Raw genomic sequence first — 70,598 nt, forward strand, 5'->3', positions numbered from 1 at the left:
CACTACACAAATGTGCAAAGTATCAAGTTAAAAGCCATTCTTGGAACTAATATGACTTGCAGAGTCAGTAGCGGTGAATCCAGCTAGTGACTCTGCTGGTTTTCTTTTAATGGTTTGGCTGGTGTAACTACTAACTTTGTGGTATTTGTTTTAGGATTCAGCTGGTGTGTGTTAAGTAAATGACGCCAGTTGTGTAGTTTGTCAATTAGCAGGATGTGTTACAGTATAAGATCTGGGCTGCAAAATACCCATGAGAATGACATGTCAGGAACAAGAGAGAGAAAACTGCTGAAGATGTGGAGACTCTAGAACAGTGTTTCTCAACCTTGGCAACTTGAAGATGTCTGGACCAACTCCCAGAATTCCCCAGCCAGAATTCTGGGAGTTGAAGTCCGGACACCTTCAAGTTGCCAAGGTTGAGAAACACTGCTCTAAAAAGAGTGCAGAGAAGAGCAACAAAGAGGATTAGGGAACTGGAGGTTAAAACATATGAAGAAGGGATGCAGGAACTGGGTATGTCTCGTTCAGTGGTTCCCAACATGGGGCTCATGCCCCACAGGGAGGCAGTTTGATTTAAAATGGGGGCATTTTGAACCTTGATTAAACCAGGTTAATGGCCTTTTAGGCTCCTTCTTTGTGAGTAGAGTTCACTTTTTGAGTAAAGTAAGAATTATATGTCACGGATGGAGCATCAGGTTTTTAAAGATGCTTAGATGGGGCATGGTCAAAAAAAGATTGGGAACCATTGGTCTAGTTTTATGAAAAGAAGGACTAGGGGTGACATGATAGCAGTGTTCCAATACGTCAGGGGCTGCCACAAAGAAGAGGGAGTCAATCTATTCTCCAAACCCCCTTGGGGGCAGGACAAGAAACAATGGATGGAAACCAATCAACGAGAGAAGCAACCAAGAACTTTGAAGAAATGTCCTGAGAGTCAGAACAATTAACCTGAACTTGCCTCCAGAAGTTGTGAATGCTCCAACACTTCTTCTTTTAAGAAGAGATTGGACAACCATTTGTCTGAAATGGTATAGGATTTCCTGCCTGAGCAGGGGGTTGGACTAGAAGACCTCCAAGGTCCCTTCCAATTCTGTTAGTCTGTTCTATTCATTGCCGTCCTAATAGGATAGTCACAGGTTATTTGTGCAAGAAAACTTTATATCGGTATCAGTCTACCTCCATGTGATAGTTTGGCCTAGGTTATTGGATAGGTACAGTACAAGATTTGTGTGTATTCAATTGGTTTGGGGTATAAAGCTATGACTTGTGGATGATGAGCCGAGGTGGCGCAATGGTTAGGGTGCAGTACTGCAGGCCACTTCAGCTGACTGTGATCTGCAGTTCAGCGGTTCAAATCTCACCGGCTCAAGGTCGACTCAGCCTTCCATCCTTCCGAGGTGGGTGAAATGAGGACCCAGACTGTGGGGGCAAGTTGCTGACTCAATTTGCTAAAAAAAAATCTGTAAACTGCTTAGAGAGGGCTGAAAGCCCTATGAAGCGGTATATAAGTCTAATAAATAAATAAATAAATAAATGATGTCCAAAGATGCTCTGCGTCACAATTGATCTTTGATCTCACTAATCAAACCCAACTACCGGTAACCGATTTTGGTTCAGCTGTGGTTGGAGCCCAGTTTTTAAGCAATGTTATTGTTCCACAGATGTCACTAAACCTGAGAGCATCCAGGCAGTTCTGAAGGAAGTGGGAAAGTGTGTGGGGGAAAGTGGTCTGACTCTCCTCATCAACAATGCTGGCATTAGACTGTTCACTGACCTTGAAACAGAAAACGCCAAGGATATGATGAGGGTGTATTCCATCAACACCATCGGCCCTCTACTAATGAGTCAGGTTTGTTAACTTTTCATTTAAGTTTTTGGAACTACATTTCAAGGCACGTTTATTAAATAAGTTTGAAATACGAAAGAATTAATTTTTATACAACTAAAGTCATCACAGATAGAAAATGTGCACGGATGTGTACACTTGACCAATCAAGAAATTCTATTCTATCTCTCTTGAATAGACAGATCTAGCTCTAAAATGAAAGACTGAAATTAAGAAAAAAATGTATGACTTGAATGTATGACTATTTGTTGGTTTGTTGAGCTGAAAAACTCTGCACATGGAGACTCAAATCTTCCTCTTCTTCATCTTCATCTTCATCTTTCATCTTCATCTTCATCATCTTTCTTCTTCTTCTTCTTCTTCTTCTTCTTCTTCTTCTTCTTCATGTGTGAATACACATATCTAGCTCTAATATGAAAGACTAAAATTAAGAAAAAAAACTATGTTAAAAAGGTGGCTGTTTGAAGATTTTTGCAGAGATTGATGGTCCCAGAATTCTAACCCTCTGCATTTGAACTGTAAAAGTGCCCAAGAAGTTTTAAGAGATTGAATTCATTATAATTATGAATTATAATTCTATCCGTCCATCCACCCCCCTTTGTAGACAGCTGAGCATTTTGTTAGTTCTTACCCCAATTATTTTAGGGGGGGGGAAATAGATTTAAATAAAGCTGTGGCAACTTTGACATTTCATTCCTGTCTCTTTGCAGTTGCCATGACCTTTGGAGTCATGGGGAGATAACTAGATAAATTCTGAGTAGCTTCCCAACAGTGCTTTTTTTTTCATTCAAGAAGCTTCTTCAGCTCTGACAGGATAGTGGGGAATGGAAGGATCTATATAGAAGCTTCTTGGATGAGAAACAAAACATCTTCAAAAGGAAAAACAAGTCCAGTTGGCTCCTGGGGGAAAAAAGGGCACCATGACTTGGATGACTGAGAATCTCTATAGACTTTTGAAAGGCTTCCTGCCTCTTCCATTTCCTGACCGATACACCTAATATCCTGTATTAATTCATCATATTTTTTTCCTTCTATCTATCGTCTCTTCATTGCCTTCCCTGCTTGTCCCCAACAGGCTGCTTTAAACATGCTCACCAAATGCCAGTCACTTGAGTATCCACGCTATGGGATTCTGTCCGTCTGCATCCATCCTGGCTGGGTGAGGACAAATGACAAAGATGTAAGTGCTTCAACCTGGGAAAAGGAAAACTTATTCAGATATGCATCAATGACCTAATGACGAGCGCCTGTTGGTTTTGGTGATCTGATTATATTTGTGTTTTTAGTGTTATGTTTGATATTATATTAATTAGGACAATATACTAAAGCAGGGGTGAGCAAACTGTGGCTTTGGAGCCGTATGTGGCTCTTTCATCCCTTTGCTGTGGCTCCCTGTTGTTCCTAATATGTGTCACAACTGCCAATGTGCGACACCCACCAGAATGTGATTTATTGAGATCTTTGACCCCGGAAGGCCAACAATGGATAAATGAATAAATGGATAAATCGTAAATGGATAAAGAAAAGTTTCAGAAGAAAACAGAACGTTTAATAATACAATAATACAATAGCAGAGTTGGAAGGGACCTTGGAGGTCTTCTAGTCCAACCCCCTGCCTAGGCAGGAAATCCTATACCATTTCAGACAGATGGCTATCCAACATCTTCTTAAAGACTTCCAGTGTTGGAGCATTCACAACTTCTGGAGGCAAGCCATTCCACTCATTAATTGTTCTCACTGTCAGGAAATTTCTCCTCAGTTCTAAGTTGCTTCTCTCCTTAATTAGTTTCCACCTATTGCTTCTTGTTCTGCCCTCAGGTGCCTTGGAAAATAGCTTGACTCCCTCTTCTTTGTGGCAACCCCTGAGATATTGGAAGACTGCTATCATGTCTCCCCAGTCCTTCTTTCTCTTAAACAAGACATACCCAATTCCTGCAACCGTTCTTCACATGTTTTAGTCTCCAGTCCCCTAATCATCTTTGTTGCTCTTCTCTGCACTCTTTCTAGAGTCTCCACATCTTTTCTACATCGTGGTGACCAAAACTGAATGCAGTATTCCAAGTGTGGCCTTACCAAGGCCTTATAAAGTGGTATCAACACTTCACGTGATCTTGATTCTATCCCCCTGTTTATGCAGCCTAGAACTGTGTTGGCTTTTTTGGCAGCTGCTGCACACTGCTGGCTCATATTTAAATGGTTATCCACTAGGACTCCAATATCCCTTTCGCAGTTACTACTGTTGAACAAGGTACCACCTATACTGTACCTGTGCATTTCGTTTTTGTTGCCTAAATGTAGAACCTTATTCTTTTTACCATTGAATTTCATTTTATTAGATAGTGCCCAATGTTCAAGTTTGTCAAGATCCTTCTGTATCTTGAGCCAATCTTCTAGAGTGTTGGCTATTCCTGCCATCTTGGTGTCATCTGCAAATTTGATGAGTTCCCTATTAATTCCCTCATCCAAATCATTGATGAAGATGTAGAAGAGTACTGGGCCTAAAACAGAGCCTTGGGGTACTCCACTGCATACTTCCCTCCATGTAGACTACACGTTGAGTGTGTTGGTCAGCCAGTTACGAATCCATCTGGTGGTGTTGCTGTCTAACCCACATTCTTCTACTTTATCTAGTAGTAGGTTATGGTCTACCTTATCAAATGCCTTACTGAAGTTCAAGTAAACTATATCGACGGCATTCCTCTGGTCCACTAATTTTGTCACATTATCAAAGAATGCAATAAGATTAGTCTGGCATGATCTGTTTTTGACAAACCCATGTTGGCTTTTGGCTATTACTTTGTTTGCTTCTAGGTGTTCGCTAATTCGTTGCTTGATTATTTTGTCCAGAATCTTTCCTGGTATTGAGGTCAGACTGATAGGTCTGTAGTTTCCTGGATCTATTTTTTTTCCTTTTTTGAAGATGGGAACTACATCTAATTAAACTACATATGCTAGCTTTGTGGCTGCTCAGGAAATAGTCAGGCATGGGAAGGGTTTTGTGGCTCCCTGTGTTTTCTTTTCTGTGGGAAACAGGTCCAAATGGCTCTTTGAATGTTTAAGATTGCCGACCCCTGTACTGAAGCAAACTCATGAATGTTAGGCAAATGCTGCTTATCGTACAGGCTAAATTAGGGATTTAACCTGTATATGTAAAGATGACAGAGGACTGGCAACCTTAATGATGCAAATGGAATATAGATTCTAAACAAACTTTCCTTCCCATTTTTCTTAGAAAGAAAATGTACGTCATCTCTTCCAAACTTCCTTTTCATGGAATCTCTGCCAGTTTGAGCTACTTAAAGAGTATTCCTATAGTCAGAAAACATGAGTAGGTAAATCTTACCCTAAAGCAAAAATCATACCGTGGAGCTTTTAGAAGCATCAGAAGTAAAGATAAAGATAAAGGCTTCCTTTGCACATATGTGCTAGTCATTCCCGACTCTAGGGGGCGGTGCTCATCTCGTTTCAAAGCTGAAGAGCCAGCGCTGTCTGAAGATGTCTCTGTGGTCATGTGGCTGGCATGACTAAATGCCAAAGGTGCACGGAACGCTGTTACCTTCCCGCCAAAGGTGGTCCCTATTTTTCTATTTGCATTTTTGTATGCTTTTGAACTGGTAGACGGTTCTTCCTCCTGTCTCCCCAGAGTTAAGCTATGCTGATGAGGTTTTTTTTTTTGTTACAGGCGGATCTCTCGGTGGAAGAGAGCACAAAAGGCATCATGACGGTGCTTTCCACGCTGTCTGAGAAGGATAACGGGACCTTTGTGGACTGGTTGGGTCAACAAGTACCCTGGTGATCCATTTTCATCTTAATGCTTGGACAATGGACACGAATGCTTCCGGTCCAAGCTAATATAACACTAATGTCACACTATATTCCCAGGTTATGAATCTCCAATAAATCACTGGTTGTCGTGGAAATCTTTTCTTTGTTCCCACTCTCCCCTTCATTGTATAGTTTGGCCTTTATTGCTTTTGTACATTGGGGGCCCTCAAACTTTTTAAACAGGGGGCCAATTCACGCTCCCTCAGACTGTTGGCAGGGGGGTGGACCGGCTGGGCGGGTGTGGCCAGGTGTTCATGTGACTAGGTGGTTGTGGCCAATTTAACAGTCCATTAAACAATGCACACAAATGAAACTTTGTTTTGCTCCTGCGGGTGTTTTATTCGCTTTTGTTTGCATGTTGCTCCTTTGGTTGACTTTTCTTTTTACTAGATCATTTTTCAGTTGTTTAGGAATCTAGTGGTCCATTTCAGGAAACTCAGTTTTGCATCAATTCGTCTCAGCCCCAAGGAGCTTACAATCAATAAGTGTCTCTCTCTTTCTCTCCGTCCCTCCCTCTCTGTTTCTTTCTCTTTCTCTCTGTTTCTTTCTTTCTTTCTTTTTATCTATCTATCTATCCATCCATCCATCCATCCATCCATCCATCCATCCATCCATCTATCATCTATCATCTATCATCTATCATCTATCATCTATCTATCATCTATCTATCTATATCTATCATCTTCTGGAGGTGGTAGAGATGAAAAATGGGCTGAAAGGTAAGGCCATTTTTGCCCTCCCAGGGCATCTGCACGCCCCATTTTTCACCTCCCCCACCTCCAGAATGTCTCTGGAGGCCAAAATTGGCCTTACCTTTCAGCTCCAGCCCATGGAGCTCGTGAAGGCAAGTCCAGCGCTCTGCCGAAGGGTGGGGAGGTGATGTGGGTGGGGCAGCCTCGTGGTCCTGTGCAGGCTGGATTAATGGCTTCAGTGGGTCACATCCGGCCTCCGGGTTGTAGTTTGAGGACCCATGTTGTACATCATGTATACAAAAAAATCGGTTATTGTATTGTATTTGAAATTGTACGTTGTACACAGAAAGTGTACGTTGTACACAGAAATTATATATCTGTGTGACATTTTCACTATGCACTATGAAGCGGCATATAAGTCTAAGTGCTATTGTTATTACAAAATGTGGATGAGAATGATGTATCAGGAACAAGATACAGAAAACAGATGAGGTCTCTTTGCAGCCTCAACATGGCAATCCCAGTTTATTTATGTAAATTATTTATTTATTAGAGCCGAGGTGGTGCAGTGGTTAAATGCAGCACTGCAGGCTACTTCAGCTGACTGCCGTTCTGCAGTTCGGCTGTTCAAATCTCACCAGCTCAGGGTTGACTCAGCCTTCCATCCTTCCGAGGTGGGTAAAATGAGGACCCGGATTGTTGTTGGGGGCAATATGCTGACTCTGTAAACCGCTTAGAGAGGGCTGAAAGCCTTATGAAGCGGTATATAAGTCTAACTGCTATTGCTATTGCTATTTAGACAAGCATAGTTTATTTTGGGATTGGTTCAGAGATGTCAACAACATCATGTGTATCTTAATATCATATCTTAATGTGATAGTTTGGCCTCAGCTATTGGATAAGTACAATCAATTGTGGGTTTCTTCAGTTGGTTTGGGGTGTAAGGCTGTGAATTGAGTGTGATGTGCAAGGACAGATTGTGTCATGGTTATAGTTAATTTCACAAACAACCCAAACTATCCAACTAATTTTGTTTAAATCCCATGTTTTTAAAAGAGTGGCTAGATCTCAAAAGTTCTTCTTTTTGGACGGCGACTTCTTTTTTTTAGAAATGGTTTTTATTAAACATTTTCAAGTTTAAAAAAAACCACAAAAAAAAGAAAAAGAAAAAAGAAAAAAAACAAGAAAAAATACAAAAACAAATACAAACAGATAAAAACACAAACAACATAACAATATAATATAATTTTACAGCTTCCCATATCAGCATTCTGCTTTTGTAGCTTACTATTCGATTATTGCCTTCTCGTAGATTTTAACAATTCTAATACTAATATAATGATTATATTGTAATAGAATAGTATAATACACATAATCAGATTTTACATACATACATTTTTCTTCATATTATAATCAATAGTTTTAAAAACTTTTATTTCTTGCTTTGGCTTGTATTCTCTAGCCACTTGTAGAGTCTACTCCAAATTTTGTAATAGTCCAACTCTTCCCTTTCTTTTAAGTCCATAGTCCATTTTAACCATCCTGTCCATTTCAGCACATTCGAGTATCTTCCTAACTTACCATTTCATCAGGGTGGGGGTAGTTTTTTTGTTCCCAATTTTGTGCAAAGGCGATCCTAGCCGTGGTTAGTATGGGTAATATTATATATTGATATTTCTTCTCCATCTTTGTATACCTAATAAACATAATTCTGGACCACGACTTCTTATGCATCTGCTGATATTGTCATGCAGTCACTGAAGTCATGAGACTCAACCATTGGGGCTTGGAAGCTGACTAGATGCTCCTGAGGAGGTGATGAATTGCATGGATTAGCGCCCAGATCTGATGTTCTAAGAGACTAAAACAAGCTGAAACAGCGTGTTGTTGTTGTCGTTACCTAAATAATGTGGTGGTTTTTCAGAAGTCGCTGATCAAAGCAGTTTATTACATAAAATTGAAATACTGAACAATTAAGTTCAGACTAAGTGAATACAGAAGAGCAATAAGGCAGAAAATGGGTCATCAAAAGTTTGGTCCATGCTGTGTGTGTGTGTGTGTGTGTGTGTGTGTGTGTGTGTGTGTGTGTTACTCTCATTTTATCTTACACCAGAAAAAATTCAGACACAACACTAACCTGTCTGTGAGACACAATAAATCATATTGTTTACTCATCTAATTGTTAGGGCATTTTATTGACATGCGGTCAACCCATGAAAAGGCATCCCTTTGATCCTTGTCGCCCTGGTAGATCTCTCCAGCAGACACATGGAGCGTGTCTGTGGTTCACTTTAGGACTAATTAAAGCTCTAAAGCTAATTCATTATTAGCTTTAATAATAATTTATTTTAGCTTCAAAAGTAAACTGCCTAGCTGCTAGCGTAGATGATTATAGAACAGATGTCACCTTTGGGACCCCACTTAAAAATAGTTGTCCACAGGGAATGTGATCCAATAAAGTCCCTGAAGATTAAGGATACATTCCCCAGCTTTTATTACCTTTTAGCCCAACAAGAGTGTCAGAATATTCATGAACTGGCAGAGGCATGATAACAAAGTCAGCCAATGTATAGGCATGGCAACTGGGTTAGCCAATGGGAACTATTTGGTGACTGAAAGCCATGCCAGATGGCTCAGAGCCTGGGCATGGCTTGCCTATGTAGTTCTGAGACTGTGCAAGAGAACTAATCTAGTCTAAGCTCTGAACTATGAACTGAAACCACTCTTTCCTCTGCCTGTGTTTTGCCTGTAACTACTACCACGTTGGAGATACTATTGGTATTGTACATTAACTCATGTGTTATGATGTACATAAAGAAGTTAATGGATCCTGCTGAATCAATTATCTGTGTGTGCTTTCTGGATCTGAAGAGCCAAGGTGGAGCAGTGGTTAAATGCAGCACTGCAGGCTACTGCTAGATCAGCAGGTCAGCGGTTCAAATCTCACCGGCTCAGGGTTGACTCAGCCTTCCATCCTTCCGAGGTGGGTAAAATGAGGACCCAGATTGTTGGGGGCAATATGCTGACTCTCTGTAAACCGCTTAGAGAGGCCTGAAAGGCCTATGAAGCGGTATATAAGTCTACTGCTATTGCTATTGCTATTGCTATTTTGATTTTTGCAACAAACTCTAACAAAGAGTTGGCAGATGGTAGCGGTTTTCATTAACGGGCTTGTTCTCTCTCTTCCTAACACAATTGCATGCAGAAACACGGACATATAATTTGAGTGTCCATACGTATACTGATCCTCCAAAGGTATATCTCAGCAACATAGGTCTGGAGCAGAGGTGAGTTCCTACCAGTTTGCACCTATTCGGTAGAACCGGTTCGTCAAATCTACCAAACCGGTTAGAAGAGGTCCTACCAGTGGACCCGGAAAGCAGGCCACACCTACAGAAGAGGTTCCAAAAATTTTTGAAACCCACCACTAGTCCTTGGATATGATTATTCTACACTATCATGCTCATATTTATAAAACTCAGGGCCTCTGTGAAAGGTAAGGATGACTACTGCGTTTGTGGTGCAATCAGAACATTGCGTGTGTTGAAGTTGTTTTAACGCAAAACAAAAATGCCTTTTAAAAAACAAGTTGACATCATATTCTTATCCATGCCAGTGCTGTGTGTGAGGTAATTTAATGTGGTTCTGACAAGTGTCATCGGCATCTTCATACCCGGTCACATGGGTGGCAAGCCACTCCCATCCGGTCACATGAGTGGCTAGCCATTCCCACAAAAGAGGCCACACCCACAGAGTAGGTTCGAACAATTTTTGAAACCCACCACTGTTCTGGAGGCTCCAATGTCAACAAAGAATTTGCTGGGATCATCTAAATATCCAGGATCTGCATCAACTGGGTATTTTGTTGGCTATGGATCACCATGGACATCAACTAAAGTGAATGTAAGACCTTCTAATATCTGAAGAAGGTAACCCAGAGAAAGCAAAGGCTAACATGCACCATTATATTCTTTTAACAACTCCATAATCCCCATGGGGGTGCTTAGATCTGTCCCCTTGGGCCCACGTTGCCTCTGCCAGCAAAAATGGGTTCCCAAGCTCCATTTCGCTGGCAGAGGGTTGCAGGAGGCCGTGGCAGCTGAAAACGGAGCTGGGGAGCAGAGTGCTCGGGCCACCACAGATGCTCCCAACACGAGTGATGTCAAGCTGGCCACACACACCCCAGCCCCCCCCCCAGGTCAAATACAACCCTGATGCAGCCCTCAATGAAATCTAGTTTGACACCTCTGTTATAGGCACTTAATGCACTGAGATGTATTTGCTAAAAGGCGGAAATACACCACGTAAAATAGAGAATGGAAGGGAGACAAAGAGAGGGAAAGAGGGAGAAAGGAGACAGGAGAGAGGGAAGGAGAAGGGAGGGAGAGAATAGGAGAGAGGAAAGGTATGGAAAGAGAGGAGAGGGAGAGAGCAAGGAGAAGTAGAGAAGAGAGAGATGGCAGGGGGAAGAAAGGAGGTAGGGAGGAGGAGAGAGGGAGAGGAGAAGGGTGGAAGATGAAATAGACTATAATACGGTGTATGGAAAGCAGAAGAGCAAATAAAAATTGAAGAGGCTTGATGGCAAGAGGAATTGATATATTACTGAATATTAAAAAATGTTTGTTAAGATGTAATGGTATACTTTGGATTTTATTATATGTATGTTAAAAAATAAAAAACTTATGGCAAAAAAAAATACACTGAGATGTATTATCCAACAAACCATTGAATCGTATGAAAATCTTGGTCTTTTTTCCTCTCTTTTAGAAGGTTTTAAAAAAACTGCCACTTAATGTGAATTATATTAATAAACAAACAAACAAAATGCCTAGTTTTTTTCCCTCTTATTCAGGCGGTTTTTAAAAAGTGAGCGATACTAGTAAAAACAATACTAGATACTAGTAAAAACAAATGAATGTATATAGATTTTTTTTAATGATATGCTGCTCATATTTTTATGCTGTTACTGAAGTATATGAGAACGAGTTTTGGAAGGTGTTAAGATGCTCTTGAGAAATATTTGTCTTATCATTGTGTTTCTCAACAGCTGTAATGAAGTCATTATTGTTTGTCAAATACATTTTTACATAGTTGATTTTATCTATGAAAATTTTACCATTGAAAATTATTATTTGATGCCAATATTGCTTTTTTTCTTCTTCTGTCAAGTTCAATGTCAGCATTTAAGATTTTCCTTATTAAATTAGAGTCATAGCCTATTACTCTTGTAATGGGCTCCAGAAATCAAATTAAAATGTCTTCAGATTAGTAATTTTAATCAAAGCGCCAAGCGCAACAAATTTCAGATTACATTCTTGCGCTTCTGGTCTGACTCAGGGAATTTTATTCTGGAACTTTATCAAAAGATTTTAAGATGGGCGCGGTATAATTCCCCATAATTGTGCTTCATGCAATGAGAAGAGAAGGCATTTGAAAGAAGCGTTCAAGAAGTTTGGAAGTAGAAGCTTATATTGCCCTTTGTAGAAGGGGAAGAAGCAGTTGAAGCAAATCTTCAAGAAGTTTGGAAGTAGAAGCTGCAACTCCTGGAGAGATGGCGAAGTCAATGGATTTATCCATTTTCAGCGTTCTGGTGACAGGATCGGATCGGGGGATCGGCCTGGGTCTGGTGAAGAGGTTTCTGGAGCTCCCTTCTCCACCCAAATGGGTCTTTGCTACAACCCTTGATCTGGAGGGAGAAGATAACCAGGTGAGCGTTCACTTCAAATAGCAGGATGGTGAGGTGGACCTCCAAAGACAGCAGTTTAAGCTTTTAGATAAAATGTGGCAGAGAAATGAGACCCAGATTACTTACAACAAACAGTAAACTATGACATATTTTAATTTGACTTTTTGTGTAACTTTCTATAGCCCAGGTTGACGCAAAGCTCTAGGCGTCTAACATAATCCCAGGTATAAGAACATGCTCACCACAATTTTGGAGATCTACCAGGTAGTCTCCTTTGCTTATTTTTTTTAAATGATTGTTTAATTTTAAAATTCTGTGAAAAAGGAGGTGCTGAAATTAAAGCACCAATTTCAATGTTGCATTTCAAACCCCTTATGACATTTTGGTCCATCTCCAGCCAGCCAGTCAGGATTGAGCTCATTCTGTATTAATATTATATAGATTCCTTCCCTTCGAGATGTATATGTGTAGGACTGAATCATGACTGAAGTGTTATATTTAATAGACAAAATATACTATTTGGTATATTTTGGATGATATATGCAACCATTGTTAAATAAGCAATGGGTGAGGCTGGGCTGCTTCCTACCAAAAGGGTGGTTTCTGATTGATCTCCAGCCCAAACCAAGAGACAAGACAGTGAAAGCCAATTAAACTCGATCTTTATTTGGTTACATGTACTAGACAGAATCTTGCCAGAGTAAATCTATAATTTTCTAAGCTATTAGGTCTATTCTGAGAGATTCTAGGTTGTGATTGCCCTGAAACTCTTCTTCCCTCCTTCCAGATTAGGACTTTTCAGTCTCTTTCTCTTGGGGCTCTTTCTTGTAAAGCTCTGAGATAATCAGCTGCTGCAGGTGCACAATCGCTGACATCAGCCATATGAAGAATGATGATTAGTTTTCAAACTTAGATTCTAATATTCATAGAGAATTCCAAATATGGCCACTGGCTATTAGGAGTTGGGGGTCCCCTGTTCTGAACCATTAACTGTGTTTAACAGGTTGCAATAGCTATGTGGAAAACTGACATGATGGCTTCATCAAGCTATCCTAGCCAACGGCAAGCATAGCAAAGGAAGGTTTGAGAAAACCATGTCCTCGGCAGCAAAGACGTTGGTTCCTGGTTTTTCCAGTTTAAAGGTTGGAAGCAGTAATAGAGAGTCCTAACTAGTTGAGTTAAGCCATAATTCCTGGGTTCTTATTTTGCGTTTAGCCTAAATGTGGTTTGTTGAGTCTTGCTTGTTGATGAGTAGAGTAGAGTGGAGTGGAGTGGAGTGGAGTGGAGTGGAGTAGAGTAGAGTAGAGTAGAGTAGAGTAGAGTAAAGTAGAGGAATGGAATAGAAAAGAGAATAGAATAGAATAGGAAAAGGAGTAGGATAAAATAAAATAGAATAAGAGTAGAATAGGAGTAGAAATGGAAGAAGAGAAGAGAAGAGATGAGAAGGGAAGGGAATGGAATAGGAGTAAAAATGGGGAAAGAAAAGAATATGAATAGAAATGGAAGAATAGTAGGAGTAGAAATTGAAAAAGAAGAGGAGTAAATGGAAGAATAGAAGAGAAAAGAATAGGAGTAGAAATGGAAGGATAGGATAGGATAGGATAGAGTAGGAGTAGGAGTAGGAGTAGGAGTAGGAATAGAAAAGGTAGAATATAATAGGTTTATTGGTCAAGTGTGATTGGATAATATAATATGGGCCAAATGATGTCTTTTTTTCCTGCTTCATCTTCCTTTTGATATTGTCCTCTTTGGACTTCAGAAGAACTCCTCATCTGTATTTTTCTGTGCAATGCCAAGTTTTACTCCAGAGGAAAGCTGAAACACTGATATTTTCTTCTTCAGGAACTGAAGGAATTAGCATGCAAATATCCGAATCTGGTGGTTTTGCAATTAGGTAAGTGTATTATTTATTAACTTAGTTCATTTAGGCAGCCGCCCATCTCACATAGGTGGGACTCCAAAAGGCATTCAAACTTTAAAAATTCAAAATAGTCAACACACTCACAGAAACAAGAAATAACCAAAACTATCCTGCTAGATGCCGAAGGCAGAAAACTTGCATGTAAGCCCATGGTGCCTCCTGGCTTTCCAAAGGTAGGACACTCCCGATGAACGTGGCATGTGCATGATGTCTTCAAAGAAGTGACTTGCCCAAACTATCCCTTGCAGACCTGGGGAGAGTTCTACAAAAATTGGACCTTTCCACATGTGCTTTTCCTTGGAGGTCAACTTTGCCTTCCTCCTAAAATTTTACTTTTCTCCATCAAACTTCATCTCAGGCCTGGAAAGACAGAATATTGTTATAGGGAAGATAATCTCATGTCTAGTTTAATAAAAAGAAGGACCAAGGGAGACATGATAGAAGTCTTCCAATATCTCAGGGGCTGCCAAAAAGAAGAGGGAGTCAAACTGTTCTCCAAAGCATCTGAAGGCAGGACAAGAAGCAACGGGTGGGAACTAATCAAGGAGAGAAGCAACTTAGAACTAAGGAGAAATTTCCTGACATTAAGGACAATTAATCAGTGGGACAACTTGCCTTCAGAAGTTGTGAATGCTCCAACACTGGAAGTATTGAAGATGATGTTAGATATCCATTTGTCTGAAGAGGCATGGGGTTTCCTGCCTAAGCAGGGGGTAGGTCTAGAAAACCTCCAAGGTCCCTTTCAACTCTGTTATTCTATTCTATTTTTTTGCTTTGGGGGAGATGGGTTTTATTATGTTTAATAATGTTTGTAGCGAAAACAGATGGCAACCAAACTTTGCTATCATTTGGCACAAGGCCGCTCCCAGGGAGTAAGGAGGATTTAACCTAGAATTGTTCAACAATAATAAAACAATCCGATTTCTGCCACCAGGCCATGCCCTTACAGATTGAGTGGTGACCCTGACCCAGATCCCTCAGGGATGCTATTCCTGTCTGCAAAGCTTCAGGGTCACCATGAAGCATGGTTCCAAGAACTCCTCTCTAGCAATTCTGAAAGAGCCCTTGGCTGATATTGGAATAATATTGTTTTCCTCAGATGTCACTAAACTTGAGAGCGTCCAGGCGGTGGTGAAAGAAATGCAGAAGTGTGTTGGAGAAAGTGGTTTGACCCTCCTTATCAACAATGCTGGCCTTACGGTGGGCAACGATCTGGACAGGGAAAATGCCAAGGACATGATGAGGGTGTATTCTGTCAATACTATTGGGCCCCTGCAAATGAGTCAGGTTTGTCCCGTTGTTCATTTATATTTTTGGAATATCTTTCGAGATTTTTCAGGATTTCACCTGGATGAGACTGCTAACAGAGACAGGCGCCATAGTAGCACAGTGGTCTGAATGCAGTATTTCTGGCTAACTCTGCCCACTGCTGGGAGTTCGATCCTGACCAGGTTACGTGTTGTCTTTGGTCAGCACATGTTACACCTCTACTTCGGGAACTGCTGGAGAACAGATCCTTTTCCTGGATCTAATTGCAGCCCATTCTCTCTTTTCTTTCCTCTCACAAAGGCCTGCTTGCCTCTGCTGAAGATGGCAGCCCGGAGAAGTCCATGTCAAGGACTGAGTGCCTGCAAAGCAGCCATTATCAATATCTCCAGCATCTTAAGCTCAATTGAACTTATGGAACGTTGGGACACTATAAAAGTGGTTGCCTACCGCTGCAGTAAGGTAATGGAACTCAATTTGGGGTTCAGGTAAACTTTCCTGCTGGAGAGAGGGAGACCCTGAAATTTGAAACGAAGGGAGGATTTGTTCTAAAACTCAGTTTTGCTGATGCAAGCCAGGTATCGAACCGTAGCAATGCTCAGGGTAGAAGTTTTCTCAGGAAATTCCAGGGAACTTCTTTGCATGAACTCTGCCCAAATTCAGATCTGATTCTTCTTCTTCTGGAAGGTTATCTGGACCTCTATCTAGGGTCTGATGTAAAGACTGAAATTAAGAACTACTTTGAATAAGAGAGGGTGCGATGGCTCAGCAGCTAAAGATGTTGAGGTTGTCAACTGGAGAGCTGACAGTCCGGGTTTGAGACCGAGCACTGAGAAACGGGGTGAGCTCCCGTTCCTACCCCAGCTCCGGCCCACCTAGCAATCCGAAAGCATTCAAATGCGAGTAGATTAATAGGTACCACTTCAGTGGGAAAGTAACAGTGTTTCGTGTGCCTTTAGCGTATAGCAATTGTCTTCGAACAACGCTGGCTTCCTTGGCCAAGAAATGGAGATGAGCACAATTCCTAGAGTATGACCTGAATGGACAGGGGGAACCGTTACCTCCTCACCTTGAATAAAGTGCATTTTACTTCTTTCTTTATTTTTGCATACGTTATTACCATTTTCATTTATTGTACTCAACTCAAAACACACATTTGTGAGAAAAGAAATAAAGCATTATGTTTATCAGTAAGAACATTTGTAATCTTGTGGAAACCAAAGACACTTCCCAAAACAAATTAATAGAGGTTTATTACGGTACCTGGGACAGGCTGGTAAAAATAGTATGACAGATATTTTCACCTGGATGAAACTGCTGTTAGAGACAGCAAAGGCAAAGATGATCCCAAACATAGACCTCTTACATATGTTAGAGCATGCTAAAACTTTTGATAGAGATTGAAAATGCTTTATCTACCCCTAGTTTTCCACACTGTAGATGGAGAGGTATCCAAAGTCAATTATAAGAGGATTAATGACTGGATCCAGAAAATGCAATAAAGAAAATAATGGTTATGTTTCTTTGTTAGCCAGAGATGTGTGCATGTTTTTATCCTCCTATCCATTTTCTGAGAAATAACCAAAAGGGAATTTTGTTCCCACCTTAAATATTTCATATCTGATTCTTTGCAGTTCTTATTATCTCAAGTCATAAAGAAGCTGCCTAAAGAAAATTAGGACCAGGGTGCTTCCACTTCTCTTAGGGTCTAATATCTTAAAATGTATGATTCATCATACTTTTATAAATCTTCCATTGTCCCTTTAATGCATTCCCTGCTCATCCTTGTTTGTCCTCAATAGACTGCTCTAAATATGCTCACCAAATGCCAGTCCCTGGACTATTCAGCTTATGGAATTCTGTGTGTCGCCATCCATCCTGGTCGAGTGAAAACATCTGAAAGGGAAGTAAGTGTTTTAACCTAACAAAAAGGACAACTCACTCATATATTCACACCCGTAAATATGGATGATCTAACAATGAGTTGTGGTGGTCTCATTATTTGAGTGTTTAGCATTTTGTTTTACTGTCTTAACGATCCATCCAATATACGAATGCAGCAGTGGTGGGTTTCAAAAATTGTTCGAATTTACTCTGTGGGTGTGGCCTCCTTTGTGGGAGTGGCTTGCCACCCATGTGACCGGATGGGAGTGGCTTGCCGCCCATATGAAGATGCCGACGACACTTGTCAGAACCACCTTAAATTACCTCACACACAGCACTGGCATGCATAAGAATATGATGTAAACTTGTTTTTTAAAAGGCATCTTTGGTTTGCGTTAAAATAACTTCAGCACACGCAATGTTCTGATTGCACCACAAACGCAGTAGTCATCCTTACCTTTCACAGAGGCACTGAGTTTTATAAATATGAGCATGATAGTGTAGAATAATCATATCCAAGGACCAGTGGTGGGTTTCAAAAAATTTGGGAACCTCTTCTGTAGGTGTGGCCTGCTTTCCGGGTCCACTGGTGGAACCTCTTCTAACCGGTTCGGTAGATTTGACGAACCGGTTCTACCGAATAGGTGCGAACTGGTAGGAACCCACCTCTGGAATGCAGTGTTATAAAAGTCGCATGACCATTAAGCAAATATGCATATTGTCGTATCATTTCTCTGATCACCTTGGTTAAGGATCTCAGGCTATGCAAAGGGGGATTCTTTTCTAAGTTTGTGAGATCTTTCTTTGTGACAGGCGGATTTATCTGTGGAAGAGAGCACGAAGGGCATCCTGACTGTGCTGTCCATGCTTTCTGATGAGGACAACGGGACCCTGGTGGATTGGTTGGGCCGCCGAATTCCTTGGTGAATACTCATCTATGTAATCCCATGGCTACAATATATTAACAAGGGACAAATCCTCAATAAATCACTGGGCATCATTTTTTTGTCTTCGTTGTATGCCGTCTTTCTCCCATGTGACATTGAAAGGAATCTGCCATTCTTTCAAGTGCAAACCAGTCCTAATATGAAACATTTCTACCAAGATCAGGGGCCTTAATTCATACAAACACACTCAATTGACACACACACACACACACTCAAATGTGGTGGGTTTTTTTTTTTTTTACATTTCTTTCCCTCTTTCTTTCAATTCTGGTCTTGTCCACTGTCAAAAAAGCTGAAGCATCTCCCATGAATAGAAGGATAAAGAGTCACAAAGATCTTCCAAAGTACAAACCATAAGTTTGAAGGGTCAGATCCAGTATTTTGAATCATCTCAGATCAGATACAGATGGAAAATGGAGAGCCAAATCTCTAAATTTCTGGAGGTTTTCTTGTTTGTGCCATGCAAATGGACCAAAAAGTACAATTACCATCATCGCGCTGTTCCTAAATGTGAGTGGTGTGTATGTCTGAAAAAAAGAACCTGGACAGATGAGATTTAGCAATAGCAATAGCAATAGCAATTAGACTTATATACCGCTTCATAGGGCTTTCAGCCCTCTCTAAGCAGTTTACAGAGTCAGCATATTGCCCCCAACAACAATCCAGGTCCTCATTTTACCCACCTCGGAAGGATGGAAGGCTGAGTCAACCCTGAGCCGGTGAGATTTGAACAGCCGAGCTGCAGAACTGCAGTCAGCTGAAGTAGCCTGCAGTGCTGCATTTAACCACTGCGCCATCTCGGCTCTGATCAAATCCAGATTTGATAAATTATCATTCTTCATCACATTCACAATGATGTGCCCAATCGATCTGGATTCATGCTGAGGGTCAGCTTGCTCTTTTAACCTGATGGATTAGTCCATTTATAACCCGCAGCCAAAAGTATGCGAGGTTCGCCCTGCCCAAGGGCAATATTTTCAGCATTCGCCTAAGACATGGAAATGGGCCTCCAGAGATATTGCTGCTTTATTTGCATATTCAGAGCCATACACTACGGAAAATTGAAACAGAAGTGAAGATTTTGCAAATTTATGCAAATATTGTAACCTTTACTGGGGAAGGCTGCTTGCTACAATCTTGTGCATTATCCTTGTTTAGAGATAGAACTTAAGTTTTTTCCACGCAGAAGCATGCAGGTAGTCCTCAGCTTACAACAGTTCATTTAATGACCGTTCCAAGTTCCAACGACACTGAAAAACAGTGTCTTACAACTATTTTTCAGTTTCCTTTGAAGCATCTCTGTGATCATGTCATCAAACATCAGATGCTTGGCAACTGGTTCATACTTATGACTGTTGCTGTGTCAAGACCATATGGTCACCTTTTGCAACCTTCTGGCAAGGAAAGTCAAGGGGGAAGCTAGATTCACTTAACAGCCAGGTGATTAACTTATCGACTGCAGTGATTCACTTAACTGTGGCAAGAAAGGTGATAAAGTGGAACAAAACTCATTTAACAAATGTACCATGTAACAAAAGAAAGTTTGGGCTCAATCATGATCGTAAGTCGAGGACTACCCGCCCTAGATTAGATAAAAAAGATGATAGAGAAATGATAGATACAGATGTTTAACAAATTCCTTGTCCTGTATCTATGAGCAATCAACAACCACACCTAGCATTAAAAATGGTTGTTGAGGTTTTCTTTCTGGTTCTAAGAACCTTCGCCGTGGCCCAAAGTATGCCAGGCCACAAAACTGTAAAATCTCTTATCAGTCAAGCAGCCTCACCTAGTATTATGAAGGGCTGCTTAGACTTTCTTTCTGCTTCTAAGAACCATCGCCATGGCCAAAGTTATGCCAGGCAGAAAACGATTGTATCTATGTTTAATCAACAGCCACACCTAACATTAACCATGGCTGCTGAGACTTTCTTTCTGCTTCTAAGAACCTTCTCCATGGCCACAATTACGCCAGGCAGAAAACTACTCTCATGCACCGCCACACCTAGCATTAATGTGTGTGGTGTTTTGTGTTAATGAGAATGACTTATGCCTTGGGGGATACTTCTACTGGTTTGATGAAGTTGTCGTCTTGATGAAGATTGTATTCATTCTTCTCTTCCATTCCTCTTCCCTTTTCACCAGCAACTGCAAGTTGAGAGCTGACTCTTCTGTCTTCCAAGACGCTGTCCTACATGCCTCTGGGGGGGGGGGAAAACAATGCTACTTCAACTGCCACTGTAGGTTTACTACCATGAATATGGCTGCTATTACCTCAAACAGAGGTGGAGACATGGTGGAATTAGCTTACTCCCTAGGAACAATGGACCCCCAGTTAGTGAAAACCATCCATCCCCCCCCCCCAGGCGCATGATACAATTTTAAAAAATAGGTGAGCGGTGATATTGGAGTCCTTTAAATAAGGCACCGTTGAAATATTACCTCAGGCTCAGCCACCCCGGGCATTCTACTCCGAAGAATACACGCCGTGGTTTAAATTATGATTTAAATTATCACAGGTGTTATCCTTGCTCCCCGAGAATAGCCTATTAATTATCTCCTCTCCGCATCCCACAACGTCTAAGAATTTCAGCAAGAATTACCTCAGACTGCAAAAGGCCACGTCTCAGCCTGAGGCTGCGGAGGCACAGTCGGGAGAGATTTTTTGGCTCTCCCGCGCCCCGCAGCACCGTCTCTTTCGAAGGAAAAGTGACGCAGCGGTGTCTGCTGCTTCCGCGGCCTGCTCGCTTTTTGTTTGCTTCAGCTGAGGAGCCCGCCGGCTTTTTAAATTGTCCCCGCCCCTCGGGGGTGGGGTGGGGAGAGGCATCCCAGCCAATCCGAGGGAACGGGTTTCCAAAGCAGCCAATCACAGCGAGGGTGTGAGGGTGTGAGAAAGGAACGGGAGGCCGTCCGAGAGCGCTTGGCGGCAAAGGCGCGCGCGGGATCGCTCGAGCGCGCAGGCGCACGTGCAGCTGTGTCACCTCGTCAGGGGCCCCGCCCGGCTCCCGGAGCGGTTGCCATGGAGACGGCGGGGCTCATCATCACGGCCAGGTGTGCGGCGGCCACACAGGTGAGGGCGATGCACGCGGTCTGCGCGCGTGTTTCTGAGCGTGTAAAACGCCTTCTCCTCCAAGATTCCGTTTGCACTACAAATCCCATCCGCCAGCCAACTAGCTCTCAGCCTTTTGCATGAGAGGCCGGGGTAACTTTAGCTTTTCTTTCTTCTCCTCTCTCCACCGTCTGCAAAGGGTCAGGTTTTAAGTTATCTTTAATCTCTTTGCAGAGGTGATTTGAGGGCTGAGAGATCAGAAGGGGCATAGGCCTTATGCTGGGGGTGCTTTGGATTACAAATCCCATCAGCCACCTTCGGGGTGAGGATGTTGATAGATTTATTTATTTATTTATTTATTTATTTATTTATTTATTTATTTATTTATTTATTTATTTATTTATTTATTTATTTATTTATTTATTTATTTATTTATTTATTTATTTGACTTATATACCGCTTCATAGGGCTTTCAGCCCTCTCTAAGCGGTTTACAGAGTCAGCATATTGCCCCCACAGTCTGGGTCCTCATTTCACCCACCTCGGAAGGATGGAAGGCTGAGTCAACCTTGAGCCGGTGAGATTTGAACCGCTGAACTGCAGATAACAGTCAGCTGAAGTGGCCTGCATGCACCCTAACCACTGTGCTACCTCGGCTCTTCTTGCACGAGACATCAAGAAATTGAAAAGATTCCCCCCCCCTTAAATACTCATTGTTTAAAGAAAATCTGAAAATTTAATTAAAAAATAAAATTATACATACATACATACATACATACATACATACATACATACATACATACATACATAACACATATACTAGGAGATGCTTTGGACTACAGATCCCATTAGCCAGCTTCCGGAGTGATGACTGATGGGGATTACTTCTCTTGCAATAGATTAGCCTCTCTAGTTGTTGGGTCCTCCATACCTAAAATTCAAGCCTTCTTTTTCTGTGTTTTTGTGTTTTGCTTGCATCTTCCCCAATCTTGCCAAGGAGCCCTTGGTTTTATTTTGTTGTGCAAATATTGAATTTGTTATTTTTAAGATAAACAAAATTCCAGGACTGCTTTGCTTTGCTTTGCTTTCTAAGAATTCTGCTTCAATGTTATTAATGGAGTTTTTGATACATGATGTCTTACTGCCTGAAAGTGAAAGAAACTGAGCCAGATTTGAAATTGTTTCCTTCTTTCTTTGTTACAGGAACTCTTGTTGCTCAGAAAAGGATATGAAGGTGTGGGAAGTTATCACCCAGCCCTCTCCCAGAAAAATGAAATATCCTAGGAAATATTGAAAAGGCAGAATATTTATCTGGATGTGAAAAGAAAGAAATATGCTTTAAGAAACAGAATAGTTGCCTGTAGCTTCCTGCCCATCCCCACTTTGTCAATGGGTCATTGAGAAGGCCAGCCTAGTCACTTTACATAATAAAGACTTCACCAGCAGCTACAACAGGAAAGCATGATAATATTGGCCCTTTACTCAACTGGCCCCATGGCATCTGAGAACTCATCCGTACCTGGATTCAAAACACAGCCTAGAGAGTAGCCCCTGCATGGCCCCATGGGAATCTGACAACCAATCAGAATACATTTCTTACACAACAGGAAACAGAGAGGTGGGACTGAACAGGTTATAAAAAGCCTAGCAAGCCCCTCTTTCAGCTCTTCTCTTCTTCTCCACCAACATTGAAGCATGTGATCACCTTTTCTGTTCAGGGCTCAAGCCATGTGGTCCTATCCAACAATAAACCATCTTTCCAAGCAGCCTCCATGTCTCCAGTGTCTTTTTCCCCACTTGGAGCCGAACCCAGAAGGACATTTCTTTCAACAAAGGAATGAGTAGCATCATGGCCAGTCTGGTTATGCTCTCTCAACATGCTACACCATGTTTCTGCTTTGCCATTCATGTATTGTGTTGAACCCAATAAGCCATAAATAAAAATGGTTTAATGCCACATGTAATCTTTAGCTATTAGCTTTTTTTGTACCTAAAGGATAAGTTTCAAATATTCCAATTGATTATATTTTCTGCATATTCAAATGCAAGTGTCTGAAGCAGAGAAGAATTGTTTCTGGCAGCAACTAAGCAACAATATAAATCTACATCAGTTACAAGAGGAGGTTCTATCTAGAACTAGATGCAAAAAAAAAACCAACAAGAAATGGCTGAAAAGGAGTTGGAAGGCTTGCAAAGTTTCTAGATTCTCTGGATCCTAAAGACCCAAAACATCTAACTGTATGGCTTTCCATTTTAAAATGGATTGCTTTCTTTTTAGCTAGGACCTGTCACTGTGAAGAAATTCAACTGAAATTTTGAATTAATTTCTTTAGGTTTTTGGCAACTATGTCATCCAGATGCTTCTTTATATTGCCAAAGTCCAATTGGTCTGTCAGAGGTTTAAATTCAATTTTGCCTACTCAGAGTTTCATTAGCAAAGGCAACTTTCATTAAGTGAAATCATTTTTTTTTTCTTATCAAAGAGAGGAGCTACCTAAAGAAATCAACAGTGAGAACAATTAACCAGTGGAAGATGGCCTCCAGAAGCTGTTGGTGATTTATCATTGAAGGTGTTTAAGAAGAAAATTGACAGCCACTTGTCTGGAATGGTATAGGGTTTCCTGCTTGAACAGGGAGGTGGACTAGAACAGCTGTTACCAACTGGTAGTCCATGGACCACTGGTGGTCAGAGAAAATTTTGGTGGTCTGCAGAAAAATTATTTTCATTTTTTATATTGCACTAAATACTATTTATCTTTTTTTTTAAATTAATATTAGTGGTCCGCAGGATTTAAAATTGTGAATTTAGTGCAGTAGTGGGTTCCGGACCCCGTCGCAACCAATACGCTGCGACGGGGCCGAGCGTCCACCTTGGGCATGCGTGCTGCACACGCCTGCGCACCCACTGTCCTGCGACACTCCAACTGGTTGTGCAGGCACCGTACGCTGCGTGTGCATGCACAAATAGCCTGGTTGGCTTAAATACAGATAAGGAATGTACCATTCCGGTACAGTGGCCGCTGCTCCCAGCTGCCAACGGTACGCTCCTACCGAGGCATACCACCCGGAACCCACCACTGATTTAGTGGCCCCTGAGGTCCAAAAGCTTGACAACCCCTGGACTAGAAGACCTTCAAAGTTCCTTCCAATTCTGTTGTTCTGTTTTATTTCTTGTGTTAATCTCATGCAGTCTCAGAAATACACCACACTTCACATCTGCTTGGCAAGAAACAACACTTTTTTTGCCAACTACCAGCTTCAGGAGACAGGTGGTGTTTTATGCTCTCGCCTCCTTTAATTTTACAAATTAACAGCCTATAGTTCCACGAGTGAGATTTTAAGATTATTCCTTGCTATCGATAAAACCCATTATCAGCCAGTTGTCTTGGATTCTTTCTGACTTTGCTTGTCTGAAGAGGATCACAAAAAGTGCAACTGTTGTAAATTGCCAAGCATCCAAATTGTGATCATGGGGATGCTGCAATGGTCATAAATGGCCGTTAAAATTAGGACCCAAATTGTTGGGTGAAATCTGCTGATTCCATAAACCGTTTAGAGAGGACTGTAAAGCACTGTGAAGTGGTATATAAGTCTAAATGCTATTGCTACCGGTATATCCTAAATACGTTCTCAGACAGTCCTTTGGACATCAAGTAGAGACTGATGGAATGAATAGAATAGAATAGAACTCTATTGGCAAGTGTAATTGGACACACAAGGAATTTGTCTTTGGTGCATATGTTCTCAGTGTACATAAGGAGAATAAATTCATCAAGAATAAAGAGATACAACACTTAGTGATAGTCAAGGTTACTAATGAGCTATGAAATCGTACTAGGAAACAAAAACAATATAAATTGAAAGATACAAGCAACACGGTTATAATCATAAGTGGGGAGAGATAAATATTAGGAAGGAAGAGAAGAATAGTGATACAGTTCTAGTAAATTATTGACAGTGTTGTGGGAATTAGTTTTTAAGCAGAGTGATGGCATTCAGGGAAAAAATAAAATTAAACATTTTGCATGTTGATCTACCCTTTCTCCAGGAGCAGATTCAGGAGCAGGAGGAAAATACCACACTCCTTCCATTTTGTTTTGACACGCTCACAACAGCCCTGTAAAGTAGGGCTTGAAGGTGTGGATAGAAATCAACAACACAACATGGTTATAGAGGGACAGATCGCCCCCTGCTGCCCACTGTCAGTTATAAAGCAGCTAATGTTGCCTTCTGCAACATTTAAACGAAGCTTTATAAGGAGGTCATTGTGGTGGCGCGTAAATCAGTTTAGCACCTTCTATAATGGGGGAAAAAACGAAGGAAATACTGAATCCTATTGGAAAACAAAAACTCAATGAAATTCTCCAAGTTCAGCATCCTGAAAGCAGAAGGGGGAAGGACGCAGCTCTTTGTTCTGCCCCGCCCCGCACGTCGGCGCACGCGCAGAGCGCACCTTTCTTCCCCCCCCCCTCCCCGGTGGGAGGAGGCGGCCGGCGGAGCGCGCCGCTCGCGAGAGGGGAGGCGTGCGCGGCGCCGCCGCCGTCGGGAGCGAGCCAGCAGCGAAGCCGGCCGTGGCGTTGCGGCCCTCCTTCGCTTCTTCTTCTCCGTCTCCGTCTCCGGCTGAGCCGGAGAAGGGGAGGACGGGACGTTGAGGGACTTGAGGTGAGTGTGGGAGAAAGGGAGAGGAGTGGGTAGGGGAGAGGTCTCTTGGCAGGTGCCCGTGTGAATGTGCGTGCACGCATTGGTGCGTGCGTACGTGTGAATGTCTATGTCTCACCACCTCCTTCTAGTGATCTCTCTATGCCCGAGTGTGGACTGTGTGTGCCTACGGTTTGTATAACCTTTATGGTCATAGTACATCATGCGAACAACGGAATGGGTTACAGAGGTCTCTGTCTCGGCTTTTGTGTCTACACGTGTCTTGGTCCATAAGTGGGTGGGTGAGCATTTGTACCACCCAGGAGGAGGTTTAACCCAGGCGTGTCTGTGGGTTGATGCTGCGAGTTATAGATCAGGGATCATCCCTCCCAGGCACCCAAGAAGGAGCTGCCTCTGAGCCAACACACCCATCAGCTGCTTCTTGGGGTGCCCTTAATGCAAAGCACCCCAATGAGTGACAGGGGTCCTAATGGTCCCCCCACCCACTCACCCCGTTTCGCAGGGGTTGCTGTCCAAGGCATCTCCCTGAATGTTTTATTTATTTATTTCAGTGGTTCCCAACGTAAAATTTGATTTTTTTTAATGGGGGCAATTTGAACCTTGTTTAAATCAAGCGAATGGACTTTTAGGCTTCCTCCGCCTGAGTAGAGTTCACTTTTTGAGTAAAGTAAGAATTATATGTCATGGTGGGGCGGGGGGGGGGCATGATTTTAGAGGATTTTAGAGATGCTTAGGTGGGGCATGGCCAAAAAAAAAAGGTTGGGAACCACTTGAGTTTAGTTTGTTGCTCATGTACAAGATAACAGGAATAGGAATAAACATGAGTAAGAACACAGGAAATGGATATGAATAAGTGGGGACAATAGGACAAGGGCGGAAGGCACGCTGGTGCGCTTATTCATGCCCCTTACTGACCTCTTAGGAATGGGGTGAGGTCAACCATAGATAGTTTAAGGTTAAAGTTATGTGTCAGATCCTTTTTTTAAAGCACGGGGCTCTAAGGCTTTGTGCCTGACCAGTTCTGTCTGAAATGGTGACAATAAAGATCTTGATCCATTCCACCTTGCCTTCTAATCCCAAAAGCTTTCTGATTGCTTTGGCCACGGATATAAAACATACGGGAGCAAGTGGCCTTCTACTCCTCTTTGTGACCTTCTTGAGTCTGGAATTCTGGGCCAGGGTCTCTCTAGGTTGGACCACGGAGTAAGAGAAGGGCCAGTGGCTTCGCTCTTGCTTAGAGGAGAGAGCTTAAAAAGCAGTGTGTTTCGTAGAAGGGATCTGTTTTGAGCCCCGTGGTCATCGTTAGCCAATGTGTGGATCCTTCCACATTCCCCATTTGGTTTGTAGCTACATGAAGCTCTGCTGGGCCAAGGCCCTTTGGCAGGTTGGCTTGAGATGTGATGAATGCAGTGCTGAGACACAGCTCCACTAATTTAAGAACCGCAGTGATTCACTTAACAAACGGGTGGAGAAAATCCGTAAAACGGGGCAACATTCACTTAACAAATGTCTCACTTGGTTCCACCACAAAACCGCAGTAGACAAAAGCGCGCTCGACGAAAGCGCGTATATGACGTCATCACAGCGGGATGAAAACATCGCGCTGTGAGCGGTAAATTTAAAATTAAAGCGAAAACCTTACCCTAACCCCCCCAAACCTAAACCTAAACCTAACCCTTAACCTAACCCTTAACCTAACGCTAAACCTAACGCTAACCCTTAACCTAACGCTAAACCTAACCCTAACACTTAACGTAACCCTAACCCTAACCCTTAACCTAACCCTAACCCTAACCCTAAACCTAACCCTTACCTTTATGTGAATCGGCTTGCTTTAATTTTATTTTAATTTCAATTTAATTTATTTTTAATTTTTTTCGTCGCGCTGCTGATGACGTCAGGTACGTGCTTTCGTCGAGCGCGGTTTTGTCTACCGCGGTTTTGACGGGTCACGGTCTCACTTAACTACTTAAATTTCAGGCTCAATTGTGGTCAAAGCTTTAGGGCTACCCCTAATTTCGTAGAGGCAGGTTTAATATTTAAAAGTATATAGAACGGCAGTCAAATTGAGACACTTCCTCAGAATCGGATGTTGAATAACTTATCTTTAGGTTAAGTAGGAAACTAGCAAATCAAGCATGTGTTTTGTGAATGATCCATTCCCCCCCACCCCTCTCTCTCTCTTGTAGACACGATGAATGAACCAAGATGCTGTGCTGAAGAGATCGGCTGTTCATTGGGAGCTTTGCGCTGCGGGACTGGAGTGTGAAAGGAGCACAAAATGAAAATGCTTCCCGGTGTCGGGGTATTTGGGACTGGGAGTTCGGCCCGTGTGTTGGTCCCTCTGCTGAGAGCCGAAGGCTTCTCCATTGAAGCTCTATGGGGGAAGACTGAAGAGGAAGCCAAACAGCTAGCTGAGGAAATGAACATTTCCTTCTACACCAGTCGAACAGATGATGTTTTGCTGCACCAGGATGTAGATCTGGTTTGCATCAACATTCCCCCTCCGCTAACGCGACAAATTGCAGTGAAAGCTCTAGGTACTGTGTTTTCCCCCGTAGCCAGTTTTGGGCATTGTATAAGATTTCAGTTTTTTCTTGGGTGGACGCCAACTGGAAGACGGTCATAGTCGTTGAGTAATTAATAGCAGAAAATTGAACATTTCATCCTGGAACAAATTGTATCAGGGAACTGGGAATTCTGTTGTTTAAAAACCCTCACGCCTGCTGAATTTTCAGTTGGTAAAGTAAAGGCCCTGATATTTGTTTCTAACCACAAACTTGGAGGACTATTGTTACTCCAAAAAGAACAGATTGCATGAGTCTCCCATAGGGGGAAAAATGATCACACCACCACATGCCTTGCAAATAAATAAATTATGGGGAACATAGAAAAAAAATGCATAGAACTTTTCCTGCAGAGGCTCAAATCCACATATTGAAAATGATTAGGCCATAGGACAATTAGCTTGTGTCCAGATATCTTTTATTTCAGGGTTTTGCTTTTGAAGGTACAATTTTCTGATAAACATACTTGGCTAGGTTGGATTTGCACAGCAGATGCCACATATTAAAAAACAAACAAACCCCTGGGAGCCGAGGTCTTCTTTTCATTTTTGACAGCCAGCCAGTATTAACCCTTTGTTTAAACCCAAATGACAGATAGTCCTTGTTTAGCAACCAACAACTGAAATTGGCAACTTGATCATTAAGCAGAAGGTGGCTGAGTGAAGCTGTGGCTGTGCTTACAATCTTACTTCACCTTTACAGACCTGCAAAAATTGTAAAATGTGAGTCTTGGTTGCAAAGTTACTTTTTCATCACCGTTACAACTGCAACAGACGCTACAAAAGGACTACCCGTATTCCTGCATGGATTTATTTTGATGTATGCAAGACGAAACTTTTCTATGTTTCAGTAACAATATTGTTGCATGGTCTTTTCCTAAGCAACATAGCAAAAAAATAGTTATGTTGACTGTTGAAAGAGTATTCAGGGCAATTTGCTTGCCTGTGTGCATACAGGCCAAGTTATATATTTCAGAAGCATTATATGCTGTTTTAATTCTTAGCTTGACTTGGCTTTCCCCTTCTTCCTCATGCAATTCTCTCAATTGCGGGCTTGTACTCCTACTCAAGATTAATTCAGCATTCCACCCTTGCTGCGTCTGGCAATATTTTCTGCCCAATGCCTGGGAGAACAGCCAGGTTTTCAAAGACTTATTTGTGCATTCACTTTCTTCTCCCTCTCTCCTCCCCCTCCCTACCTCCTTTCTTCTCTCTATCATCCTTCCCTTCTCTACTTCCCCTTCCTCTCTCCTGCTCCTCTCTCCCCTTTCCACTCCTCATTTCTCTCCTCCTCTTCCCCCTCCTACCCTCTCTCCTATCTCTCTCTTCTTCCCTTACCTCTGTCCTTCCCACTCTTCATCTTATTTGCTTGGTGTATTTCAGCTTCTGAGCAAGCTCCATTTTATGTTGATGGTATTTATAGTTTCTTTTCAATATATATATTTGATTTTAAACATATGTTCTCTTTTTTTAAAAAGAAAAATAGAACAAAAAAGTATACATATTTAGTCATTGTACTTTTAAGCCCCCCCCCCCCTCCCCTCAGCCTAATTTTGGTCGAGATGTTCACCTGGTTACAACCAGCATGTTGCTGTAGCATTGCTATGCATTGGAAATCTACAAAGATTGCGACATCTTTAACCCTTAAACGGTAGAATAAACAACTTCAGATGTCCCGAAAAAAATGAATTCTTAACCACTGCTTTTCTTGTTATCAGTTCATCTCGCTGCTATAACATGTATTACAAAAACAAGCAGACAAGTTCATTTTTCATGGATGAATTTCTAAAAATAACTAACATTACTTCCTGCTGAATCAACACAACCAGTTTAGGAGGCTCTTGAATTACTAAAAAGATGTCAGGAGGAATATATAGACAAAATATAAATGAAATGTGAGCACCTGTTACAGTGCGCTTTATCCTCCAATCTAACAGGAAACATGAGAAATAGTATAAAGCCCTGACAATCCCTTGTAGGCAGCAAACAACAACAACAACAACAACATAGCAGAATGTAAAATAAAGGCAAAATTGTTGGAAATTGGCCAGTTGCAACCGCTCTGCTTTCGAAGGCTTCATTTTTCTCATTGTTTGGGTGTTGAATAGGGTTCCATCACAAAACCGTGTTCGACTAAAGCACGCTCGACGAAACCGTGTAGCTGATATCATCAACAGGGCGACAACAGCGCGGAGACAGAAGCACGCTGTAAACGCTAAACCTAAAATTAACCCCTAAACCTAATCCTAAACCTAACCCTAAACCTAACCCTTAACCTAACCCTAAAACTAATCCTAACTCTTAACCTAACCCTAAACCTAACCCTAACCCTTAACCTAACCCTAAACCTAACCCTTACCTTAAGTTGAAGCAGCGTGCTTTCAAAGCGCTATTTAAAGCGCCCTTCTTTCTCCGCGCTCACTGTTGTCGCCCTATTGATGACGTCAGCGACGCGGTTTAATCGGGCGCGGCTTAGTCGAGCGCGGTTTTGTCGTGCCACGGTTGAATAGAAAGTCCCCAAATTGAAATGCTGTCCTTTTTTTTTGCAGGAATTGGAAAGAACGTAATCTGCGAGAAAGCCGCTACCTCTCTCGATGCTTTTAGGATGGTCACGGCTGCTAGGTATTACCCCAAGCTCATGAGCATCGTGGGCAACGCTCTGCGCTTTCTACCCGCGTTTGTCAGAATGAAGCAGTTACTCGACGAACACTATGTCGGCAGCATCCTGGTCTGTGACGTGCGAGTGTACTGGGGCAGCCTCCTCAGCCAGAAGTACAACTGGATTTGCGACGAGCTGATGGGCGGGGGCGGCCTGCACACGATGGGCACTTACATCATAGACCTGCTGACCCATCTCACGAGCCGAAAGGCCGAGAAGGTCCACGGGCTGCTGAAAACATTCGTCAAGCAGAACTCGGCCATCAGCGGCATCCGCCACGTCACCAGTGATGACTTCTGCTTCTTCCAGATGCTGATGGCGGGAGGCATCTGTAGCACAGTGACGCTAAACTTCAACATGCCCGGGTCCTTCGTTCACGAGGTCATGATCGTAGGCTCAGCTGGCCGCCTTATTGCTCGCGGGATGGACTTATATGGACAGAAGAACGCAGCTCCCCAGGAAGAGCTATTATTTAAGGACTCCCTGAATGTCCATGCGGAGCTGTCCGAAAAAGAATTCAAGGACATCCCTCTTCTGTACCTCAAAGGAATGGTCTACTTGGTGCAAGCTCTCCGCCTTTCCTTCCAGGATCAGGAGGACCAGAGGACCTGGGATCCCAAACCGGTGGCAATGGCAGCTTCTTTTGAAGATGGCCTCTATATGCAAAGTGTGGTAGATGCCATTAAAAGGTCCAGCAGGTCTGGAGAATGGGAGACGGTGGAGGAGATGATTGAAGAGCCCGATGCCAACCAGAACCTCTGTGAGGCGCTGCAGAGAAATAACCTATAATGCAGAGACTCCTGCAAAACGGAACCATTGGAAGCAGAAGGGGTGGGAGGGTGGAATGGAAGCAGGGGAAAAAGAGGAAGGGTATATGTGTGTAAAGGGGGAGTCTGTGTTTTTTTTTAATCTCGGAGAATTTTAATTGTTGCAGACGTACGTGTCTCTGGTTACTTAAAATTTAATAACTTGTGTATTGTTAGGAAAACTTGAATTGCCAGTTGCACTCAGCAGACAACAGCTCTGTCCCCCCCCAAAATCAAGAGCTTTTGGGGTGCCAAGCTCTCTTCTGTGCCCAGCTCACGTATTGATGCAAGTTGAACCTAATTGGCATGTAGTGCTAGAGAATGCTGATTGTTTTTAAAATAGGAATCGAAGTTATTTTTTTTAACAGCCCTTTGAGGTGGGGAAACAGCGTCCCCAAAGGAATACAAAGGAGGTCCTTTTAAGAGGATTAGAAGGGACAGGTACAGGTATCTCTTTGCAGAGACACAAGACTTTGCTACAATTCAGGGAGCAACCAGTGAACGATCATGTTCATTCATTGGGTTTCCCCAACTCTCATATGAAGCCCATCTGTACCGAAAGACTGAAGCATGGATCTGAGAAAGCTTGCATTGAATTAACCCAGTCTAGAACTCCATGCCTAGATGCTCCAGACACTTTCCGGCATTTTTCAGTCTATCCGTGGCAGTAGAAATGGGAAAAAGAAGATTAGCGCCCAAGGCCCCCCCAAAAGTGAAATGGGATATCCCATTTCACTTTTGGGGGGGCCTTGGGCGCTAATCTTCTTTTTCCCATTTCTACTGCCACGGATAGACTGAAAAATGCCGGAAAGTGTATATATATATTGCGAACTATCCTAAAAATACAAGTTCCAGGCGTAGCTATAAAAGAAGAGACAGACAGGCATCACGATCTCCGGAACTTAAAACATATTATCCACTTAGCTTTCGTTAGCCTCTGCTAACATCGTCAGAGTATAAAAACTACCATTGAAGAGATATTTGCCTTTATACATCATTGATGAATTTGGCCATTGCGTGCGTTGATAGACCCATCCACCTGCCTCCAACCTGTAGTTAGCTCTGTCGTTTTTGCTTCAGACATGTTAATCGTTGGAGGCTTAGCTCCTCTGTCATGCTTGGACTGCTCATCCCCAGGGAATGACGCTGAGCTGCCAGATATATTCTAATTCTTATCTGCCTTCACATACCCCATCCCATATATGGAAGGAAGGAAGGGAAGGAAGGATGGATGGATGGATGGATGGATGGATGGATGGAAGATTGGGATGGGATGGGATGGGGTATGTAAAGGCAGAGAAGATTTAGAATTAAATTCCTTCCCTTGGAAAAAACACACACACCAAAAACTTCCTGTTTTTTGCATGAATAGTTTGAACTTAGAAGTGACTTTCTATGGTCATTTGCATCTTCCCCTGGAATGCTCTTGCTTCATTTCATCTGACAAAAACACCCGATGGAATGCAGTTGCTGTTTCTGGATCTTCTTACCCTTGTTGGTACGAGGGTTCTACAGGACTTGGTCCTTTTCTTCCCATCCAAATTTTTTTTTACCATGCTAGCCAATCCCACCAATGTCGATTGCTTGGCAGTGCAAAAAAAACACCATGCCCCGTAGCCAGCTTTGTTGGTGAGAATTTCTGGCATGCTTCACGAAGCAAGCATTCAAACTGTCCGAAGGGAGGGAAGCTGACCTTGAAAACATAAGTTACTCTGAAGTGTAATCTGGCAGGGCTGGGCATTTGTTGGAGACAATCCAAGATAAACAGCAGTTTATTGAATTGAAGCAAACTGGTTCCTTTGCCTTTCTCCCATTTTTTTATGCTGTAAAGATCTTTGGAGGAGATTTTATGAGCAGAACTCGGAGAAAAAAATAACCCCAAACTTTTTAATGAAACGTTGTTTACTTGAATGTTATTTTATTTTTCTTACATTGTTTTCCTACTGGGTTGTAATCCTGTAAATTAAGATAAAGCATTAACAAGCCTGACTCCCTTGTGCTCTTTTAAATGATAGTCCATAATGGAAACTAAGCACAGATACAATCAAGGATCAGATCAGCTGCTCTGCTTCCCCAAGGGGGGAAAACAATCTTCTTTTTCTTTTTTGTGACTTTGAAGCTATTTTTAGGTGCCACGGCTATATCTTAATGATTAGCATTTCAGTTGGACTAAGGAGGTCCAGGATTTATACAGCTTTTAGAGCAGCGGTCCCCAAGTGGTGGTCCGTGAGAAAATTTTGGTGGACCACAGAAAAATTATTTGCATTTTTTATATTGCACTAAATCAGGGGTCCTCAAACTACGCCCCCTGGGACGAATACATGCAATGAACGTTTTGTTGCTGCAGAGTCTCTCCCTCTTTGGGGTCTTTTTGTGCAGGTTAGAAGGGGGAAGAAATTCCAACTTGGGGTCTGCTTCGGCCTCCTGGTGCGGGGCTTTGGGAGAAGGCTGGAGGGAAGCAGCGCTGGTGGAGAAGAGCCGGAGGGCCTCGTTCCAGTGGGGACTGCATCATGGCCTGCAACTGCCTGACCATCTCAGCTCACTGAGCCTCCAGGCGCCGGTACCTGGCCTTGTACTTTTGCAGGTCTTCCCTCTGCTTGGACAGCCTATGTTCGTATTCCTCAGTGAGGTGCTTCTGCTGAGCCTCCTTCTCGGTCAGATCCAATTTGAACTGAGCTGTTTTGCCAACTCTTTCTCATGGGGGCTACTTAGCTCCAACAACTGCTTCCTAAGGAGCCCAGGCGGGCAGGCAAGGAGTGGCTGGGAGGGGAGGGATGAGTAGAGGCCGTCGAGGTGCCCCTCGACATGAGTGACATCAAGTTGGCCACACCCACCCAGTCATGTGACCACCTAGCCATGCCCACCCAGCCAGTCATTAGGCAGATCATATTAGTGTTCTAGAGTAAAGAAAAGGCAAAATCTTGAATGGTGATTTCCCCCTCCCCTCCAATTTTTCTCCCCAATACAGGTAGTCCTTGACTTACAACAATTTATTTAGTGACTATTCAAAGTTAACAGTACTGAAAAAAGTGACTTATGACTGTTTGTCACACTTAAAGGCATTGTAGCGTCTCTACATGATCCAAATTCAGACCCTTGGCAACTGACTCATATTTATGATGGTTGCCGTGTCCCAGGGACACGGGATCCCCTTTGGCAACCTTCTGACAAGCAACATTCGTGAGGAAGTCAGATCTACTTAACAACCCTTTGACTACCCTAACAACTGTAGTGATTCACTTAGCAACTGCGGCAAGAAAGGTCGTAAAATTGGGGCAAATTTGACTTAACAACTGTCTCAGTAGCAGGAATTTTGGACTTAATTGTGGTCAAATGCTACCTGTACATGTTTTGACAAGGACTGTTAGGTTTAAAGCTTCACAAAGCCTGGGATGATCGAATTGTGTGATTAGATTTTGTGATAGGACACCGATAGCTCTGGGATACAAAATGGTGCTTAATTAACCATCCCCTTATGGTTATTTTATGTTTCTCCTATCATCCTGATATTTGCAGATACCTAAAAAGAGAGAAAAGTTTTAAAACATATCCCACAACCTATAGTTTCTTTTCAAAAGCTGTGGTTATGAAATCTGAAGTCCAGAAGACATTGCGTTGTGTATTAAAACCTAGCTGATAACCCGGCGTTGCCTGGGTATTTATTTGTAAGGGGAAAATGGAGTACTGTGAAGCCAATGGCAACTCCGCTGAGTAGTACAGTAGAAGCCAGTATAGCACAACAGGCTGTATCTTAACAGATCATACACCCTGAGAGATGTTAGGGGTGTCTTACCCCCCATAATATTTTTCTCCAGAGGATAAGTCATCTGTATACCAAGTTTGGTTGAAATCGCTCAAGGTATTCCAGAGTGTATGCAGGAACACACATACACATACACAGAGAGGGTGGGGGGAGAGAGAAAGAGAGGTATTTTTATATATATAGAAGAAGATGAACCGCGCAGGAACATAAGATTTGATCCCAGGAATTCAGAGATCTGGCTTCTGAATTTTTAAAGCATATCCTGTTTATGTTCTTTCATAGTAGGAGCCTTAGGATTTTATTTTTATTTTTTTTCAGATACAAGCTGATAGCCTCTGTCAAAATAATACATTAAATTGTATTGCTTGCAAATGTGCAAAATATATACACAGCTCCAGGTGGTAACCTGTTTATATTTTGCCATAGTCAAAAGAACTGATTTTCCTGAAGTCATACTTCTTCCTTTTAACGCAGACCATCTGATTAAGTAAGAACGCTCAATGCCTTTGTACTTCAGCATTAAGGAATCTTGTTTGATCTAGAAAAAATGCTGGTGATGGAATTCTCTCTAAAAAATTCAGGATTCCTCCGAGATCTTTTGGGGGCCTGTATTTGCAATCCAGTGATGGGAAAATGGACAAAATAATTTCACCCGAAGTTTCCTTTGAGTAAATACATTTTTATTGGCAAAGGACAATGTACTCCACCACCCTCTTCCCATATTTTTAAGTCATCTTTCCTTGTTTATTTTCAGCGAATCAGAATATCCTTTTCTTCCTTAATTCCCTCTGTAAGATCACATTAGGATTCAAGGCTAGAAATAACAATTTCTGTTCTTTGGGGCGTTACTTGGGATATGTAGCCCAACAAAGCAACCCCCCTTTTGTATGTGTGTCTTTTTTACTTTGTAAAGAGTAAAGTATAAATAATATGCACTTGACGAGGCTGCAAAATATACATAAGAACAGCCATGCCATCTAGTGATGTTCTGGAAACATTAGCCAAATCTTTTGGAGGATCCCAAAGCTAGGTTAGATGGACAAAGCCCTTCCCAGCTGCTATTAAAAAATGCATAGAAATTAAGGTGTCATCCGGAAGAAGTAGATACAAATAAATAAGTTACTATCCTTGCTGGGACTAACTATTCCCTGTTATGGGAATAAAATGTGGGAGAAACCCGACTTAAAATATGGGAAGAGGGTGGAGGAGTGGTCATTGGTTGTAATTACTCAGAAATATCAAGGAGGCTCTTAAGATGAATGGACTATACTTCTCTCTCTTTTCTAACACTCATTTGATCACTGGTTTACGGGCTTTAGACAAAAGCAATTCCATTCCTGCTTAGACTGGTCCCATTTCTCTCTCTCTATTTTACAGCAAGGAACAAGACAAATACTTTCGACAAAGCTTAAAAGAATCACACCGATGGCCTTCAAGGAGGCATATTCCAGCTTCTTTGGCGGGGTGCGGGGGAGCACTGTTGATCTCTTGAGGGAAGAGCTTGGCCTCCTATCAGATAGGATTATTTGTTCTGCGGTGACAGTGGTGGGACTAGGTGAGATGCACAGACGCTGAGCATCTTATCAATGTCCACTTGAGTAGACTTATCCACCTCTGTTTTCACTACGGCTCCAGAAGTGGCATTAGGCAGATTCCTCAGTTCCTTGCCTTTCTCTTCTGCAACTGCAACAGAAAAACAGAGGATCAATATGGACAGAGGTGGGTTCCTACCAGTTCGCACCTATTCGGTAGAACCGGTTCGTCAAATCTACTGAACTGGTTAGAAGAGGTTCCACCAGTGGACCCGGAAAGCAGGCCACACCTACAGAAGAGGTTCCAAAAATTTTTGAAACCCACCACTGGAGGAGAGAGATACAGAGAGAGACAGACAGACAGACAGACAGATAGACAGACACAGAGAGAGAATCACATAGAGAGACACAGAGGGAGGGAGGGAGGGAGAGGCAAAGAGCCACACACACACACACAGAGACTCACACAGAGAAAGAGAAAGAAAGAAAAAAAGAAAGAGAGAGATGAAAGAAAAAAAAGGGACAGAGAGACAAAAGGAAGGAAAGAGAGAGAGAGAGAGAGAAAACACATGGCCGGCAAGCCGCTCCCACCAGGTCACATGGCCGGCAAGCCACTCCCACAAAGAAGGCCACACCCACAGAGTAGGTTCAAAAAATTTTTGAAACCCACCACTGAATATGGAGTAATTTCTGACCTAGGTAGACAAGGAAAGGCAACGATAGCAAAGAAAGTGACTTTTTGAGTTCCATAGCATAGATATTTCAAAATGCATCAAAACTTCAGGGGTTTTTTGAAAAAGGAAGAACATAATACTTCACATCAAGAATAGGTTTAGCCAATCACTCAGAGCACCAAACTATTTTTTCAATTCCAGCCCCTCTGTGTTCCCAGGTTGTTACCTATTGATGGAGTTGTTCTCAGCTCTGTGGCGCCTGTCTTGTGTTCTTGTGTAGAAGGAGCCTCCACTGGGGGCAGATCATAGTCCTTGTCCGATGGCCTGTTCATCTCTGGGTTGTCGTAGTTAATGTATTGATATAAAGGACGCAAACGCTGGGATTTTTCTAGAAGAAATGAGACGGTGAATGTTGTAGAGCAGGTAACTTCTGAAGTATAATGATCTGTCACTCAATCCAGCTGCAGTGCTCTCTAAACGTGACCCATCAAAACCGTGCTCGACTAAACCGCGCCCGACTAAACCGCGTCGCTGATGTCATCAACAGGGTGACACCAGCCAGCGCGGAGAAAGAAGGGTGCTTTAAATAGTGCTTTGAAAGCAAGCCGATTCAACTTAAGGTAAGGGTTAGCTTTAGGGTTAGCTTTAGGGTTAGCTTTAGGATTAGGTTAAGGGTTAGGGTTAGGTTTAGGGTTAGGTTAAGCGTTAGGATTAGGTTTAGGGTTAGGTTAAGGGTTAGGGTTAGGGTTAGGATTAGGTTTAGGGGGGTTAGGTTTAGGAGTTAATTTTAGGTTTAGGGTTTACAGCGTGCTTCTGTCTCCGCGCTGTTGTCGCCCTGTTTACAAATGCAACCCAATTTCGACGTAGTGGTGAAGGCATCAGGCTATAAACTCTGAGATTGTGAGATAATTGATAGATGAGAGAGAGGGAGAGAGAGTTGACGGATAGATTTCCTCTTTCGTTAAGGTGGAAACTGAGGTAGATATTGTCCCTGCATCTTTATCTGACCTATTTAGGTACACACCTTGAGAACCTGTCCAACTGGTAAAGCCATAAACACCTTCAAACATTCTGCTTATGATTTCTAATGAAAAATTTCTTCATTCATTCATTTATACTTCCATGCATCCATTCATTCTATATGGCACTCCATTTCCTTAGTTTTTGAGTCATCACACCCTGCATAAGGAACCAACCAGAGGTGGCTTCCTGTACTGGTTGGTACTGGTTTGCTTTGCGCCCGCTGTGCATTACTCACCCATGCTCAAGTTAAGTGTTATTTGTTCTGCGGATGTGGATGCGCAAAAACATGCCAGCAACGGCAGAAGAGACCGGGGAACTGGCTCGAGGGCGTGGCCAGCCTGGGTTGCTGCTGGTTCTGCGACCCAGGCCAAATCACCACTACTAGTTCTACTGAACCGGGTCGAACCAGGAGCAACCCACTCTGGAACAAACACTTTAGAACTGGAATTCCCATTCTCCCATGAGGGAACATATTTGAGAAAAATGTTCTTAGTTATCCAAACAAGCGGGAACTCAGTTCTTTCTTTTTCATATCTGCTTATACATTTCTTGAAAAATATCACATACATTGTGGTACACTAGTCATGGAGCTGAGAGCAAGCATTTGCTTCTGTCTGTCTCTTTCTCTCTCTCTCTCTCTCCTATCCATCTATCTACCTACCGTATCTGTTCTGCCTCCCACTCTTCGCTCGTTCACAGACGACAGTCAGACAGAACTTCAAAGGAAATATCTTTATCAGTCCTGGCTCAAGCTGGCTGCGAGCCCAAAAATAAACGTAGATAAAGTCTCTGGCAAAAAGTTACACAGCAAAAGCAAAAACAAAAAGCTCTTACAGCAAACCAGGTTTACAGAAAGCAAATCACTTATCCAAGTGCCTCTTTGAATCAGGTTTACAGAAAGCAAATCACTTATCCAAGTGCCTCTTTGAATCACGAAACTGAACTCACGAACAAACAAATGATGAACCACGAACGACGAACAACATTGACTTCTGCAACTAAGGCGTGGCACCATCCATCTTTTATCTGCAGAAGACAACCCTAACGAGCAACAGCTGCTCATTATTCCTGCATCCCGATGCAACTCACAGTAAGCATCTGCTGAGTCACAACATGTATCTATCTATCTATCATCTATGTCTGTCTGTTTCTATACTGAGAGAGACAGAGAAAAAGATGATACAGAATTGATTAATTTTGTAGGAGGCGTTCCTTATTTACAAATGAAAAGGGAATCACATTCATAACATTTTAATCAGTAGTTATTTAATATTGATTTAATCTCATTTATGTTTCTTTTTTCCTGTCCTGGCCTTCCTGCTTTGGGACTCCTGAAAGAGCAACAATTAAGTCAACAGCTAATAGGGCTCAATTAAGAATTGTGCATCCATAAACTAAAATGCTGTCTCCTCATTTTCAGACCCTTGCAGAAAGTAATACAACGAAATATGGACGATCCCAAGCATTTCCAACCCCTCCAATCCATGCGCCAATGCTCTTCTGTTCACTCACTCTCTGCCGTTGCAGATTCTGGAGGCAGGGAACTCCCTGGGGTGGTGGGTGGGGCTGGGGGGACCTCTTGAGTTGACTTCCTTTTCTTAGATTTCTTGGGCTGCTTCAGCACAAGAGAAGCTTCAGCTTTGGAGCTCTCAGCCTCTTCTGCCTTCGGAGGCAGCTTCTTGAAGTCTGCATGCTGAAAAATGAGCATGTCAGAATCAGTTCTGTGGGGCAGAAAGAAGACAGGAGAGGAGCAAGAAGGAAGGTCCGGTCTCTCTCCCTTGACCCTGATCCAGAGGTGAAATGCTCTGAAGTCTGTTACCAGTTTGCTTCCCTTTGCTTCGCTACCGGTTCGCTTCGCGCAGGCATGCTACCTGTTCGCCTGAACCGGTAGTAAAAAAAAATGCTACCAGTTCGGGTGAACCGGTAGCTCCAACAATCAGCTGTGCAACAATCAGCTGTGCCGCATTATTTCTAATCACACAGCTGATTGTTGGAATGTAAAAAAACGCTACCGGTTCGCCCAAACCAGTAGCATTTTTTTAACTACAGGTTCAGGTGAACTGGTAGCATTTTTTACTACTGGTTCCGGCGATCCGGTCTGAACCGGTAGCATTTCACACCTGCCCCAATCCCATCTTGGAAACCAACATAGCTAGACCATAATTATTGGTTTGAATTGTTGGTCTCCTCCATGCCTTCTTCTTGCAAGCATCCTTACAGAGGGCAGAAGAAACAGTCAGTTAAGATGAAGTCCCGTTCCAAGAAACCAGACCACCTACAACTAGTCTCAAAAATCTTAGAACAAGAAGGCCTTGGGGCTTTACAGGAAGTCCTTGACTTACAACAATTCATTTAGTGGCTAAAATAAATCTAAATCTAAATCTAAATTTAGTGGCCATTTGAAGTTACAATGGCACTGAAAAAAGTTACTTTTTGCCCACTTACGACCATTCCAGCATCCCCATGGTCATGTGGTCAAATCTGGACACTTGGCAACTGACTCGTATTTATGACAGCACCAGATTTCCCATCACTTACTTGGTCATCCTTGCCTTGAAGCCATAATTCGTCAGCCAAGCTTGCAAAACTGAAGCAGATTTCAGATTCTTGAGCTCAGGAAACAAGTCTTGCTGTTGCTGGATTTCTTCCTCATACAGCTTGGCATGCAGGTTAATGCCCTTGCCGTCTTCATGCCACTGCAAAGAGGAAATGAAGCGAAATGTTGTAAATGGAGGACTTGCCTGTATCTGATGCTAGAAGTAGAATCTTTTACCAGCACCATGCCAGATGGCTGTTTCTTTATTATTAAAAGTGCTTTAAAAAAAAAAGGCTACAGTAAGGAGTCTGGAAGTGTCAATGAAAGTGTATGAGATGTATACCAGCAATACCTGATCTTGGGAGAAGAGACATATTTTGGCAAAAAATAGTGTGTAACAGTGGTGGGTTTCAAAAATTGTTCGAACCTACTCTGTGGGTGTGGCCTCCTTTGTGGGAGTGGCTTGCCGCCCATGTGACCGGATGGGAGTGGCTTGCCGCCCATGTGACCGGATATGAAGATGCCAACGACACTTGTCAGAACCACCTTAGATTACCTCACACACAGCACTGGCATGCATAAGAATATGATGTAAACTTGTTTTTTAAAAGGCATCTTTGGTTTGCGTTAAAACAACTTCAACACACGCAATGTTCTGATTGCACCACAAACGCAGTAGTCATCCTTACCTTTCACAGAGGCACTGAGTTTTATAAATATGAGCATGATAGTGTAGAATAATCATATCCAAGGACCAGTGGTGGGTTTCAAAAATTTTTGGAACCTCTTCTGTAGGTGTGGCCTGCTTTCCGGGTCCACTGGTGGAACCTCTTCTAACCGGTTCGATAGATTTGATGAACCGGTTCTACCGAATAGGTGCAAACTGGTAGGAACCCACCTCTGGTGTGTAACCTTTCAAAGTTGTAATCCCGTGATGGCGAACCTATGGCACGCAGAGGTGGCACGCAGAGCCCTCTTTGTGCGCTGTTGCCCCAGCTCAGCCAGCTAGTCATCAGGTTTCCGAGGCACATAGGCATGCTGGCCATCTGGGTGTCAGGTTTCTGGTGCTCTAGCACACATGCGCACAAGCCCACCTTCCAGTTTGGCCACTGTGTGCCTAAAAGGTTTGCTATCACTGTTGTAATCAATACTTCTAGCATTGATTGGCACATTCCGCTCTCCTGCTCATTCCTGCATCAAGTTATCCATTCGTTCCACCGTTTCAACATACAGGTTTTGCCAGTGTTTATAAGCCATGCGCCCTTTTGTTTTCCTTTCCTGTATTACTCATCTTTTACCTCCAGTGACTTGATGGTGGGGTTTTCCAAGGCTGCAGCCAGCTGGAACAGAAAATGTGGGATGTTGGTTTTCCCTCCCTGCTTCTTCTCATTGGGGCTTCTGGCAGAGGTTGCCATCATCTGCCAGGTGGGAGAAGAAGAAATAAAAACCAGAAATGGCACTGGCTGTTGTATGTATTTTCTGGGCAAATAAAATAGCAGGTTTACAGTTTATTTACAGTTAGAAATAGTGGCATTTCCTGCTCTCAGGGCACCACTGTTTGAATTGTGGAGAGAAATGGAGAGTTAGAGGGACTGGATTGATGCAAAAGTTAACAAGGTTAACAATTTTTCAGAATTGTACAGGGGAAAAAATTGGAAAGCAAGATTTTTGGACCCATTCATGATCAGCTTGAGTATAACAACTGGTTACTAAACTGTTTATATCTATGGAGATTCTCAACCATCCAAGTCATGGTTGTCCCAAAGTTGCTTTGGAAAAGGCAACTGGATTTTCTAGGGTATTTTTTTTTCCCTTTGAAGACTTTTCACTTCTCATCCAAGAAGCTCCTTTAGTTCTGAGCTGAAGAACTGAAGAAGCTTCTTGGATGAGAAGCAAAATGTTTTCAAAGAAAAAAACCCAAGAAAGTCCAGTTGCCTTTTGGAAAAAGTTGGGTAAACTGTGGTTACCAAAAAGCCAACTTAGTGCAGCCTTAGAGAAAAATGGCTCAGTTCCCATGGAAGCTCTGGGTAAAAAAAAATCTACTTATTATAGCAATAACTAGCAAGTGATGCCAACTGAATTATAGAACAAAAAGCAGATACTTCTGATGTGCCATGGACAGATAGCTTTTTGGGGGTCCTTCTGTGTCAGGGGTTGGCAACCCTTTCATCCCTCTGCTGCGGCTCCCTGTCACCAGTCGGCTCCACAATTGATAGGGCTTTCGGTTAGCACAGGTAGAGGAAAAAGGACGCCACACTAGGAGGAGACTCAATGGTGGGGGAACTGGACTTCCGGTTGGCTCCAGAATTGAACGGGGGAGGGGGGGACACTTCCGGTTAGGACCTTTGTGGCTCATTGAGTATTTAAGGTTGCCGACCCCTGTTCTGTGTCCTTCTCAGGACCAACTAATTGATGTTGGCAATTCAAAAACAGATAAATAGAGTTCTCACCACAGCTGTCTGTGACAGTATGTCAAGACTAATGTGTTGGTGGACTTCCACTGCTCTGTCCAGGAGTGATTGGTTAGTAGGCCTTGGAGATATTAGCTTGTCTTCTTTAGGACCAGTTGCTAAGATACCAGGCTCATAGCATTCTGCTGCCACTCCATCAATGGCTGGGAATCTAGATCCTTCTTTTTGATGCATCTCCAGAAATGCCTGCTAGGTTCTCCATCAATTAGCTTCTTGGAGTAGTGACTAAATTGCTTAATATGTTAGCTACAGGATACGTAGCTGCCCTTCTGTCTTTTGCCAAGGCATTTCAATTGTGCAAGATCAATCATTGTGGGAGGACATTGAACATGGGATGAATAATAAATTAATTTTTCACTATAAGTCACAAGTAGGATGTTTTCAGTGGACCTTTTTATTTACCTAAACCTCGGCTCAATCCTTCCGAAGAAGGCATTAATGCTAGGAAAGGTGGAAGGAAGAGGGGGAAGAGGATAAACAGCAGCCAGGGGAATGGACTCAGGTACGGCAGCAATGTCTACCCTACTGGAAGATCAGAAAGACCAAGTTAGGGACAGACCTTCATGGAGGAAATCTATACAGTCACTAATAGTCAACAACAACTACAAACTGATGGCACATAATCAATATTCTGGCAAATTAATGGGCAACAAAATGAAGATAGAGATGATAGGTAGGTAGGTAGGTAGGTAGGTAGGTAGGTAGGTAGGTAGGTAGATAGATAGATAGATAGATAGATAGATAGATAGATAGATAGATAGAAAGAAAGAAAGAAGAGGGAGGAAGGAAGAGAAAGAAAGAAAAAGAAAAGAGAAAGAGAAGGAAAGAAGGAACAAAGGAAGGAAGGAAAGAGAGAGAGAAGAAAGGAAGGAGGGAAAGAGAGAGAGAAGAAAGGAAGGAAAGGAGGGAGGGAGGAAGTAAAGAAAGAAGGAAAGAAAGAAAAGAAAGAGAAAGAAGGAAGGAAGGAACAAAGGAAGGAAGGAAAGAGAGAGAGAGAAGAAAGGAAGGAGGGAAAGAGAGAGAGAGAAGAAAGGAAGGAAGGAAAGAAGGAGGGAGGGAGGAAGTAAAGAAGAAGGAAGAAAGAAAAAAGAGAGAAGGAAGGAAGCAAAGAAAGAAAGAAAGAAAAAGAAAACAGAGAAGAAAGGAAGGAAGGAAAGAAAAGGAAAGAAAGAGAGAGAAAGGGAAAGAAGGAAGGAAGGAAGGAAGGAAGGAAAGAAAGAAAGAAAGAAAGAAAGAAAGAAAGAAAGAAAGAAAGAAAGAAAGAAAGAAAGAAAGAAAGAAGGTGTCTGAGATGTAGGGAAAGGAAGCTCAGCGTCTTTCAAAACACTCCCACTTGGAACCGTTCTAAGCCAGTCCGGTGCAGAGAAAGGAAAACTACAATTCCCAGCAGCCTCCGGAAAACACTGTTGCTAAGAGACCGGAGGCGGGGAGTCCAACTGTCCGCCGCCGGATTTTTCTCGGCATCGCAGCGCAAGAAGCGCCGCGCGGGGCTGCTGGAGAGGATCGGCTCCAAAGGTGAGTGGGGGGCTGGAGACGCGGGTGGGAGCGCCCGGGGCAGCTTCTCCGGCAAAGGGGGTCTTTTGCTGGCATGCACCCAAAGTAGGGAGCAGTTCGCGTCCAATGGAGGGAGGAATCGGGGTCCTTCGGGGCGGTGGGAGCTGGGGGCGGCGTTCCCTGGGCTTGGAAGGATGGAGGGGGGCTGTTGGGGGAGGGGGTTCAGTTGCTGGTGACACGTGGATTTTGCATGTTCCCTCCCGGAACCGGAATTGAGATGCCTGGCGTTGCAATTTCTTATTCACAACAACCCTGTGAGGTAGGACTGCACACAGGACTGGTGGTCCCAGGACCCTCAGCGACCTGGGTGGGGGAAAACCTGAATCCGGGTTGAAAGGCTGAGCCCTGCATTGCAGGACTTTTCGGGCTACCCACAGTTGTTGAGAGTTCAGGGACAGACAAATTTAATAAATGCTGGTTGTTGTTGTTGTTATATTGTGTCATGTGTTCAGTGTTCCCCAGATATTGTCGTTGTTCGTTTTGAGTGCCAGGATCAAATTGGGGCTGTATCTAGAAAAGGAGCCAAGGATGAAAGTTTGCAACTGTTTGCAATGTTCCTCCTTCTTTGCATTTCTTTTCTCTCTGTGTGTCACTTGCTAAATTCACTCAAGGGGCTCCATTCATGCAACATGCTGAACAATATATACTTACTAAACTAACCATACCAACTAAGTTTTCCTGAGCCACAAACCCCTGGATTTCCCCCTGGATATCTGGACCAGGAGAATTTGGCAAAACTCCGCTGCTAGCATGTTTTTTATGACTGGGATGTATTATTTATCTTTGTTGATTCAGTCATTGAGATCAGGATGGGAAACATTAAAAATGCAAGACACCACAAATTCTTTTGCTGACTGATTTCGTTCTGAGGGGTCCTTGATGGTCTCTGAGCTTGCTTGGGTTTTTTTTTTTGTGTGTGCAGATGTTTCATTACCCAAACTGGGTAACATCATCAGTGTTACCGGTAGTAAGGAGTGCAGTTTGCTGTCACTTTATATTTTGGTGGCTTCTTTGGCAGTTTCTTGCTTGGGGTATTGATTGTGGGTCTGATGTTAATTTTTGGAGTTAATCTATGCTGATCTGGGTGCTGATTGCTGGTGGAGAGGTGCTTGTATCTTTTTGTTCCCCTTTTGAGATGGTTGATGGTTTCCTTTGAATAATCTATAGATGTTGCTAATGCTATACCTGTGCAGCTGTGCTTTCCACCTGCCTCATAGCAAACCTTAGGTAAGATTCCAAATGCACCCATTAGCCCTTGCAAGATAAGGACTCCTGTTGCATCCCCCAACATATCTGAGTCAAGGTTCCTGCTAGATATTTAGGGGATTTTTCTTGTTGTTGTTAGTTGCGAATTTGTGTCTGACCCATCGTGACTCCATGGACAACGTTCCTCCAGACCTTCCTGTCCTCTACCATCCTCTGGAGCCCATTTAAGCTCATGCCTACTGCTTCGGTGACTCCATCCAGCCACCTCATTCTCTGTCGTGCCCTTCTTCCTTTGTCCTCAATCGTTCCCAAAATTAGGTTCTTCTCCAGTGAGTCCTTCCTTCTCCTTAGATGGCCAAAGCATTTGAGTTTCATCTACAGGATCCGGCCTTCTAAAGAGCAGTCAGGGTTAATCTCCTCTAGGACTGACTGGTTTGATCGCCTTGCAGTCCAAGGGACTCGCAGGAGTCTTCTCCAGCACCAGAGTTCAAAGGCCTCAATTCTTTGGCGCTCAGCCTTTCTTATGATCCAACTTTCACAGCCATACATTGCAACTGGGAAAACCAGAGCCTTGACTAGACGCACTTTTGTTGGCAGGGTGATGTCTCTGCTTTTTAGTCTGCTGTCTAGATTTGCCATAGCTTTCCTCCCCAGGAGCAAGCGTCTTTTGATTTCTTGGCTGCCGTGGCACGACAAAACCGCGAAGCCCTTATCCGCGGAGACATAAGCGCGTCGCTAAAGCCGCGACGTCATCATCGCGCGTCATCACCGCCGCGACAACAGCGTGGCAACAGAAGGGTGCTTCTGTTGAAAGCCAATTTCCATTAAGGTAAGGGTTAGGATTAGGTTTAGGGGTTTGTTTTAGGGTTAGGTTTAGGGTTAGGTTTAGGGTTAGGGTTAGGGTTAGGTTCAGGGTTAGGTTCAGGGTTAGGTTTAGGGTACTGAGTGCTTGGGAATACGTGGATTTGCCCTCCGCGATTATGTCATCGCGGTAGGGCCGCGTTTTTCCTTAGCGCTTTGAACGGCGCGAATTAGTCTTCGCGCTTATGTCTCCGCGGATAAGGGCTTCGCGGATTTGTGGTGGAACCCTTGGCTGCAGTCCCATCTGCGGTGATCTTGGAGCCCAGGAAAATCAAATCTGTCACTACTTCCATTTCTTCCCCATCTATTTGCCAGGAATTGAGAAGCCGGATGCCATGTTCTGGACACTTACACCAGCGTAAAGTTGGCCTTCCCAGCAGGTTTCCCAGGTTGGAACCACCTGCCCTCCAAACATCCATTGCAAAAGGGCCTTTTTCCTTCCGCGTTTAGCTCCTTGCAGTTCCATGATTTCAAGCCAACCAGCCTCCCAACTGTATGTTTGTACTGTAGTTTCTTAAAACAGCCGTTTGCCCTTCAAGCTGTCAGAATAAACATCTCTATGCTGGGCCTGGAATGATGCCAAGCGTTAATACTCCTACTCCTACTCCTCCTTTCTCCTCTTTGTGAGAGAAAAGCACTTGGCTGCTAATCTTGAGACTGGCCTGATACTCTGCCAGCCACTATTGTCTTTATGCAAAATCAGGGATCATCCTTTTGCATTTTGCTTCTCCTAGGTACAGAGGAAGGCATGGAAGATTTTTAAAATTTGCTTTCAGAATGTTCCAAGGGAAGTTCAGAGACAGATGTGGTTTTGCTCACTGTCTTTATGCCTAACTGCATAGGCAGCTTTCTGATATAGCAATAGCAATAGCAGTTAGACTTATATACCGCTTCATAGGGCTTTCAGCCCTCTCTAAGCGGTTTACAGAGTCAGCATATCGCCCCCACAGTCTGGGTCCTCATTTTACCCACCTCGGACGGATGGAAGGCTGAGTCAACCCTGAGCCGGTGAGACTAGAACCGCTGAACTGCAGATAACAGTCAGCTGAAGTGGCTGCAGTACAGCACTTTAACCACTGCGCCATCTTGGCTCTGATATCCGCTGACAGATATACCCATCGCAGATATGTGATTGTTTTAGGAATCTCCTAACTTTAAAGAATGGCCCCTGAGTCTGTTATCAGGACTAGAACTTGTGAATATTGGATTGAGCTGCACCTGGAGGACCATGGGAGGTTCATTTGCTATTCTGGACATGATTGTGACACATAATGTATGAATAATACGATAGAAGAGAAGAGAAATATATCTAACTAGCTGGATACCCATGCTTCGCTACGAAACTATGTGATCGGGCTCGATAAATTGGCATTTAAAGCTTGAAAATTAATGTAGAATGGGTAACTCCTTAGCACCCGAGCGTGTTAATATAAGGCAACTGGCAGTTGGAACGGAGTTCTTTTCAGGTGGGGAGGGGGTGTAGAATGTCTAAATTCCCAGCCCGCAGGCCAGATGAATCACGCGCTGGCCACACCCAAATAAGGCAATTGGCAGTTGGAACAGAGTTCCTTTCAGGTGGGGAGGGGGAGTAGAACACCTAACACCTTATCATCAATGTCTGTTAATATAATACTGTATAAAAAATACTGAATTTCAAGTTTTTAGGCTTTACAGTTCTGGAGATTTCGTGATGAGTGAGTGGTATTTGGCTTTTATATATATATATATAGATTTGTGCCTGACAGTTTCACTCCTTAATGGTACAGTGGTTGATAATTGCATTTTTTAAAATTCTAAACTTCTTCCTTCCAGCTGCCCACTCACACATTATCCATGGTTCCATAGCAAACTCAGTTCTCATTTGCAACAGTCCCCCAAAAGATGAGATTTTGCGTTCCTGGTTAGAATCTACGAAGTAAGATTGCGATGTCGGAAGGTCCCTCCAGGATCACAGGTCCCATTCCTCCGGATCCTACCCTGTGTCCGGATTATTACAGACGCCCACTATCAGGTCAGTGTCTGGTTGTGTCTGGGATTCTTACAAAATCTGTTCACCGCAATAAACCTGTCCTCCATCTGTAGGTTGCATGTTTTGTCTTCCTACATCCGAAAGGGGCGTATGACTCAGTGATTAAAGATGCTGAGCTTGTCAGCTGGAAAACCGACAGCTCTCATTCGAGACCCAAGCATTGGCGATGGAGTGAGCTCCCGTTCCTTACCTCAGCTCCTGCTCACCAAGCAGTTCGAAAGCAGGCGAATGCGAGTGGATAAATAGGTACCACTTCAGCAGGAAGTCAACAACGTTCTGTGCACTTCGGCATACAGTTATGTTGGCCACATGAAGACAGAAAACGTCTTTGGACAACGCTGGATCCCTCAGCCAAGAAGCGGAAATGAGCAACATGCCCAAGAGTCAGTCACAACTGGACAGAGGAAGCCGTTACCTTCCTACATCCACTAAGAAACGGAGGGAACTCTCAGATAGTTTGCTGAGAGCGTGATCTCCCCACTTCCTTTCTCCAAAAGGATACCTTTCAAACTGCTGAACTGAAATGTCCATCATGCCCACTCTGTATGAACATCTGTACGGCACTTTTTACGGTGCATTTAATGTCTTTTGCCTGTTCTGTGTCCTTGAGGATTCTGTTGTGGCCCACCAGTGGCCAGCAGAGCTGGCAGCAGATTCAGACAATGAGGAGGTTGGGGAGGAACATGGGGCAGTCCTGGAGTCTGGGGAAGGCTCTGATGAGGGCTCTGTCGGAGGCAGAGAGGGGGCCAGGGCCGTCCGACATTTATCAGCTGCCTTTGGAGTTGGATATCATTGGGCAGAAGAACAGCTGGAGCCTGTTCCCAGTGTGCACGTGCGCAGAGTTGCCAGAGGAAGGGAACAGCTAAAGAACAGGGGAGTAAGGCTACAGGTGGATGATGAATGGCCCCTCCCAGAGGAAATAAAAGAGGAGCGAAAGGGGAGTGGAGTTTGCAGGAGACAATTAGTTCACTTAATTGGCTCGTGACTCTCCAAGACTCCTTGCCAAGTTTTGCAGATATCGGCCTGGCAGCTCTCCAAGCCAGATAAGGTCTGTGACACTGAAAGACTTTGCTGGATGCGAAGGAGCAGAATTCACAGTAACGTAATAAAAAGGGGCTTTTGTCGGGACAAGGAATCCGCTTCGTGGTTTGGGGAACAGAACAGATTCTGAGAATTTTCTGCAGCTAAAGCCGCTGGTTCTGCTCTTAGGCCACTGACCCTTTCCTGATTGTTCTCTTTTTGTGTCTTTAGCGCGAGGGAGGCTGGAAGGGAACTCCTTGAAGTTGGATTTGCTTCCTGGCCCCATCCCGCCAGAGTTCAGCCTCTATCCCGGGTGCTACAGTGCTCGCTGCTCACCACCTCCACGGATTAAGCCCAACGCCAGGGACATCTTGGAGAAGGGACAAAAGGGCACCGTTGGAGTTCTCCTGAAGCTAGATGAGATCTCCTTCTTTGAGGAACTGAGGCCTAAACGTAAGTGGAGGATAGCTGGAGTCCACAGACGTCGGTAGAGTTTTGTCTAAGCTGCCAACTACCGCAGTTCCTCAGGCAAGCTCTGCCATCTGCTCTGTGGAGCAAGTTATGGCCAAGGGGCCTTCAGAGGACACCCCAAGAAGCTTTCTTTTTCCTCTGGGGCAGGCCGGGATCACAAAGACCACGAAAAGGAGAACCTGAGGCGCATGAGAGAGATCCAGCGGAAGTGCCGAGAGAAAGAACAAGCCCGCCAGCTGAGCCAACCCAAGCCAGTGAAAGCCCTGTGGAAGTCCCAGAAGTATGAAAATGTGGAATCCAAAGTCAAGGCAAAGTTGCAGGTGACGTTCCTTCCTTCCCCTTCATTAATGCAGTCGAGAAACGGTCCAGCACATCGGTTAAAGTCATGGGTGAGCTGCTACAGGTTCACTCAGATTCAGGAGAACCCGTAGCTAACATTATGGCCAGTTTGGAGAACCTCCAAATCCCACCCCTGGCTGGCCCTTGCGGGGTAGAGTTGGGGCAACTGAATGGAACCAAGCGTTGACTGGCCGGATGCCTTTCCTGTCACTAATGCAGAGCTTTGATCAGCAGATATACTGTATACTGTAGAAGATGAACCTTTTTCCCTCAAAAAAAGAGGCTGAAAATCTGGGTGCGTCTTATATTCTGAATATAGCATTTTTTGCCTCCTGAAACTCCACCCTCTTCACCAAAATGGCCGTGCATAGCCTTTAGGAGGCTTCCAGATTGCTCCTAGGGGCTGGGAAGGGGAAAAAATGAGTGGAAAATGGGCCGTTTTTTGCTTAATTTCCCCCCCCCCCCAGCCCCCAGGATTACTCTATAAGCCTCCTAAAGGCTATACATGCCCTTTTTTGAGACAAAAAATGGGCCCGTTTTTGTGAAAAATGGACCATTTTTTCCTCGTTTTGGGCGCCCACCACCACCACCCAGGAGCACTCAATAAGCCTCCTAAGGGCTATTCATGCCCTTTTTTTGAAAAAAAAAAAAAAAACTGTCCCAGTTTTTGCAAAAAACAGGCTTTTTTGGGGAGGTCTGTAGAGGGCAAAAACATTTTTTTTAAAATTTGCCTCTTCAAAATCTTGGTGCGTCTTATACTCCAAAAAAAACCCAGTATTCTTCATTGTGCCCAGAGAGAGAAATATCTGCCTCTGCCTGGGATCGAACTCACAGTCTCCTGATTATGAGGGGAGAGCTCCACTTTTAGGCCACCGCACCACATAAAGGTGTGGAGTTTCCCCATCTTTTCTTCCTTCTCTTTCGGGGTTTCGTAGGAGGGTCCCAGCCCGCCGCATCCAGAAGCACAGAAGTACTTGAGAGCCTATTCGCGCTGTGGCACAGGAATTCGCCCACGCCCCTCGCCCTCCCCGAACCCTTTCCAGTCGCGCGAAATGTATTCAGGAGCGGCCCCGGTTCAGAATGGGAACGGCAAGGTAAGAGTGTGTGTATGTGTGTGTGTACACAAGCAGTCTCCAAATTACAACTGTTCATTTAGTATCTGTATTGTTTTTACGAATGCAGCCGTCATATTCAATCCACTGAATGAGGATGGGTGAGCCCGTATTTGACACCCAGACCTCCCAAAGACCTTTTGTGCAGCCCCTGACTCCCAGGCCATGATCCTCCCCTGCAGGAAACCATGATTAAACAGCCATGCCTTGGCCCAGTGGGTGGAGGTAGCCATTTCTGGGATGCCACCGTCCAGAAGCTCCCGGCTTGTTATCGTCACCTTCTTTCTTTCCATTCCAGGTACCAGAGAACAGCAGCAAGGTGGATTTTGTCAGCCACAACGCCCAAAACGCGAAACGCGCTTCCATGCAACGGTCCCGCTCTCTGCAGTCCATCAACAAAGCCCTGGAGCAGAAGCAGAAAGATCTGGAAGAGTACAACACCAAGCAGAAAGGCCACGTGCCCCACTAGTAAGCTCGCCAGGCAATCCAGAGGGTGGCAGGGGGGAGAACGGCTGTGCTGTCCTTCGGCAGTGGGCAAGCAGGCACCTCCGGGAAACTTCAGAGAGCCGCTTCCGGTCGAGGATGTCAGTGGCTCAGAGCAGGTCGAATTCAGCTTTGGGAACATCAGGTCTGGAAACCCACATTGACAAAGCAATGAAGGTCAGATTCTTCTGGTCTTTTACTGCCTGTTTAGGTATAATGAGGCTGGAAAGTAAAATCCAGTTTCAAAAAGGTGCTTCAGAACAGATGGAACCTTTTCTTGTAACTCTGGCTTTCTCTGAATTTCATTGCTGAGAGGCTGGGTGGATGACCATGCCAGAAAGAGAAAGCATTTTGGCTGGAAAAAGGCCCGCCCTTCCTTCCTTCCTTCCTTCCTTCCTTCCTTCCTTCCTTCCTTCCTTCCTTCCTTCCTTCCTCCCTCCCTCCCTCCCTCCCTCCCTCCCTCCCTCCCTCCCTCCCTCCCTTCCCTTCCCTTCCCTTCCCTTTCCTTTCTTCCTTTTCTTCCCCCTCCCTCCTTCCTTCCTCCCTTCCCCCTCCCTTCCTGCCTCCTTTCTCCCTCCCTCCCTTGTCTTCCCCCTCTCTCCTTCCTTCCTCCCTTCCTACCTCCCTTCCTGCGTCCTTCCTCCCTCCCTCCTCTTTTCTTCCCCCTCCCCCCTCCTTCCTTCCTCCCCCCCCTTCCCCCTTCCCTCCTTCCTCCCTTTTCTTCCCCCTCCCTCCTTCCTTCCTCCCTCCCTTCCCCCCTCCTTCCCTTCCCCCTCCTTCCTTCTTTCCTTCCTCCCTTCTTCCCTTTTCTTGCCCCTCCCACCCTTTCTTTCCCCTCCATCCGTTCTTCCTCCCCCCCTCCTTCCTCCCTCCCTACCCTCCGGTCTCCACTTTATCTATTCTTATAAGTGACTTCTACTTTTCTGCTGTATGTAGCCTGATTGAGCGGAAGGACCACTGGCGCAAAGAAGCCGAGGAACGCCTGCGGAACGCACCTGATCCTGACATGCCACCTGGCCATGCGATGATGCCCGAGAACCAGCGCCTGGAAACCCTCAAGAACCTCAAAGAGAGTAAGAAGGGCGGAGGTGAAACACACACACACACACACACACACACACAACCAGGATAAGGAAAGAGCTTGGGGTTATGCTAAGGGCAGGATTAGGTTCCAGGTGCTTCATTCTCCTCTTCCTTGCTTTCTTGCCTTACTGAGTTTTTATTCTCTTGGAATTTAAATAGTGGGTAGATTTACCGGTACTCTTAAGATACAAAGAACGTGTTTGCGGCAAACCAGATTTTTTCAGAACCCCGATGTTATCTTATAAGCATCGTAGGCAGCCAAGGATTGGTCTCATGCCTTGTGCTGAGCCATGATTCATGCAGTCGTGGCTCATTGAACATCACATCTCGCTGCCTGGTGGGGTACAGTACGACATGGCAAACCATGAAACCCGGCTCACAAATCCAAATGGCTGAGTTCACACAATCAATGACACTAGAACTAAATAAACCCCATTATGGCTTGGTGCGAAGGGACGCGGTGGCCCAGTGACTAAGTTGCTGAGCTTGTCGATCACAAAGGTCGGCAGTTCGGCGGTTCGAATCCCTAGCACCACATAACGGAGTGAGCGCCCGTTACTTGTCCCAACATCTGCCAACCTAGCAATTTGAAAGCACGTAAAAAATGAAAGTAGAAAAATAGGGACCACCTTTGGTGGGAAGGGAACAGCGTTCCGTGCGCCTTCGGCATTTTGTCATGCCGGCCACATGACCACGGAGACATCTTTGGACAGTCCTGGCTCTTCGGCTTTCAAACGGAGATTGAGCACCGCTAGAGTCAGGAACAAGTAGCACATATGTGTGAGGGGAACCTTTACCTTTATGGCTTGGTGCAACATGTTGATGGGTCAACTGGGGTCGCTGAAGAAGACCGACTATCAGAATTGTCCACTGATGGTGCTCCTTTTTCTCCCTCATCTCTTCTCTGTAGGCCAAGAGAAGCTCTTGAAGGACCTCCTGTTGCTTCCCGTGAGAGTCGATACTCTGAGTGTCCAAACCCGGCGTGTTTCTTTAGAGAAGAAGCTGTCCCAGATCGAAGAGGCTCTCAAAATCTTCTCCCGACCCAAAGTCTTCGTCAAGTTGGACTCCTAAGCACAGAGGCCATTTTGCCTTTGGCCTTTCCAGCCTCTTCTGCTCAAGTCACAGGTGGATTTGCTTCCTCCCATGGGGGCTCCCACAGTGTAGGTTTGTCTTGTTGCGTTGTCCGTTGTTCTTGCTGTAAGCCCCGATTCTTTTCGGCACGAGGAAGCAAAGCCGTGTGTCTTGTTCAGGCTTGGGAAACCAAAGCAAGCAGTAAGGGTGAAGACCTGGGAGGATGAAAACTGGAGCCCTAGAGCTTTTGATGGGCCAAGACAGCTGTTTCCCAAATACAGTAAACCTTCTCAAGATGGTCTTCTCTTTCAAGCAAAGGCAATGTTTTATCATTATTATTATTTTTTAAAAAGTACACATCCTCAGTGAGTTTTTAAATTGAAACGGTTGGACAGTTTTAAATAAATAAAGCACGTTTTGTAAGCTAAGTTGGAAGTTGTGAAGGCCTTCCTAAGTAATTCTGAACGATTCTTCAACGTTGGCCATCTCAGTCTTTTCTTCTTCTTCTTCTTCTTCTTCTTCTTCTTCTTCTTCTTCTTCTTCTTCTTCTTCTTCTTCTTCTTCTTCTTCCTCCTCCTCCTCCTCCTCCTCCTCCTCCTCTTCTTCTTCCTCCTCCTCCTCCTCCTCTTCTTCTTCTCATCAAAAAGTTCCCTTTAATTGCAAATTTCAATTAGTTTAGTTTTAGTTTAGTTTTATTATTATTTATAGGCCGCCCTTTTCCCTGAGGGGACTCAGGGCGGCTTACAAAATATAGGGAAGGGGGTACAAAACAGTAAACGTGAAACAATACATGAGTAAAAATAGTACTCAACATTCATTCATCATTCGGGTGGGGACAGATTACGATCTTTATCCCCAGGCCTGACGGGATAGCCAGGACTTGAGGGCTGTGCGGAAGGTCTGGACGGTGGTGAGGGTACGAATCTCCACAGGGAGATCGTTCCAAAGGGTCGGAGCTACTACTGAAAAGGTTCTCCTCCGTGTGGTTGCCAGTCGACACTGACTGGCAGATGGAACTCGGAGGAGGCCTAATCTATGCGATCTAATAGGTCAATTGTCTTAAGGCAATTTTCTCCTTTGAAAGAACTTTCCAAAGTACCATTTTATTTTATTTTTGCAACTCACTAAGGCCAACTTGCGGGATGCGGTGGCTCAATGGCTAAGACGCTTAGCTTGTCGATCAGAAAGGTCGGCAGTTTGAATCCCTAGTGCCGCGTAACAGAGTGAGCTCCCGTTACTTGTCCCAGCTTCTGCCAACCTAGCAGTTCGATAGCACGCAAAAATGCAAGTAGAAAAATAGGGACCGCCTTTGGTGGGAAGGTAACAGTGTTCTGTGGGCCTTCGGGATTTAGTCTTGCTGGCCACGGAGACGTCTTCGGACAGCGCTGGTTCTTCGGCTTTGAAACGGAGATGAGTAGCGCCCCCTAGAGTTGGGAATGACTAGCACATATGTGCAAGGGGAACCTTTACCTTTATGGCCAACTTCCCACAGCCAATTTGTTGCATCCAACTCACCACGGGGCAAGAATGACACTAATATCAAAGAAATGGTGGCATCGAATCACTAAAGAAAGGATGCAGAAGGAGGGGCAGAAGGAAACGCGAATGACAAAAATGAAAATATTTTTAAAAATTTATTTTAAATGTTTAGATTGAATGCTTAAATTGTCCCACTGTTGGTTGTCGAGTTGGACATGGTGAGCTGCCTGCATCAAGTGGGCTGAGGCCAGTTATTTGGAACAAGAACTGGTGGTAGGAATTCTCCGGATTTCTCGGCCCTCGGACAAATTCATATCTCAGCTTTGGTGATCTGGTTTGTGCTGCCATCTACCGATGGGTCCGATAAATGCTTGAAGAAAGTTCACTGCACATGAAGGACTAAAACAAGCCAAGGGTTTATTTTAAGGTTAGTGGACCTTGGCAAGTCTGGCATGACTTAAGCTGACAACTGTTTACCCATTGCATTTTCGGTTGACGCCAGGCCAAGGTTTGCAATGAAGATCACCCTTCCGTAATCCAGATCGGGGGTCCCCAACCTTGGCAACTTTTAAGACTCGCGGACCTCAACTCCCAGAATATGAGGAACTCTGGGAGTTGAAGTCCACAAGTCTTAAACGTTGCCAAGGTTGGAGACCCCTGGTCCAGATAATCCTGCATCAATAAGCTATTTGGACCCACTGAAACATTCACTGCTTGGAGAAGTTAGTAATCCAGCTTCTCCCCTTGACTTTGGGTGGGCTGGGAAAGTCCTAATTGGTGATCACATGACTCCAGGACACTGCAGCTATGGTTAATAAATGCTGGCTGGTTGGTTGGTTGGTTGGCTGGTTGGTTGGTTGGTTGGTTGGTTGGTTGGTTGGTTGGTTGGTTGGATGGATGATAGATAGATAGATAGATAGATAGATAGATAGATAGATAGATAGATAGATAGATAGATATACGGGGGGGAGGGAGGGAGGGAGGGGAGATACCGGTAGATGTAGATCAGAGGTGGGTTCCTACCAGTTCGCACCTATTCGGTAGAACCGGTTCGTCAAATCTACCGAACTGGTTAGAAGAGGTTCCACCAGTGGACCCGGAAAGCAGGCCACACCTACAGAAGAGATTCCAAAATTTTTTGAAACCCACCACTGCCACACATACACACACACACACACACACACACACACACAGAGAGAGACTGACACAGAGAGAGAGAGAGAGAGAGAGAGAGAGGAAGAAATAAATCAAAGAAAAAAGAAAGAGTGAGGGAGAGATGAAAGAAAAAAAGAAAAAAGGGACAGAGAGAGACAAAAGAAAGGAGAGAGAGAGAGAGAAAACACATGGCCGGCAAGCCACTCCCACCAGGTCACATGGCCGGCAAGCCACTCCCACAAAGGAGGCCACACCCACAGAGTAGGTTCCAAAATTTTTTGAAATCCACCACTGATGTAGATAGATGATAAGAGATAGACAGACAGATAACAGACAGATATAGATGCTCGGCCACATTTCTCTTAGGCCTGAATGACTCAAAAGAACAAGTACCCCAAACCTACGGGCCGTGTCTCGGCTGGTTGAGCTTTAACGTGAGCAAGAGGAATCTTGAGTGCCTGTAATTTAAAAAGTAAATGAAGTTTCTGCATGACCAGTCATTCAAACCTGTGCCGTTTGCTGGCTGTAGGAGAGAAACAGTCCTGACTTGCTACGATCAATACGGTAGCTTTTGCTTGAAAGCATCGCTATGCCTCTTCTTCTGTTTCTGTTTTCTTTCGTTGGGCTGAAGAGGATTGAAGTCAGTGGGTGGCAACCCTTTCCTCATTGTTAATGGAAAGACAGCAGGAGGACGGCTGGCGCGAGAGGGGAGTGTCCACCTCGCAAAGTCCCATACCTACACCAAGAACACAATGTATACCTCAAAATCTGTCGCCTTAATGAGGAATCAGAGAGTTTTCCCAACCTGGTGCCCTCCAGATAGATGGAACGACTGCAGTTGGGCGGATGGCTGACGTAGAAGGTCAGCGTTTAAAAGTGTTCGAACAGTGATGGCGAACTTTTCAGCACCCGAACCAGAACGTCTGGGCATGTGCATGCATGTGTGCACGCCAGGATGCTGGAAACCTGAAGACCAGCTTGCTGGTGCACACACAGGCCGGCTAGCTGGTGTTTGCACATGCCAGACCATCAGAAACCCGAAGAACAGGTGACTGGTGTGCGCATGCCTGTTTTTTGGCATTTTTGGCTATTTGGGGGGCTGTTTTTCGGCCATTTCCAGGCTGGTTTTTGAGCATTTTCAGGCTTTTTTGGACCAAAAAGAGCCTGGAAAAAAACGTCAATATGGCCCAAAAATGGTCTGAAAAGCAGCCTGAAAATAACTTGAAATCAGCCCCAAAACAGTGAAAACAGCCGGGCAGATTTCTTTGCTCCCTTTCTAAAAGCCCTGGGAGTGTTGTTGGCTAATGGGAGGTGCTTTCCCCCCTAATCTGCCTGCCATAGAGACTGAGGAAGGGGTGTGACTGGGGGGGGGGGATCCCCTCGGCTGAAATTTGCCAAGCAGCCACTTCAAATGGCCACAGATGCCCACCTCTCAGACAGGCAGAGCAAAAAAATAAGCCACTGTACCCAAAACACAGGATGATATTTATAACTTGGGATCTGGTTCTGCCAAGGGGCTCCATTTAGGCATGGCCATCTCCCTCTCCCTCTCTCTCTCTCTCCCTCCCTCCCTCTCTGTGCCTCTCTCTCTGTTTCTCTCTCATTCTGTGTCTTTTTTTCTCTCTCTCTCTCTCTCTCTCTCTCTCTCTATCTGTCTTTGTCTGTCTGTCTGTCTCTCTCTGTCTCTCTCTCCCTCCCTCTCCCTCTCTGTTCTTTGTGTCTCTGTCTCTATCTCTTTGTCTGTTTCTCTCTCTCTCTGTCTGTCTCTCTCTCTCTCTCTGTCTCTCTCTCTCTCTCTCTCTATCTGTCTTTGTCTGTCTGTCTGTCTGTCTCTCTCCCTCCCTCTCCCTCCCTCCCTCTCTGTTCTTTGTGTCTGTCTCTATCTCTTTGTCTGTTTCTCTCTCTCTCTGTCTGTCTCTCTCTCTCTCTCTGTCTGTTTCTCTCTCTGTCTGTCTGTCTCTATCTCTCTGTCTGTCTCTCTCTCTCTCTCTGTCTGTTTCTCTCTCTGTCTGTCTGTCTCTCTCTCTCTCTCTGTCTCTCTCTCTCTCCCTCCCTCTCCCTCTCTGTTCTTTGTGTCTCTGTCTCTATCTCTTTGTCTGTTTCTCTATCTCACTCTCCTTCTCTGCCTCTCTGCCTCTCTGTCTCTCTCTGTCTGTCTGTCTCTCCCTCCCTCCCTCCCTCTCTGTTCTTTGTGTCTCTGTCTCTATCTCTTTGTCTGTTTCTCTCTCTCTCTGTCTGTCTCTCTCTCTGTCTCTCTGTCTCTCTCTCAGTCTCTCTCTGTCTTTGTCTGTCTCTCTCTCTCTGTCTCTCCCTCCCTCCCTGTTCTTTGTGTCTCTGTCTCTATCTCTCTGTCTGTTTCTCTCTCCCTGTGTGTGTGTCTGTCTCTGTCTCTCTGTCTGTCTCTCTCTGTCTCTCTGTCTCTCTCTCTGCCTCTCTCTCTCTCTAAATGGTTTCCTTTTGCTGTCGTCTCCTAATCCTCCTGCAGGTTTCTTTCAAAATAATAATAAAATAAAATAAAGCAATGTGAAGGAGCACCGCTTTAAAAAAAAAGCCATGGTTTAATAGTCTGTTGCAATATATTAACTGCGACACATGTCATCGTAAAAACACCTAAAATCAAACACTTCATGAGAAGTTGCTGGAGGCAGAGCTTGGGGGATGAATGAGGCCAGCCCCCCTACCTGGAATACAGGTATAGGCCGAAAGGGAGAAAGTAAGAGGAGGCCCATCCCTTTCGCTCCCTGGACACGGGAAGGAGAGAGCCTCTGGGGCAGCCAAGGGTTGGAAGAAGGTGGACCGGTCCCTCCCCTTCCAATGCCCCCTGTCAATTTGGTTGCAAGAAGCACCATTGGAACATGAAGGGGGTGTGCAAGTCCCAGTCAACGAGGGTGAACCTTGGTTCCAATCTCCAGATTTGGCCTCCGATGGTCAAGGATGGTGAGGCTCTCCCACGCTGACCGCAGAGACAATGTTTTTCAAGTAAGAACGGGAAGGATAGAACCATGGCACCGAAGGCTATAGGGTGATGATGGTGCCATCCTCCTGGAGGCTGCCCGTTCGGCTGCCCCGCATGGGGCTCCCGCTGCCACTGTGACTGTTCAGGGAAGGCAGGGAGCCTTGGGAGCTATAGAGCGAGAGGCTGTGCTGGAGGCTGTCAAGAAGACCCCCGTTGGGGCAGCTGGCAGGCAAGTCACTCTCAATGACCAGGTCTCCCTCTTCATCGCTTTCCCCCTCCGCCGTGCTACAGTTGCTCAGGTACTGGGAAGCCGGGCTGGGCGTCTGCTGGCTGGGCGTGCTGTCCGTGGACATGCCAGAACTCCCGGAAGCCTTGCTGCTGCGGATGACGTTGTTGCGTTGATTGGCCGGCTTGACGGTGATGATGAGATTGTGGCTGTTGGCCACCATCATGTCGGTGACCTGGTCCAGCGACTTGCCCGCCACGTCGATGCCGTTGACTTCGAGGATCTCGTCGTTGACGGCCAGCAGTCCGGTGCTCTCGGCCAAACCTCCCTTGACCAAGCGGGAGATGAAGATGCCGGGCACCTTCTCCACCCCGTGATGAGCCACTCGAACACTGACCCCATCCCGGATATAAAAGCCCAGGGGCTTGTTGGAGCCGTGTTTATGGAGCCGCACCCGCCGGTGGGTCTCGGGCAAGATGTCCACGTCGATGATGGAGGAGATCTGGCGGAAGTCCTGGGGCATGCCGATCAACAGGTGGGGCTTGGCCCGTTGGTGCGTCGGCCTCAGCAGTCCCTTTTTCTTCCGCTGCAGGGAGTTGGAGGCAAAGACGCTGGCGTTGGCTTCTGCTGCAAGGAATAAGAAAACAAGAAGGTGTCACAAGGGGAAGTTCTCTTCTCCAGCGATAGCATCCTTCAGCTTCACCCCTGGTTTTCCCGAGCTCCTTGTTGGCTCTTCCCTATTCTGAACCACAGTAACGTTCTGACCCAGGCTTCCTTAGAAAGCAAGAACCAAAGTCTTGCTCCCTGCAAAACCCCTTTTATTGACAAGGCTGTGAATTCCTTTCATTCACAGTCAGCAAGGCTTAGCAAACAAGTCTTTCAGAGGAATATGTATTCACACGCACCTTATCTCACTTGGAGCGCTGCCAGATAACTAGTCTCCAAACACAGGCCAAAGCAAAACTTGGCAGCGTCTCTTATAATTAAAACTTTCCACTCTTCAACTGACCAAATGAACAAATTGTCCCCTGCAAAAGCCCACTCCCTGTTCGCTCCTCTTTTGTTTCCTCTGGGAGGGGCCAATCACCTCCAAGGTGTGGCTTTACTCCCAAGTCGACCCTGCTTTCTTAGTTGTTCTTGTCTTCTGGCAGCTCGGCGCATGAGCACACTGGGAACAGGCTCCAGCTGTTCCTCTGCCTCACTGCTGTCTAGCTCCCTCTCTGCCTCTGACACAGAGCCCTCATCTGAGCTTCCCTTAACCCCCAGGATTGGCTCATGTTCCTCCCCAACCTCCTCACTGTCTGAGTCTGGTGCCCAGAACAAGTAAATCTTAGTCTATGGAAATTCTCAGTCATGTAGGTCACGATTGTCCCAAAGATGCTTTTTCAGGAGGCAACTGGACTTCCTTGTTTTTCTTTGAAGATGTTTTGCTTCTCATCCAAGAAGCTTCTTCGGCTCCTTACGGTTGGGGAATGGAAGGATTTGAAAAAGCCCCTTTGGGACACACAGAGAGTAATACAATAATACAATACAATAGCAGAGTTGTAAGGGACTTTGGAGGTCTTCTAGTCCAACCCCCTGCCAAGGCAGGAAACCCTATACCATTTCAGACAGATGGCTATCCAACATCTTCTTAAAGACTTCCAGTGTTGGGGCAGTCCTTGACTTACAACTGCTGATGTGACAATGGACCTTCCTGAATAGTTATGACCCAATTCCAAAGTTCTGATAGCTACCCTCCCAGGTCCCATGGCCGCATTTCAAGTGTTCAGCAACTGGCCCTCATTCACCACTGTTTGCTGCAATTCACAATACATGACTCTGTTCTTTTCCCCCCTGAAAACCAAGCCATTGTTTTAATCACCGCAGCATTTGAATAACGGATTAACAGACTTGGAAGGGACCTTGGAGTAATAGCTAATTTGCTTAGCGCAAAAAAAGCTCATAAAATTGAGCCGGTCACGTGGCTGAGCCATTTTATAGCCATCTGCATTGTGTGGGCACATTCCCTAATAGTTGTAAATAGAGGATTACCTGTAAAGGTTTTTTAAGTCACCTTTTTTTTAACATTGATCCCAAATCTATGGCTTTCCAGCCACATATCACCTCCCATACTGTATGTATATAGGCATGCATGTATAATTGTTCACAAACGAGTGGTGGGATTCAGCCAGTTCGCACCTATTCGGGAGAAACTGTTGGTAACTTTTTAAGTAGTTCAGAGAACCGATTGTTGGAAGAAATCTCCTTTTGTTTTTTCCCACTTTACAGGGCTAATCCTGTAAGGAAGGCAGGAAGGGAACATTCTGGTTTGTTGCCCTGCTTACAGAAACTGCCTCTCTGGTTAACCCTTATTACATTATAACAGCTAAGGCGAAGCGTCCATCGACCTGAGTGACCTTGAGTTGGCCACGGCCACCCAGTCACATGACCACCGAGCCCCACCTACCCAGATGGTCATTAGGGCAGAGAACCGGTTGTTAAATTATTTGAATCCCACCACTGACACAAACACACCTATGTTACCCATTTGCCTATCTCTCCCTATCTACCGAGCAATACTAGATGCTAAATTCTGGGTTTCCATCTCCTGATGCATTCTTTTGCAATCATTTAACAAGAGATTGGATAACCATTTGTCTGAAGTGGTGTAGGGTTTCCTGCCTGTCAAAATCTGGCTTTGCCTGGCTTTGCCGGCAGGCCTGGGGGTGATGAGTTCCCTCCCCTCTCGACATGTATGGTTGTGCGACTGTTGCTTATTTTTATTATTTGTATTTCATTTTTATGTTCCCCCTTTTCCCTTTTGAATTGTTCGCCGCCCTGAGTCCTCCCGGAGAAGGGCGGCATATAAATAATAAAATTCCATTCCATTCCTAAGCAGCGGGTTGGACTAGAAGACCTCTGAGGTCTCTTCAAACTCTGTTATTCTATTCTATTCTCTCTGTGGTTTGACTCTGTAAATGTGCCTTTGGCTCACCAAGCGATCTACCTTTTCACAGCTCTGTCCTTCTCCCAACATTGGATACTTTGAAAGTGCTGGATGGTTTAATGATGCAAAAAACGATTTAGCCTTGTGGGATGTACAGTCTCTGAAGGCCAAGGTGGTGCCTGTTTGGCAAGGAGAAACATCAGCCAGATGTGTCGTTTCTGAGTTTCTCTAAGCAAAGGGACAACAGCACCAGGCCACATGGCTTAATCACCCAAGGATAAGCCTCTTATCTATGTTACATAATGGAATGTTAGAATATGAGTTATTCTCTTTGTGGAAAACTGCCTGATTGGGGTGGGGATTAAGAAACGCTGAGTTTTGATCATGGGGTGCTATGATAGTTACACTCTGGATTACTGACAATACCATGGCCAACCTGAGGAATTCTGGGAGTTGAAGTCTTAAAGCTGCTCAGCTTGAGAAGCAGTGCTATAAGCACTAGAGGATAAATCCAAAATTTTTATCCTGCCCAGAAGGGTCACTTCCTTCTTCTCACCCTACTTCTGAGTGGCATTTGCTTCTAGGATTACAGAGCACAGCCTGGGAGGATTACAAAGGGGTATGAATAATTCAGTTTTAGTCACACTTTGAGTTATGCCCTGCATGCATCATTCTGTGGATCTTGGCTAGAAAACACACAGACAAAGAAGGCAACCAATGTGTTTGAATCCTGCAAGAATTCATTAGGAATAACCTGTGCAGAAGCCCCCAAAATACACATGTTTAGGCTGCCAATTCTTCCATATTGAACAGGGATGTGTGTGTGTGAAGGGAGGAGTGTTTTGTGCCATAATGCCATGGGATGACTAAGTTACATGTTTGCTGATATAAGATAATCTACATATTAGCATTTAATGTTAAGTAAAAGACACTAATGCACACATTCATTGAAATTATTTAGAATTGACATGTTCCAATGGTAAATTTAAAAAAACACAACATTGAGTGCACAAAGGTAAAACCACACTTGGAATATTGCATCCAGTTTTGGTCACCGTCACAATGTAGAAAAGATCAGAGGTGGGTTCCTACCAGTTTGCACCTATTTGGTAGAACTGGTTCGTCAAATCTACTGAACCAGTTAGAAGAGGTCCCACCAGTGGACCCAGAAAGCAGGCCATACCTACGGAAGAGGTTCCAAAATTTTTTGAAACCCACCACTGGTCCTTGGATATGATTATTCTACACTATCATGCTCATATTTATAAAACTCAGTGCCTCTGTGAAAGGTAAGGATGACTACTGCGTTTGTGGTGCAATCAGAACATTGTGTGTGTTGAAGTTGTTTTAACGCAAACCAAAGATGCCTTTTAAAAAACAGGTTTACATCATATTCTTATGCATGCCAGTGCTGTGTGTGAGGTAATTTAAGGTGGTTCTGACAAGTGTTGTTGGCATCTTCATATCCGGTCACTTGGGCAGCAAGCCACTCCCACAAAGGAGGCCACACCCACAGAGTAGGTTCGAACAATTTTTGAAACCCACCACTGGAAAAAGATGTTGAGACTCTAGAAAGAGTGCGGAGAAAAGCAACAAAGATGATTAGGGGACTGGAGGCTAAAGCATATAAAGAACAGTTGCTGGAATTGGGGATGTCTACTTTAATGAAAAGAAGAACTAAGGGTGACGTGATAGTAGTGTTCCAATATCTAACAGCCTGCCACAAAGAGGAGTCAAGCTATTCTCCAAAGCACCTAAAGGCAGGACAAGAAGCCATGTATGGAAACTAATCAAGGAGAGAAGCAACTTAGAACTAAGGAGAAATTTCTTGACAGAACAATTAATCAGTGGGACAACTTGCCATCAGAAGTTTTGAATGCTCCAACACTGGATGTTTTTAAGAAGAGATTGGACAACCATTTGTCTGAAATGCTATCGGACTCCCTGCCTGAGCATGGGGGTTAGACTAGAAGACCTCCAAGGTCCCTTCCAACTCTGCTATTTTGTTAAGGACTGGGGAAGGAGAAGAGAGAGTTAGTTTTGTAACTAACCCAAATATAAGCTGCCAAAAAAGTTAACAAGACCAAGTACATATCCTTGAAGCCTTGATCCCCTCCAAAGCAATAAGGTAAAGGTTTCCCTCGCACATATGTGCTAGTCGTTCCTGCCTCTAGGGGGCGGTGCTCATCTCCATTTCAAAGCCGAAGAGACAGCGCTGTCCGGAGACATCTCCGTGGTCATGTGGCGGGCATGACTCAACATCAAAGGTGCATGGAACGCTGTTACCTTCCCACCAAATATGGTTCCTGTTTTTCTACTTGCATTTTTTACATGCTTTTGAACTGCTAGGTTGGCAGAAGCTGGGACAAGTAACGGGAGCTCATTCCGTTACGCGGCGCTAGGGATTCAAACCGCCAAACTGCCGACCTTTCTGATCGACAAGCTCAGCCTCTCAACCACTGAGCCACCTGTTCAAAAGCAATGGGAAGGTGCAGAAGGAAAACATAAACAACTCTCACACTTCTGCCAGTTTTTATACCATATGCCATCCAAAGAGAGGGATGCCAGAACGGAAAGGAGCTGGCAGGACCTGGAGGCTCCGTGTAAAAGAATTCCTTATAAGGAAGGACACGGGAGCTGTTTTCTGGGCAGAAGCCTCAGGGACCTGTCACTTCACATTTTCCACGCCTCGGTGAATAGATGAACTACAATGGCCATCACTCAACCTTCGCAGTGAGGGTTAGTTTTTGGGAGGACTAATCAAATGCATACGAAGGATGTCAGAATGGAGAAGGTTGTCCTGCTGATCCATGAAGAACTCTGGAGACAAGGAACAGAGAACAGTCTATCCATCTTTATGACTTAGTGCCATACATAAATTGAATGGTTCTTTCTCTCGGCCAGCCTAACCTACAGCCGAACTGGTTTTGAGAACAAAACACAAGCTAAAAACAGCTAAATGTCCCACAGAGAAATAACAGGTAGCCAACAGAAGCAGCATAGTGTGATAAGATTGGAATTTTTTTTTTTTTAATCGTATTTATTGTATTTCCCAACATTTAAAAGACAAAACACAAATTTATACTTATAACAGCTTTTCCATATCGGTATCAATCTCTTTCGTAACAATCCTATTTACAAATATTCTATCTCAATTTCATTCTCCTAAGTTATATCCTTATTTAAGGTATAATAACATGTTATTATATAGAGCCCAGGTGGCTCAGTGGTTAAATGCAGCACTGCAGGCTACTTCAGCTGACTGCAGTTCGGCTGTTCAAATCTCACCGGCTCAGGGTTGACTCAGCCTTCCATCCTTTCGAGGTGGGTAAAATGAGGACCCAGATTGTTGTTGGGGGCAATATGCTGACTCTGTAAACCGCTTAGAGAGGGCTGAAAGCCCTATGAAGCGGTATATAAGTCTAACTGCTATTGCTATTGCTATATAGTAAACATCAAGTGAATATCATATATATCTTATATCTTTTACATTCTATATACTATACTTTAACATTTTATACCCTAAGTTTGACATTTACTGTCAAGCTGGGAATATCATCTATTCCAAATATGATAGTACTCGGTTCCCTCCCGCTCCTTCATTGCCATAGACAGTCTATCCATTTCTGTGCATTCATACATTTTCCTTCTTATAACCGGATCTGGAGGAGTATCTGTTTGTTTAAGATTGGAATATTTCTTAAATGGACAAGCCACCGAGATACGGGTAAGATACAATTTATGAATGAAACCTCGGTATTAAGCCAAAGTCGGAATCACATACAAGCAACAGAGGGGAAGGTTTGGGTTAAGGGCTCTCTCATAAGATGGATTTGAAGCCTACGAATGGCCTGGCTGGATGACCCCAAAGGTAACTGGACTTTCTTGTTTTTCTTTGAAGACGTTTCGCTACTCATCCAAGAAGCTTCTTCAGCTTTGACTGGATGATGGGGAATGGAAGGATTCTGACCATCCTGTCAGAGCTGAAGAAGCTTCTTGGATGAGAAGTGAAACGTCTTCAAAGAAAAAACTCCTTATCTAACAAGAAAACTGTACTATATAAGCAAATATTTCAGATCAGCAGGTTTCTATCTAGCAGTATTCCAGTATTGGAGAGGCTGCCACAAAGAGGAGGGGCGGGGGGGGGGGGTCAACCTATTTTCCAAAGCACCAAAGGGGCAGGAGAAGAAACAATGGAATGGATGGAAACTAATCAAGGAGAGAAGCAACTTGGGAAGAGAAACTAACCGTGAGGACAATTGGTTCCACCACAAAACCGCGGTAGACAAAATCGCGCTCGACGAAAACATCGCGCTGTGAGCGGTAAATGTAAAATTAAAGCGAAAACCTTACCCTAACACCCCCAAACCTAACCCTAAAGCTAACCCTAAAGCTAACCCTAAAGCTAACCCTTAACCTAACCCTAAACCTAACCCTTAACCTAACGCTAAACCTAACGCTAACCCTTAACCTAATGCTAAACGTAACCCTAACGCTTAATGTAACCCTTAACCTAACCCTAACCCTAACCCTAAACCTAACCCTTACCTTTATGTGAATTGGCTTGCTTTAATTTTATTTTTATTTCAATTTTTAATTTTTTTCATCGCGCTGCTGATGACGTCAGTACGCGCTTTCGTCGAGCGCGCTTTTGTCGACCGCGGTTTTGACGGGTCACGAGGACAATTAACCAGTGGAAATCCTTCCATTTCCCCAGCATCCCCAGCATTCCACCTCTTAGCCTGGGGGGGGGTGAAATTATACACCCCTCAGAGAGGGCCCGCAATTTGGGTGTCCTCCTGGACCCGCAGCTGACGTTAGAACACCATCTGTCAGCTGTGACCAGGGGGGCTTTTGCCCAGGTTCGCCTGGTGCACCAGTTGCGGCCCTATCTGGACCGGGAGGCACTTCGAATGGTCACTCATGCCCTCGTCACCTCAAGACTGGATTACTGTAACGCGCTCTACATGGGGCTGCCCCTGAAGAGTGTTCGAAGACTGCAGTCGGTCCAGAATGCAGCCGCGTGAGCGATACTGGGTGTACCTAGATACACCCATGTTACACCCATCCTCCGCGAGCTGCACTGGCTCCCTATTGGTCTCCGAACGCGCTTCAAGGTGCTAGTCGTTACTTTTAAAGCCCTACATGGTTTAGGACCTGGCTACCTGAGAGACCGCCTCCTGCCACATACCTCCCAACGACCAACAAGATCGCACAGGTTGGGCCTCCTCCGGGTACCGTCGACCGGACAATGCTGGCTGGCGCCCCCCCCCCGGGGGAGGGCCTTCTCTGTAGCTGCGCCGGCCCTGTGGAACGATCTACCCATAGAGATCCGGACCCTTACCACTCTCCCGGCCTTCCATAAAGCCACTAAGACCTGGCTGTTCCGGCAGGCCATGGCACGACAAAACCGCGCTCGACTAAAGCGCGCCCGATTAAACCGTGTCGCTGATGTCATCAACAGGGTGACAACAGCGAGCGTGGAGAAAGAAGGGCGCTTTAAATAGCGCTTTGAAAGCAAGCCGAATCAAGTTAAGGTAAGGGTTAGGTTTAGGGTTAGGTTTAGGGCTAGGTTTAGGGTTAGGTTAAGGGTTAGGGTTAGGTTTAGGGTTAAGTTAAGGATTAGGGTTAGGGTTAGGGTTAGGGTTAGGGTTAGGTTAAGGGTTAGGATTAGGTTTAGGGTTAGGTTAAGGGTTAGGTTTAAGGTTAGGTTTAGGATTAGGTTTAGGGGGGTTAGGTTTAGGGGTTAATTTTAGGTTCAGCGTTTACAGCGTGCTTTTTTCTCCGCGCTGTTGTCGCACTGTGATGACATCAGCTACGCGGTTTCGTTGAGCACCCTTTAGTCAAACACGGTTTTGTGGTGGAACCCCGGCAGGTCTGGGGCTGTTGATCAATGTCCAGCCCCACTTAGACTGAATGGATGGTGTGTAATTTTAACAATTGTATTTTTTTATTTTTAAATTTTTAAATGCTTTTTTATCTGTCTGTAAGCCACCCAGAGTCCCAAGGGAGTGGGCGGCATACAAATGTTATTAAATTGAAATTGAAAATTGAATCCAGTCAGAGCTGAAGAAGCTTCTTGGATGAGAAGTGAAACACCTTCAAAGAAAAATCAGAAAGTGCAGCTGCCTCTTGAAAAAAGCACCTTAGGGACAACCATGACCTGGGGGGCTGAGCATCTCCATAGGGATCTGACTGGATCAATCCAAGTCCACCTCAGTTGTGCATTTTCTTTCTTGTGGAGCCAATGAATTACCGCTGGATCCTCACAAGTAGCCGATGAAGACCTACAGGTAGTCCCCAATTGACAACAGTTCGCAGTTGCAACGGCACTGAAAACGTACGATTGCTTTTCACACGCACGACCATTGCAGCTTCCCTATGATTACGGGATCAAAATTCAGACGCTTGGCAACTGACTCAAATTTACGACATGTACAGCAGCCCGGAGTCGCACGGTCCCCTTTTGCGACCTTCTGACAAGCAAAGTCCGTGGGGAAGCCAGATTCACTTAACAACTATACTCCTAGCTGCAATGAATTTCTTAACAACTGTGGCAAGGCATGTCATAAAGTGGGACAAAAATCATTTAACCAACGGTTCACTTTGCAACTGAAAATTCGGGCTCACTTGTGGTCAGGCGGAGGACTACCTGCATCCCTGGGGTGGGTTCCTGCCAGTTCTAACCTCTTCTATGGAAGAGGTTCCAAAAATCTACAGTGCCGTTTAGAACCGGTTCCAGCTCCCTCCCCCCACCGCTAGTCCTCACATCATCAAGATGAAGAGCGAGAGGAGGAATTCTGGGAGTCCACAAGTCTT

General features: G+C 44.4%; 4 protein-coding genes across 4 annotated transcripts in view; 3 read left to right on the top strand and 1 right to left on the bottom strand.

Annotated features, from left to right (window-relative positions):
• The first annotated feature begins 11,914 nt into the window (after positions 1-11,914).
• Positions 11,915-18,047, top strand: LOC116517564 (C-factor-like). Its single transcript, XM_032230591.1, has 6 exons — positions 11,915-12,070; positions 13,892-13,943; positions 15,070-15,257; positions 15,540-15,698; positions 17,039-17,143; positions 17,934-18,047. Exons 1-6 carry the CDS (start codon positions 11,915-11,917, stop codon positions 18,045-18,047), a joined length of 774 nt encoding a protein of 257 aa, XP_032086482.1.
• Positions 18,048-25,637: 7,590 nt separating this feature from the next.
• On the top strand, positions 25,638-33,408 carry GFOD2 (glucose-fructose oxidoreductase domain containing 2). The gene is made up of 3 exons (XM_032231379.1): positions 25,638-25,778; positions 27,965-28,315; positions 30,891-33,408. Exons 2-3 carry the CDS (start codon positions 28,057-28,059, stop codon positions 31,787-31,789), a joined length of 1,158 nt encoding a protein of 385 aa, XP_032087270.1. The 5' UTR covers positions 25,638-25,778; positions 27,965-28,056; the 3' UTR covers positions 31,790-33,408.
• Positions 33,409-45,236: 11,828 nt separating this feature from the next.
• ENKD1 (enkurin domain containing 1) lies at positions 45,237-55,462 on the top strand. The gene is made up of 8 exons (XM_032231427.1): positions 45,237-45,320; positions 49,239-49,437; positions 50,707-50,928; positions 51,094-51,266; positions 52,221-52,379; positions 52,696-52,865; positions 53,817-53,953; positions 54,874-55,462. Exons 2-8 carry the CDS (start codon positions 49,353-49,355, stop codon positions 55,032-55,034), a joined length of 1,107 nt encoding a protein of 368 aa, XP_032087318.1. The 5' UTR covers positions 45,237-45,320; positions 49,239-49,352; the 3' UTR covers positions 55,035-55,462.
• Positions 55,463-60,230: 4,768 nt separating this feature from the next.
• PARD6A (par-6 family cell polarity regulator alpha) overlaps positions 60,231-70,598 on the bottom strand; it is a 20,066-nt gene continuing 9,698 nt past the window's right edge. Inside the window, exon 3 of the mRNA XM_032230290.1 lies at positions 60,231-61,477. Within this exon, the coding sequence (XP_032086181.1) occupies positions 60,684-61,477 (794 nt within the window). The 3' untranslated portion in view covers positions 60,231-60,683. The remainder of the gene's footprint in view (positions 61,478-70,598) is intronic.

The sequence above is a fragment of the Thamnophis elegans genome, chromosome 14 (assembly GCF_009769535.1).
Source record: "Thamnophis elegans isolate rThaEle1 chromosome 14, rThaEle1.pri, whole genome shotgun sequence".
NCBI classification, from domain to species: domain Eukaryota; kingdom Metazoa; phylum Chordata; class Lepidosauria; order Squamata; family Colubridae; genus Thamnophis; species Thamnophis elegans.

Excerpts from the sequence above, each read along its gene's own strand:
- LOC116517564 (XM_032230591.1), top strand. The coding sequence starts at position 11,915 with ATGGCGAAGTCAATGGATTTATCCATTTTCAGCGTTCTGGTGACAGGA. Across the intron at positions 12,071-13,891 it reads TGGAGGGAGAAGATAACCAG|GAACTGAAGGAATTAGCATG; the intron begins GTGAGCGTTCAC and ends TTTCTTCTTCAG. Across the intron at positions 13,944-15,069 it reads TCTGGTGGTTTTGCAATTAG|ATGTCACTAAACTTGAGAGC; the intron begins GTAAGTGTATTA and ends TGTTTTCCTCAG.
- GFOD2 (XM_032231379.1), top strand. The coding sequence starts at position 28,057 with ATGAAAATGCTTCCCGGTGTCGGGGTATTTGGGACTGGGAGTTCGGCC. Across the intron at positions 28,316-30,890 it reads AATTGCAGTGAAAGCTCTAG|GAATTGGAAAGAACGTAATC; the intron begins GTACTGTGTTTT and ends TTTTTTTTGCAG.
- ENKD1 (XM_032231427.1), top strand. The coding sequence starts at position 49,353 with ATGTCGGAAGGTCCCTCCAGGATCACAGGTCCCATTCCTCCGGATCCT. Across the intron at positions 50,929-51,093 it reads TGAGGAACTGAGGCCTAAAC|GCCGGGATCACAAAGACCAC; the intron begins GTAAGTGGAGGA and ends CCTCTGGGGCAG. Across the intron at positions 53,954-54,873 it reads CCTCAAGAACCTCAAAGAGA|GCCAAGAGAAGCTCTTGAAG; the intron begins GTAAGAAGGGCG and ends TCTTCTCTGTAG.